The sequence below is a fragment of the Medicago sativa genome, chromosome 6, assembly GCF_051527215.1.
Source record: "Medicago sativa cultivar Bolivia chromosome 6, Bolivia_mono, whole genome shotgun sequence".
Taxonomy (NCBI): domain Eukaryota; kingdom Viridiplantae; phylum Streptophyta; class Magnoliopsida; order Fabales; family Fabaceae; genus Medicago; species Medicago sativa.
Genome location: NC_140754.1, coordinates 56,269,986 through 56,342,074, shown reverse-complemented (window position 1 = coordinate 56,342,074; position 72,089 = coordinate 56,269,986). Strand labels below are relative to the sequence as shown.

The 72,089-nt window shown below is 34.9% G+C and overlaps 2 protein-coding genes and 13 long non-coding RNA genes across 15 annotated transcripts; all 15 read right to left on the bottom strand.

Annotated features, from left to right (window-relative positions):
* Window positions 1-23,022: 23,022 nt before the first annotated feature.
* Window positions 23,023-24,266, bottom strand: LOC146915815 (uncharacterized). Its single transcript, XR_015013585.1, has 2 exons — window positions 23,889-24,266; window positions 23,023-23,205 (listed from the first exon to the last, which is right to left on the bottom strand). It is a non-coding gene; the product is annotated as an uncharacterized LOC146915815 (long non-coding RNA).
* A 6,079-nt stretch (window positions 24,267-30,345) lies between these two features.
* On the bottom strand, window positions 30,346-31,589 carry LOC146915814 (uncharacterized). The gene is made up of 2 exons (XR_015013584.1): window positions 31,212-31,589; window positions 30,346-30,528 (listed from the first exon to the last, which is right to left on the bottom strand). It is a non-coding gene; the product is annotated as an uncharacterized LOC146915814 (long non-coding RNA).
* A 778-nt stretch (window positions 31,590-32,367) lies between these two features.
* Window positions 32,368-33,595, bottom strand: LOC146915813 (uncharacterized). The gene is made up of 2 exons (XR_015013583.1): window positions 33,218-33,595; window positions 32,368-32,550 (listed from the first exon to the last, which is right to left on the bottom strand). It is a non-coding gene; the product is annotated as an uncharacterized LOC146915813 (long non-coding RNA).
* A 4,746-nt stretch (window positions 33,596-38,341) lies between these two features.
* LOC146915812 (uncharacterized) lies at window positions 38,342-39,585 on the bottom strand. Its single transcript, XR_015013581.1, has 2 exons — window positions 39,208-39,585; window positions 38,342-38,524 (listed from the first exon to the last, which is right to left on the bottom strand). It is a non-coding gene; the product is annotated as an uncharacterized LOC146915812 (long non-coding RNA).
* A 775-nt stretch (window positions 39,586-40,360) lies between these two features.
* Window positions 40,361-41,583, bottom strand: LOC146915811 (uncharacterized). Its single transcript, XR_015013580.1, has 2 exons — window positions 41,206-41,583; window positions 40,361-40,543 (listed from the first exon to the last, which is right to left on the bottom strand). It is a non-coding gene; the product is annotated as an uncharacterized LOC146915811 (long non-coding RNA).
* A 778-nt stretch (window positions 41,584-42,361) lies between these two features.
* LOC146915810 (uncharacterized) lies at window positions 42,362-43,585 on the bottom strand. The gene is made up of 2 exons (XR_015013579.1): window positions 43,213-43,585; window positions 42,362-42,529 (listed from the first exon to the last, which is right to left on the bottom strand). It is a non-coding gene; the product is annotated as an uncharacterized LOC146915810 (long non-coding RNA).
* A 907-nt stretch (window positions 43,586-44,492) lies between these two features.
* Window positions 44,493-47,010, bottom strand: LOC146915809 (uncharacterized). Its single transcript, XM_085721445.1, has one exon. It carries the CDS (start codon window positions 47,008-47,010, stop codon window positions 45,445-45,447), a length of 1,566 nt encoding a protein of 521 aa, XP_085577571.1. The 3' UTR covers window positions 44,493-45,444.
* Window positions 47,011-48,314: 1,304 nt separating this feature from the next.
* On the bottom strand, window positions 48,315-49,558 carry LOC146915808 (uncharacterized). The gene is made up of 2 exons (XR_015013578.1): window positions 49,181-49,558; window positions 48,315-48,497 (listed from the first exon to the last, which is right to left on the bottom strand). It is a non-coding gene; the product is annotated as an uncharacterized LOC146915808 (long non-coding RNA).
* A 762-nt stretch (window positions 49,559-50,320) lies between these two features.
* On the bottom strand, window positions 50,321-51,540 carry LOC146915807 (uncharacterized). The gene is made up of 2 exons (XR_015013571.1): window positions 51,163-51,540; window positions 50,321-50,503 (listed from the first exon to the last, which is right to left on the bottom strand). It is a non-coding gene; the product is annotated as an uncharacterized LOC146915807 (long non-coding RNA).
* A 762-nt stretch (window positions 51,541-52,302) lies between these two features.
* Window positions 52,303-53,546, bottom strand: LOC146915806 (uncharacterized). Its single transcript, XR_015013570.1, has 2 exons — window positions 53,169-53,546; window positions 52,303-52,485 (listed from the first exon to the last, which is right to left on the bottom strand). It is a non-coding gene; the product is annotated as an uncharacterized LOC146915806 (long non-coding RNA).
* A 2,805-nt stretch (window positions 53,547-56,351) lies between these two features.
* LOC146915805 (uncharacterized) lies at window positions 56,352-57,579 on the bottom strand. The gene is made up of 2 exons (XR_015013569.1): window positions 57,202-57,579; window positions 56,352-56,534 (listed from the first exon to the last, which is right to left on the bottom strand). It is a non-coding gene; the product is annotated as an uncharacterized LOC146915805 (long non-coding RNA).
* Window positions 57,580-58,372: 793 nt separating this feature from the next.
* On the bottom strand, window positions 58,373-59,595 carry LOC146915804 (uncharacterized). The gene is made up of 2 exons (XR_015013568.1): window positions 59,223-59,595; window positions 58,373-58,555 (listed from the first exon to the last, which is right to left on the bottom strand). It is a non-coding gene; the product is annotated as an uncharacterized LOC146915804 (long non-coding RNA).
* Window positions 59,596-60,378: 783 nt separating this feature from the next.
* Window positions 60,379-61,602, bottom strand: LOC146915803 (uncharacterized). The gene is made up of 2 exons (XR_015013567.1): window positions 61,230-61,602; window positions 60,379-60,546 (listed from the first exon to the last, which is right to left on the bottom strand). It is a non-coding gene; the product is annotated as an uncharacterized LOC146915803 (long non-coding RNA).
* Window positions 61,603-63,563: 1,961 nt separating this feature from the next.
* LOC146915802 (uncharacterized) lies at window positions 63,564-65,009 on the bottom strand. Its single transcript, XM_085721444.1, has one exon. It carries the CDS (start codon window positions 65,007-65,009, stop codon window positions 63,564-63,566), a length of 1,446 nt encoding a protein of 481 aa, XP_085577570.1.
* Window positions 65,010-66,314: 1,305 nt separating this feature from the next.
* Window positions 66,315-67,558, bottom strand: LOC146915801 (uncharacterized). Its single transcript, XR_015013566.1, has 2 exons — window positions 67,181-67,558; window positions 66,315-66,497 (listed from the first exon to the last, which is right to left on the bottom strand). It is a non-coding gene; the product is annotated as an uncharacterized LOC146915801 (long non-coding RNA).
* Window positions 67,559-72,089: the final 4,531 nt, after the last annotated feature.

Here is a 72,089-nt window from a genome sequence, read left to right as displayed (position 1 = left end):
ACTATGATCACCTTGCTTCTAAAACCGATGCATTAACGGAGAAATTTGAAAACTTCAATGTTAGTGCCATCAATTCTGCTTCTACTCCATCTTCTTATGAAATCTGTGGTATAACTGGTCATGTAGGTGTTGATTGCCAACTAGGTAGTGCTATTATTGGTGTTGAGCAAATGAATTATGCTCAATACAACCAAGGGATGAGACAAAATCAAAATTTTTATAAAAACCAAAATCCCTATGGACAAGTAGCACCACCCGGTTATGCAAACAACCAGAGATTCACTCAGAAATCTAATTTGGAAATTTTGTTGGAAAATTCTATTGCCAACCAAAACAAACAACTTCAAGAACTCAAAAACCAAACTGGATTTCTGAACGATTCTCTTTCCAAACTCAACACCAAGGTTGATTCTATCTCTACTCATTCTAAAATGCTTGAAACACAAATCTCCCAAATAGCCCAACAAGTGTCCACTCTTTCTCAAGCACCGGGATTCTTTCCTGGTCAAACCGAAGCCAACCCTAAAGCTCAAGTTAATGTCATATCCTTTGAGGGTAGTAAGTTAGGAGATACTATTGCTAAGGTTCAAAACATCGAGAAAGAAAACATCAAGCTTTTAGGTGAGAAAACTGTGATAGAGAGTGAGAAACCGCTTGATAAGACCCAAGCTCCCTCCCCGTTAAATATTTCTAAGCTTAAATTAGAGGGTCAATTCAATAAGTTTGTCGACGTTCTTAAAAGAATTTGCATTAAAATCCCCCTTGCGGAAGATTTGTCTAGGATGCCTCTATATGCCAAGTTTTTAAAGGAAATTTTTTCAAAGAAAAGGGCTATAGAGCATAGTGAGACAATAGCTTTGGCTAAGGACACTAGTGCAATCATCCAAAAACACCCCCTAAGCTTAGATATCCAGGTAGTTTTGCCATACCTTGTATGATTGAGAGTGAGACCGTTGACAATGCCTTGTGTGACTTAGGAGCTAGCGTTAGTTTGTTACCTTTGTCCCTCTTTAAACGGATGGGAATAGGAGAGTTGAAACCTACCGAGATAGAATTGAAGTTAGCTGATTGTTCTACCATGAAACCAATAGGATTTGTTCAGGATATACCAGTTAAGATAGAAGGGATATACATCCCGAATGATTTCATAGTCATTGACATTAAAGAGGACGAAGACGTCCCAATAATCCTAGGTAGACCTTTCTTAGCCACTGCGGGAGCTCTCATACATGTTAAACTTGGTAGGATTGTCTTCCAAGTGAGTGATACAATGGTAGGATTTGAGTTGGAAAACGTTATGAAAGGTCCCGCTCTTTACTCTTGTTGCATGCTTAAAGATCATGTTGTGAAAGAACGTTTTATAGCGTCATCTACACAATATGATATATTTGATCCATTCTAAGGACCCTTTCTAACCGTCAAGCTAGTGACACTAAAAGAGCGCTTTGTGGGAGGCAACCCACACATTTAATTGTTTTCGTTTTGTTTGTTTTCCGTTGTTTTAAGTGTTTTGTAGGTAATTGTCGGAGTGTGACTCAAGAAAAACTGAAAAATCTGAAGCCCCCAAGACCAGAAGGTTGGCACGGCCCGTGCTAAGGATGGCACGGCCGTGCCAGGTTTTTCAACCAAAATTAAGGCATGAAGTCAGAAGGTTGGCACGGCCCGTGCCAAGGTTGGCACGGCCGTGCCTGATCTCTATATGGGTATAACCTTCAAAATTTTCTATCTTCTTCCTCATTCTCAAACCACAACCTTTTTTCATCTTCTAACCCTCTCTCTAAACCTCCATAACCACCAACCTTCAAACCTTCATATCTTCATCAAATCTTCACCAAATCACTCCATTCTTTCACTCAAACAATTCTAAACTTCATTCCAAACACAAACCACCAATCTAAAACAACCTTCATCCACCAAAACCCCTAATTCACGAAAACCCTATTCATTCAAAACCTAACCCAAAAACCACAAATTCTTAACCAATCTCCACACCTAAACCTATAAACCTTAATTAAACACCAACCCCACCCCAAAACCAACCCTTTCCACTAAAACTCTTCCCAACCCTAACCTTCACCATAACCAAAGTCAACCTAAGGTCAATGGCTTCAAGGAGAAGTGGCAGGGAACCAGCAAGCTCTTTCGGTCCTCCCTCAAAGAAGCAAGCACAAGTCAATAATCATGGGATCCAGTTCAAGGACAACAAGCAAAGGGACAGGTACAAAATTCTTACTTCTAAAACATTACATCCCTCTAGATATCCTGATTCATATGATTTGAATGTGCCAGGGCTTAGAGATGATGCTTTTAGGTTAATAGGAAGGCTAGGTTGGACTGATATGCTAACACCTATGAGGGGTTATGAGAATTTCACTTATGAATTTTTAAGCTCAATTGTTTTTACCAAAGATAAGTTGAATTTTGATAACCCGAATCATAGAGTTGTTTTCCGGTTAATGAATATTGATTATAATATGTCTCTTCAACACTTTTGTGATGCCTTAGGTTTTGCTAATGAGGGATATATCCATGATCATTGGGATGATAGTTTAAAACCGGATAACTATGACCCAGCTGCCTTTTGGGAGCGTATCACCGGCCTTATATCTTTTGTCTCTAGGTCCAACAAAGCTAGCAACATTCACAACCCGGTCCTTAGGTACCTTCAACGGGTAATGGCTTGCACTATTTGGGGTCAAACCGAGCTAGGAAACACTAGAACCGATGAGTTGTTCATGTTATAGGCAATGCTCTACAACCACCTCGTCAACACTTGCTTCTATTTGATTGATTACCTAGACTTTGTAGGTACTAGACCAGCCGGTAAGGGCGACATAGTGGTGGGTGGCATCATTACAAACATAGCTAGGTGTTTTGGGGTGAGTGAGGATGAGGGGATCAAACCAATTGAGGGAAACAATAGGCTCAATAGGGAAACCCTCATTGCTATGAATTTCATTAAACGTCGTCCACCTCTCCATTACCAACTCAAGCTAAATGTGCCTATTATGTTTTTACTTCCTAACCCATCTCGGACTACCACCGAGGTGGAAGAGAATTGGTTGTATGTTGATGATGTACAGGTTCTTGGTGAGCAAGCTCATGATGCGGGAAAAGGTGCTACCTTGCACCAAGAGGAAGGAGAAGGTGCTAAATTGCACCATGAGAGAGAGTCCCATGAGCATGAAGCCGGTGAGCTCAATGAAGATCAAAGATGGGCATGGATTCACAAAGAAGTTGAAAGAGTGAGCACCGAGCAACAAAGGCAAGGTGTTGAAATCGCCGGACTAAGGAACGATGTTTAAAGGGGCAACCGCTTAACTCAAGAAAATAATGAGATGCTCCGCCGGATGATGCAACACCTACAACTCCAAGGTCCTCCTTATGGACCTCAATAAACTGTGAGCTTTCCTCTTCCTCTCTTCCCTTATCTCTTCTCTCTTTCTCATATCCTTTTTCTACTCCTTCTTCTTCTTCTTCTACTTTTTCTTCTTCTCTTTTAATTTCTTTTGCTTTTGAATCATTGAGGACAATGCTTCCCATAGGTGTGTGTGTGTGTGGGGGGGGGGGGGGGGGGCAATAAAGTGTCTAGAGTCATAGTGTTTCCAAACTCCCTTGAACTTTATTCTTTTGTTTTGTTTTTATAGTGAAAGGCATGACTAGTAGCTTGTTTTCAATGTAAAATATGGCATAAATTTTTTTTGTTTTGTCTCTTTTTTAAAGGTTGTTTCTTGTACATGAAAGTAGTTTCTTGTGTTTCTTTTGTTCTTGCTATACCCACATCTTGTTTTATTGTGAAAATTCTCCAATGAGAAAAGCACCCGGTTGCAATCTTTGAGCAAGTGTATGAATAGGTATTTTAAGGAGCACGTTCTATCTTTAGTGTTAACTTAGACCCTTTAAAGTCTTTAGAGTAAAAGTAGTATAAGTTTGTGTGGGAAATTAATTAATTGTGCTTTATTGTTTTATTCTTAAATTGTTAAAGTTAAATGGGGCGGGAGAATGGCACCAACATGTGGGGGAAAGGACAATCCCTAACTTCCTAATTGTGGTGGTGACTCCCTAATTGAACTTAAGTTCCAAATCCCTCAAATGAGGAAAATAAATTCATCAATGCTAGGGGGAAAGGACACCCTCTCCAAAAAGACTTCCTACACGGAGATGATAAAATTTTGCAGCACTACTTAGGGTGATTTTGAATCTAGGAGGAAAGGATAATTACATCCAAAAAGACTTCCTATGAGGATAGATAGCCCCTAAGCATCTGCAGCCCCTTTGTGCTTAATTGATAATTTAATCTAATTTTAACTTAAATTCCCATCACTCTTATATGAAATGAAGAAAGGACTTTTTTTCGGTTACTTTAGCATTAAGGATAGAACCTGTTCCTCATAATATCTGTCTTATACAGGAGCAAGAAAAAGGTTGGACTTGACACACACACTCACTTGAGACTTGATGTTGGGTTGAATAGGTTCATGCGGAATGTTTGAAATTGTAATTAGTGTACTTGAAACAAAACCTTTCTTTTGATACATGTCTTCTTAATAAGTATTGCCATGATTAATCTTTTGTTGCTGCTATGTCTTTTGCCTTTTGCTTGAGGACAAGCAAAGATTCAAGTGTGGGGGAGTTTGATGAGTCATTAATTAGTCTATTTTATAGCATTATTTAGTTTAGTTTTATTAAAGATTTGATTTTATTTTATTGCAATTTATTTCCTTTTTGAATATTTTACTTCAAATTGCTTTTTATTATATTTTAGGAACGAATATATGGTGGAAGGTGTCTTGGAGCAAAAGAAAGAGGACTGGAGCAAATACAGTGCGAAAATACAAAGATACGGAACAACAATATGTTCCCACCAAGTCAGAAGCTTGGCACGGCCAGTGCCAACATGTGGCACGACCGTGCCACCTCCAGAAGCCACTTTTGCTACTTTTTCATCAAGCCCAAGTTACCCTGTTGCAGCTTTACTGTTTTGACCTTTTAGTTGCTTTGTTTTTAAGTCGATTGTAAAGCTATAAATAGAGTAGCTCTCCGCCATAAACATTCACCTTTGCTTAGAATATTTTAGTTATTATTTCAACAAAGTCTTTTATTCCTTTACTTTCTCTTTCGCAATTTATTTTATCGTCTTCTCTCTTCTTCCCCCATGTCTACGATGAACATGAATGAGTAGACTTCTTTGTCTTGGGATTGTTGGGAAAGTCTAATAACATAATCCTAACGAACCAAGCTTTAACCCTAATTCCATGTAACCGTAATTTCTATTTAGATTCACCGTTTTAACATGAATTAACAATTATCAAACTGTAGAAGCGAAAGTGGAGGGTTTGATAATTGTTAATCCATCATCCCAAACATCAATTCATAAAACGAGAGCGGAGCTTTGATGTTGGAACAAGTGAATCTAGACAATAATTGCAAAGGCAGTGAAATAGTCTTTGCAATTATTGAGACACAAGTAGTTTCGATCCTTATAAGCATCTTCTAGTAATCCAGTCAGCGAAATAGGCTTGGTTACTAGAAGTAAACTCTCACCGAACTTTCATCGGAAAGGTGAGGGGCTAAAGGGAAACCGGTCTTAAGCAATTATGGTGTAAACCATAGAATTAGAAGTTAAGGTCTTGTCTAGTGAAAGATTTGTTATTATGACAAACCAATAATCCCAAGGCTCTTTATTATTACTGTTATTTACCTTCAGCAATCAAACCTCTTTTTATAAACTTTCTTCTCCTCTAATCATTCTTTTAAAGTTAATTGAATTGAACAACTCCCTAGTGGAACGATACTCTTCTACTACTATTACTTCGATAGACCGTGCACTTGCGGTTTGGCTCTATCAAATGTGTGGACATGTACTCTTACATGTAAGAGGAGGTGTACTCTTACATAGATGTGCGGTTGGCATCTAATGACTGTTGTTATGGTACATCATGCATATATATGTCGAGTTTAGGCGCACTGCATAAAGATATGAAGTCATGTTGTGAATGTGAATAATGTTTATTGATGATAAGTACATTGATGGTTGCTTGTTGTGATATTGGATTGGTTGTATGAATGTATATCTGGAGGTTAATTGTTTATGCAAACCATTTGAAGATTGAATTGTTTTTATTCATTTCAATTACTATTTATTGATTATGATTAATGTAAAGCTGACCTCCAGTGGTTTTTGCCGCCTACCTGTCTGTATGGATGGGTAGACGCCGTGCAGGATTAGTTGCTTTCGGTGAGTTGATGCTTGGATAACGGGGGTTGTCTCGTTGGCGGTTGTCGGACTTGTCCATTGTCGATAAGTTATGGTGAGTTTATGCAAACCATTTGTTTCTGTTGAATTCTGTTATGTTGATGAGATTTGTACATTGTCGGACTTGGAGGATTATTTTTGTATGTTGATGTAGTGTTGACCAAGACATGTTTTATTGGAGATATTTTATTTGTATCCGCTGTTACTGTTGAGATATTTTTATATATGCATGTTGAATTTGGATTTTGTTTAGACGTAGCGTCTATTTCTTGAATATTGCCATATTCGCGTGTTTTATCGCTTTAATAGAAATAGGGCGTTATAAGTTGGTATCAGAGTCGTGGTCAGTCTTGTTCGGACTAGTATCCGTTGAATTTTCCTGTTAGTATGCGAAGGGTAATGAGTTACCTTCGATACTTGTCTGGTTGTGCTTTTGTTCTTATATGTTGGTTGGTTTTGTGGAGAAGTGAGATGGCTGGTGGTAGAGATGATGCGGCTATTGCACAAGCTTTGGCTTCGATGGCCCAGGTGTTGGCTCAGGCTAACGAGCAGGCGGTAGTTGGTCATCGTGATCGTGGAGAAGATGAGAAGCGGAGGCTTGATCGTTTCTTGAGAAACAGTCCGCCGACGTTCAAGGGTAGGTATGACCCAGATGGAGCTCATACATGGGTGCAAGGCATGGAGAGGATCTTCCGTGCTATGTTGACTAGTGAGGATCAGAAGGTCAGATTGGCTACTCATATGCTTGTTGAGGAGGCTGAGTATTGGTGGACTAATGCTAAGGGGAGGCTTGAGGCCGGTGGTGAAGTTGTGACTTGGGCTAGGTTCAAGACTGAGTGTTTGAGGAAGTACTTTCCTGAGGATTTGAGGACCAAGAAAAAAGTGGAGTTCTTGAACTTGAAGCAAGAGAACCGTTCAGTGGGTGAGTATGCTGCAAAGTTTGAGGAGCTTTCGAGGTTTTGTCCGAACATCAATGTTGAGGATGCAATGGTTTCCAAGTGTGTGAAGTTTGAGAGCGGTTTGAGGCCCGATATCTATCAGTACATGTGTATTTAGGAGATTCAAGACTTTGACACTTTGGTGCATAAGGGTCGTATGTTTGATGATGTCGGGAGGGCTAAAGCTAATCATTACAAGGCTCAGCATGATAAGAAAGGGAAGAGTCATGGATTTGGGAAACCGTATAGCAAGGACAAAGGAAAGAAGAAAGAAGGTGGTCGAGGCTCTAAGCCGAATGTTGCTGAGGTTAGGTGCTTCAAGTGTAGCACATTGGGTCATTTTGGTAATGATTGCAGGAAGGGTGATAGTTGCTACAAGTGTGGAAAAGCAGGTCACAAGGCATTTGAGTGTACTTATGTTGAGAAAGAGATCACTTGCTACAATTTTGGTGAGAAGGGGCATATCAGTACTAAGTGTACCAAGCCGAAGAAGGCGGCAGGAAAGGTGTTTGCACTGAATGCGGAAGAGGTGGAGCATCCGGATAATCTCATCAGAGGTATGTGTTTTATCAATAGTACTAATATGATTGCAATTATTGATACTGGTGCTACTCATTCTTTTATCGCGGTTAGTTGTGTTGAACATTTGAGTTTGGTTGTGACTCCGTTGTCTCGAGGGATGGTCATTGACACCCCGGCTAGTGGTTCGGTGACTACTTCCTTAGTGTGTGCTAAGTGTCCTGTTAGTTTTGGTAACGTTGATTTTGAGTTGGATCTTGTGTGTCTTCCGTTGAAGCATATGGAAGTGATTTTTGGTATGGATTGGATGTTGAATTTTGGTGTTAACATTAATTGTTTGACCAAGAGTGTAACATTTTCTAAACCGGTACCTGAGTTGGGTGAGAAGTTCTTGACCGCGGAGCAAGTGAAGAAGTCTTTGGACGGTGAAGCTAGTGTGTTCATGATGTTTGCTTCCTTGAAGGAAAGTAGTGAGAAAGGAGTTGTTGATTTGCCAGTAGTGCTAGAGTTTCCAGAAGTTTTTCCAGACGACATTACCGAATTACGGCCGAAGAGGGAAGTGGAGTTTGCAGTTGATTTGGTACCGAGAATGAGTCCTATCTCGATTGCGCCGTATCGGATGTCTGCATCAGAGTTGGGTGAATTGAAGCAGCAGTTTGAAGAGTTTCTCGAGAAGCAGTTTATCAGGCCGAGTGTTTCTCCGTGGGGTGCTTCTGTGTTGTTGGTTAAGAAGAAGGATGGAAGCATGAGGTTGTGTGTGGATTATCGACAGTTGAACAAGGTGACAATCAAGAATCGGTATCTGCTTCCGATGATTGATGATTTGATGGATCAGTTGGTTGGTGCGGAAGTGTTCAACAAGATTGATTTGAGATCAGGATATCATCAGATTAGAGTAAAGGCGGAAGATATATCCAAAACTGCGTTCCGAACAAGGTATGGACACTATGAGTATTCTGTGATGCCATTTGGAGTATCTAATGCGCCAGGTGTCTTCATGGAATATATGAATAGGATATTTCATCCTTTTCTGGACCGTTTTATGGTGGTGTTTATAGATGATATTTTGGTGTATTCGAAGTGAGAAGAAGAGCATGCCGAGCATTTGAGGATTGTGTTGGGAGTTTTGAAGGAGAAGAATTTGTTTGCTAAGTTTTCGAAGTGTGAGTTTTTTTTGCGGGAAGTGAGTTTCCTTGGTCATGTAATTTCTAAAGGTGGAATTTCCGTGGATCCGTCGAAGGTTGATGCAGTGTTGCAGTGGGAATCACCTAAGTCTGTTTTTAAAGTTAGAAGCTTTCTTGGTTTGGCAGGTTATTATCGAAGGTTCATTGAGGGATTCTCTAAGTTGGCGTTGCCATTGACACAATTGACTCATAAAGGACAAGCTTATATTTGGGATGCTAAGTGTGAGCAGAGTTTCCAAGAATTGAAGAAGATGTTGACTTCAGCTCCAGTGTTGATTTTTCCGAATCCGAAGGAATCGTTTGTTGTGTATTGTGATGCTTTTAAGATGGGTCTTGGTGGTGTGCTTATGCAGAATCGTCAAGTTGTGGCTTATGCTTTGAGGCAGTTGAAAGTGCATGAGAAGAATTATCTGACTCACGATTTGGAATTAGCGGCCATTGTGTATGTGTTGAAAATTTAGAGGCATTATTTGTATGGTTCTAAGTTTGAAGTGTTCAGTGACCACAAGAGTTTGAAGTACTTGTTTGATCAGAAGGAGTTAAATATGAGGTAGCGAAGATGGTTCGAGTATCTTAAGGATTTCGATTTTAAGTTGAGTTATCATCCTGGAAAGGCGAATGTTGTTGCTGATGCTTTGAGTAGGAAGTCGTTGCATATGTTCGCTTTGATGGTTAAAGAGTTGGAATTGATTGAGCAGTTTCGAGATTTGAGTGGAGGGTGTGAGGTTAGGAATGTTGAAGCTGACAAGTAATATTTTGGAAGAGATTAAGAATGGTCAGAAGGAAGATTTGGAACTTGTGGATCGTGTGGTGTTGGTTAATCAAGGCAAGGGTGGAGACTTCAGATTGGATGAGAACGGTGTTTTGATGTTTCGTGATCGTGTTTGTGTACCAAATGTTCTTGAGCTTAAGAGAAGGATTTTGGAAGAAGGTCACAAAAGTAGTTTTAGTATTCATCCAGGAGCGACTAAGATGTATCAAGATTTGAAGAGGTTTTTTTGGTGGCCTGGAATGAAGAAGTCTAAGATTGAACATCAGAAACCGTCGGGTTTGACACAACCGTTGTTTGTGCCAGAGTGGAAGTGGGATAGTATCTCTATGGATTTTTTCAGAGCGTTGCCGAAGACCATGAAGGGTTTTGATTCGATTTGGTTGACTGTTGATCGGTTGATGAAGTCGGCACATTTTGTTCCTATCAAGAACGGTATGTCTGTGGCGAAGTTGGCTGAGATCTACATTGAGCAGATTGTTAGATTGCATGGTATTCCTTCTAGTATTGTGTCGGATCGGGATCCGATGTTTACTTCTAAGCTTTGGGAGAGTTTGCAAGCAGCTTTGGGAACTAAGTTGAGGTTGAGTTCTGCTTATCATCCCGAGACTGATGGTCAGACGGAGATGACTATTTAGAGTTTAGAAGATTTGTTGAGAGCTTGTGTGTTGGAGCAAGGTGTCAGTTGGGTCGAATGTCTACCGTTGATTGAATTTACTTACAACAACAGTTTTCATTCTAGTATCGGAATGACACTGTTTGAGGCTTTGTATGGTAGAAGGTGTAGAACTCCGTTGTGTTGGTATGAGTCAGGTGAAAGCAGTGCTTTGTTAGGATCGGATGTTGTGCGAGAGACTACAGAAAAGGTCAAGATGATCCAAGAGAAGATGAGAGCATCTCAGAGTAAGTAGAAGAGTTATCATGATAAGTGGAGGAAGCACATTGAGTTTCAGGTTGGTGATCATGTGTTTTTGAGGGTGAATCCTGTAACCGGTGTTGGTCGTGCTTTGAAGTGTCGGAAGTTGACTCCTCGTTTTGTTGGAACGTTTGAGATCATTGAGAAGGTTGGGGTTGTAGCATATCGGATTGCGTTACCGCCATCTTTGTCGAATCTTCATGATGTGTTTCATGTATCTCAGTTGCGGAAGTATGTGTATGATGCGTCTCATGTGATTCAAGTGGATGATTTGGAAGTAAGGGATAATTTGACCTTTGAGACTTGGCCAGTTAGGATTGAGGATCGGGAAGTGAAGCGTTGATGAGTCATAATTTAGTCTGTTTTAATGCATTATTTAGTACCGTTTTATTTAGATTTAGTTTTATTTTATTTTATTTTAGTTTTATTTCCTTTTTGAATATTTTACTTCAAATTGCATTTTATTTTATTTTAGGAACGAATATATGGTGGAAGGTGTCTTGGAGAAAAAGAAAGAGGACTGGAGCAAATACAGTGCAAAAATACGAAGATAAGGAGACAAAAATATATCTCCACAAAGTCAGAAGCTTGGCAAGGCCCGTGCCAACATGTGGCACGGCTGTGCCACCCTCCAGGAGCTCTTTTGCTGCTTTTCTTCAAGCCCAAGTTACTCTGTTGTAGTTTTACTAATTATCCCTTATAGTTGCTTAGATTTTAAGTCAATTGTAAAGCTATAAATAGAGGAGCACTCCATCATAAACATTCACCTTTCCTTAGAATATTTTAGTGAATTATTTCAATAAAGTTCTTTTGTTTCCTTTACTTTCTTTCTCGCAATTTATTTTATTGCTTTCTCTCTTCTTCCCCCTTGTCTTTAGAAATTAAGAATAATGTAGAATTATAAGTTTAAGGCTTGATTGTGAAGGATTCGTTGTTATGACGAACCAATGATCCCAATGCTCTTTTTTTTATTATTGTTATTTACCTTCAGCAACTAAACCTCCCTTTTTTATAACTTTTCTTCTCCTCTAATCATTCTTTTAAAGTTAGTTAAATTGAACGACTCCCTAGCGGAACAATACTCTTTTACTACTATTACTTCGATAGACCGTGCACTTGCGGTTTGGCCTATCATGTTTTTGGCGCCGTTGCCGGGGAGTTAACTAATTTAATTAACTTTTCTTTAGTGATTAGATTTTTCTCTTCTTATTTTTCTTTTCTTTTTATTTTTATTTTTAACTTTTTATTTTTCTTCACCATTAACTTCTTGGAAAGCACAAAAATAATACCGACATGGCTGAAAAATGTGCTCTTAAAGAATATGTGATTCTGTTTTATCTTGGTTTTCGGGTGTCAAACATTGATTACGTTTAAGCCTTTTTAACCGGTGATATCTTATTTTTTCTTGGGAAGGGAAAAAGTAAGCAAAACCCTTGAGAATCGAGGTCCGGGAGTTGTTTTCGCTACGGGAAGGTGTTAGGCACCCATAACGACTATAGTATCCTATAGGAACCGTCTTTACTTTCTACGCGCGCGCTTTATTTTTAAATGCTATTTAAAAGTGATATTTACACCTAAAAGTTTTCCAAGTGAAGAATTGGAGGGAGAAGAGTGTGTTTGAATTTTGTTTTATTTGAATTGAAGGAATTTTGTTCCTTGCCTACGTACCCGTTTAGGGGATCAAATCCACCGTAGTTCTCTTCCAAAAAATGTTTTTGTTTTTGTTGGTTGATTTTAAGTTTGAAAATTGGAATTTGAAGAATGGAGATTGAGAGGCCTCAAGGGCATAAGATTGGAAAAATGTGAGGTGGAATTAGTTATTTTGCAAAATGAAAGTCAAAGTATGATTAAAATTCATTAAGATTTTATTTAAGAAAATAAAAGGAGAATCAATGGGATTTTGATCCCAAGGTTTATTTAGAAGATGATTTGAGTGATATTGTTCATATTTATTTGGAAAATGATTTTTTTTCTAAGTGTAAACCCTAGGCATTCATCTAAACATACAATCCTAAACATACATCTAAACATGCATATCCTAGCCATACATCTAAAGTGAGGTGTGTGCATGTGTCGGTGCTTGTGTCGGTGTACATCATTAGAGTCCATTGTCCTTTACATCATTGGCCTAGATACATTCTATGGTCTTGCAAGAAATTTAAAACATAAGGAAAATATTACAAAATTCCTAAGTCTTTACACTCTAAACCTTGGTAAAAATTAATATGCAAGAAATTGAAGTGCAAGAAATAAGAGATGAAAATATGATGTGAGATGCTTATGAAACAATGAACAAAAGGTTAGTAATAATAGGCATTGAATGGTAGAAAAAAGTGGCAAGAAAATAAAGCCTATCAACATGGTAAAAAACAACAAAAAGTGGTAAAAATGCACTTAATAAACACCAAAATTCCTAAGCAAGCAAGAGATCCATAACCCTCACATTTTGGCATTTTTAAAGGGTCTTTAGGTTCAGCCCGAATGTGAAAGTCCCAAGAGAATTATAAGCCAAGGAATCATGGTATGAAATTAAGCCCATTTTTGCACTAATTACACATTAAACATAACAAGTAACTTGTTAACTAAGCAACCAATTATCACACATTCAAAACAGCACCAAACACTACATATTATGCAACAAACAATATTCCAAGATCATTCAACAAGCCCCATTTATCATACACCAAAGCAATAAAACCAAAACATGTGCGAATTCCATAAATTGGACAAACCAATACAAAAAATCAAACAAATCCATATGCATATTTACCCTAACAACTTTCAGCATGCAAAATTAACAAGAAACAAACCTAAATCACTCAACAAAGATGCAATGCAATCCATAAGATTTTTGCAAGCCTCTTTTATCAAGATTTTCAACAAAAATTAAAAGAGAGCAAGTAAGTAAGGCAAAATAATTTTCTAACATTTCTTCGATCAAAATTCACATGTAATATGCCAAGATTGATCAAAGAAATGCAAGAAAATTAATAGCAATTTTTTTAGAATTTTTGACAAAGTTTTGAAGCATGTAGAGGTGCAAAAAGTGGAAACAGTGTGTAAAATAGCAATAAAGCTGCAAGAAAAACGAAAAACAGTATCCAGAGGCCCAAACCCAGAGTCTGAGTTGGATCTGGACAATCCAACTGCTTTACAGCCGTTCGATTGATCCAGTTCCTCTCAAACCCTAGATCCAAGGGTGATTAGCCAAGCAGCGCATGATAAGCTCAATTAGGCACACAAGGAAATTGGATCAGGACCGTACACATGATCATGCAGCAAGATCAGCGGTCAGAAATGCAAGAGAAACAAACCAGAGGTGAACCAGCCAGGTTCACGTGAACCGGTCTGGTTCACCCCCCTATATAATCACAAAACCGGTTCAAAGCTTCATAACATCCTTCTCTTTCTCTTTCTAACATGCAGAGAAGAGAGAGAAGCTCTCATTTTCTCCGATGGAATCCAGTCTGGCGAGCTTAACAACTTCCATGGTTTTCAAATCTTTTACAGTTTTTTGAATCCTTTTTCGTGTTCTTTATAGATCCAGACATGATTTCGAAGGAAGAAGAAGGATATTGGTTATGGATCTTACGCGTTTATGCTTACGGCTTTTGAGAGAAAAAAACGAAAGGGAAGAAGATGAGTTACCTCTTCTTCGTTCAGTTTGGAGATGCTATGAACGATTGTTGTTGTTGTTCGTCCTTTCACCTTCGTTCTTTCTTCTACGTCTTCTTGATTCTCTAGAAATTGCTCAACCCTAACCGCTTCGATTTTTTGCAGATTCAAGGTTCTTTCCTTGTTAATCTTCGATTTGATGCTTGATTCGAAACCCTAGGGTTTCAAATTGGCTCGAATTGGAGTTTGATTCTGTTTCTTTGAATATTTTGTTTCGGCTTTGGATTTGATCTTTCTTTCCCTCTTCTCCTCAAATCCTTCGTGATCACGTTGGATTCATCGTCATTGATGATGATTCTGCGTTTGAATTGCGGAGGTGAAGCTCAATGATGATGATTCTTTGGAATCTCCGAGAGTTTCCCTTTTTTTTTATAAATTTCGAACTGGTTTTTGTGAAATTGAAAAGAATTTGGATGTTTTTGTGATGATTCTGATTCGGTGCTGCTTAATTTGGTGAGGATTGAAGGATTTTGTGATGATCTAATTCAGTTAGGGTTTGAAGGTGATGATGATCTTCATCGTTGTTCTTGAAGTTTTTTCTGGGTTTTTGTGATGTTTGATCCGTGAGAAATAGAGAGAGAAAGATGGAATCTGTTTGTGCAGTGTAGTTGTGATGTGGCACTGTGTGTATGGATCTCTGTGATGAGTTGGCTTTTTATAGGCTGACAAAACGGACTAAAACGAACCAATTACTGAAATGAGGTACTTTAAAGTAACCTCTCTCTGCCAAAATTTCGTGTGAAATGACCAAAATGCCCCTGGGGACTAAAACGACTCAAAATGACTCAGATGCAATTTTAAAACGGATTTTTAACAGGGAATTAAAGCAAGAGCTTTATACAAGCAAACTACAAGACTCAGAGACAATTTTTTAGAATTTTAACACATGAAAAGACTAAAATGCCCCTAAGGGCTAAACTGACCCAAAATTACTTCAAATGCAATTTTTGAAATGGATTTTGACATGGAATTGAAATAAAAACTTATTCAAACAATTGAAAAGACTCAAACAATTTTTCAAAGATTGAAAGAAATTTTAACATAGGAAAGGACTAAAATGCCCTTTTTTCATGAATTTTGCAAATAACATTGAAATAAGATGCAGAGAAAGATGCAATTGATCAAAGACATATCAAATTACTTAGAATGCAAGAAAGATGTTTTTGGATGACTTGAAATGCAAGAAAACATGGACAAATACACAGTTAAAAAGAATTGTAAAGCTAAATTGAGAGATAAAGCAGAGTAATATGTCAGTGTAAGCAATAACAAATTGGCAAATGTTCAAGAATAATAGACATATATCAAAGATGAAAGAGAATTTGAACAAGTATTTTTAGGTCCAAAATTAGGGTATAACAGCTGCCCCTATTTAAGTTTCTTTGTCCGGAGAGTCAAGAGACGAAGTCTTTGAGTTGACAGGACGAAGATACTTAAATATTAACATTTGCACTGTTTTTGGACATAAAAATACGCTCTCGGATTTTCAAAATTATGAATGTCATGCAATATTTTGGTTATGAATGCAAGACAAACAACTGGAGTCTATGGAGCATGTCATGTCACTGGGGATTCAAGTGGACATTGACAGGGTAGACAAACCAGGGGACAGAAAAATAGGGTACAAGCTGTTCTTTGGATCGAACTAGCCACCTGACCAAGGAATACAAAACAAGAGATAGGTACAAGCTGTTCTTGGGATCGAACTTGGCACTTGACCGGAAACACAGACATGTAGGCAGATACAAGCTGTTCTTTGGATCGAACTTGACACTTGATTGAAGATACAAACAGATAGACAGGTACAAACTGTTCTTTGGATCGAACTGGCTGTTTGGCTGGAGATATAGACAAAAGGGTAGATACAAACTGTTCTTTGGATCGAACTTGCCGTTGGATCATCACCACATCATGTGGGTAGGTGCAAACTGTTCTTTGGATCGAACTTGTCGTTTGACTGATAACAAAGCATAAGCTGGGTACAAACTGTTCTTTGGATCGAACTAGTCGTTTGTCCGGTGTTTAGGTATATAAGCAGGTACAAGCTGTTCTTTGGATCGAACTAGCCACTTGACCGATAACAAGATATGCATTGGAAGTTTGATTTGGAAAGATACAAATCGAGAGTAAGTTGATATTGACTTGAGTTGAAGGTAGACATGACCATTATTGTTGGCCCGAGAGCAAATTGAGAGTGGATTAACATTGACAGAGACATTGAATTGAAGGTTTGAGATTGAAAGAGACATTGAAAATTGAAATTGATCGGAGACATAGACATTGACATTGAATTGGAAAGTTGAAATTGAATTGAATTGGAGATTGAAATTGAGTTGAATTGGAGATTGAAATTGAATTGAGTTAAATTGGCATTGAAATTAGATTGAAGGTTGAAATTGAATTGAATTTGACAGTTGAAATTGAAATTGTGATTGGATTGAAAATTGGAGATTGAAATTGAGTTTGACAGTTGAAATTGGATTGAATTGAAATTGAGATTGGATTGAAATTTGGAAGTGAGTTGAATTTTGAAAGTGAAGATTGAGTTGAGTTGGAAATTGAATATTGAAAGTGGAGATTGAACTGAATTGAAAGTGGAAACTGAGTTGGACTGAAAGTCGAAATTGGAAATGCAATATGTATGTATGGTATAACAAGATTATTGAATGTATGAGCACATAAAATGCATGATTATTCATGTATGAATGCTTGAAATGCATGATTGGTTTGTAATTTGACAAGAAAGTTTCACAGAGATAGACAAAACATTGGAAGGTTGGGCACGTAGTGGCTCGTGCTGCAACATATTCACATAGAAATCCTCTTTGGAGAGGCCGTCGTTGAAAGACGTATAAAAACCATGACTGAGGGCAATATAAACTTGTAGAGGAGGGACCCTTGGAAGATTCTTGGATACAGGTCGCCGTTGTTAGGCGTGTCAGTGCTGGGTAAACATTGGATGTTCGCATCTGTGGTCAATGCTTTTAATATTTCATTTTTTCATTTTTCATTTTTCATTTTTCATTTTTCAATCCCATTTTTGCCTGAACCGCCCTTTCGGGTTTTCGATTCACCGGGGAATAAAATTCTCTTCATTGCCCCATTTTTGCCTGAATTGCCTTCATAGGTTGTCAATCAGCGGGGTGCTCATTTTTGCCTAAGCCGCCCTTTCGGGTTTTCAACTTAGCGAGCTTTTCATTTGTATTTCTTTCAAACTTTCACTTTCATTCTGTTTTTTCATTCTTGCCATTGACCACAGATCATCCTGGGGAGTAACTTGCTCGTAACATGTATTGAAATAGACATCGTCACTCATTTATTCATGCATGTTTCATTGAAATATACCCTATTGCTCAGGTTTGCTTTCGAAATAGACAGAAAAAGGTTTTTCAATTTTCAAAAATGTTTGTTTCATACAATGACATTATCAAATAGAAAGAAAGTGTTTTGTATATAGCATTGAAAGTAGAAAGAAAAATAGAGTTTCAAAAAATAGCACAGGCTCAAATTGATGTAGAAGAGTGAGGGTCAGCCAAAGGCATGACCTCTCGGATTTTCAAAGCTTGGAAAATGGTAATTTTATTGGTTGGTGATACATTGAACACGATGACCGCTACATTTCATAGAAATTTTGAATTCACAAGTACAGAAGCTTCTGATGAAGACGATCATTGACAGTTGCAGATGCTCCAAGGGGTGATGGTGATTTGCCAGATATAGTTACTTGTCTTTTATTATCAACCTCATTTTTGCATGAACCGCCCTTTCGGGTTTTCGGCTCATCGAGGCGCCCATTCTTGCCTGAGTTGCGTACAATCTCAGCGAGCTCTTTCATATTAATTTTTTTTGTCCCTAACTTTTGCCTGGATCGCCCTTTCGGGTTTTCGAACCACCGGGAAGCGCATTTTTGCCTAGGCCGCCCTTTCGGGTTTTCGACCTACCACGCTGTTCTTTTCTTTTTAGACAAAGTATTTCTTGACTATATCGGCATTAACAGGGTTTGGAAGTTCGACACCATCCATGTGTGTAAGGATTAAAGCACCACCAGAGAAAGCCTTCTTGACAACATAAGGACCTTCATAGTTAGGTGTGCACTTGCCCCTTAGGTCGGGTTGCTGACTTATTCTTCTTTTCAATACAAGTTCGCCTTCCTTGAATTCTCGGGGTCGGACTTTCTTGTCAAAAGCATTCTTCATTCGCACTTGATACAACTGTCCATGAGCCATAGCATCCATACGTTTTTCTTCAATCAGATTCAATTGATCGTACCGACTTTGACACCATTCAGCCTCAGTTAACTTTGCTTCCATGATCACTCGAAGAGATGGAATTTCCACTTCCAGAGGGAGAACTGCTTCCATACCATATACTAAGGAAAAAGGTGTTGCCTCGGTCGAACTGCGCACTGTAGTACGGTAACCATGCAAGGCAAAAGGTAGCATTTCATGCCAGTCTTTGTAAGTAGTGACCATCTTCTGAACAATCTTCTTGATGTTCTTGTTAGCGGCCTCAACTGCACCATTCACCTGAGGTCTATAAGGAGACGAGTTGTGATGTTCAATCTTGAATTCTTCACATAAAGCTTGCATCATGCTATTGTTCAGATTGAAACCATTGTCAGTGATGATTTTGTTGGGAACACCATATCGACAGATGATGTTATTCTTGATAAACTTGACAACCACTTGCTTGGTCACGTTTGTATAGGAAGTAGCTTCAACCCAATTGGTGAAATAGTCAATTGCCACCAGAATGAAACGATGTCCGTTGGAAGCCTTTGGTTCAATTCCTCCGATCATGTCAATGCCCCACATAGAGAAAGGCCATGGGGAAGAGATAACATTGAGGGCATGTGGAGGCACATGAATCTTGTCAGCATAAATTTGACACTTGTGGCATCTTTTGGCATGTTTGTGGCAATCACGCTCCATAGTTATCCAGTAATAGCCGGCTCTTAACAGTTTTCTTGACATGGTGTGACCCGAAGCATGGGTCCCAAAAGTACCGTCATGTACATCATGCATCAATTTCTCAGCTTCTTGTTTGTCAACGCATCTCAACAAGACCATGTCATAGTTCCTTTTGTATAGGATTTCTCCGTCCAGAAGGAATCTGCTAGCCCATCTTCTCAAGGTCTTTTTATCCCTGTTGGAAGCACCAGGTGGATATTCCTGATTCTGCAAGAACTGTTTAATATTATGATACCAAGGTTTTCCATTATTCGCATCTTTATCAGCTTGATCTGGCATATTTTCAATAGTAAACACATGAGCGGGTCTATCAAGACATTGTACTTTGATTACGGGCACATCATTCCAATGATTGACACGAAACATAGAGGACAAAGTAGCAAAAGCGTCAGCCATCTGATTTTCATCCCGAGGAATATGGTGCAGCTCAACCTTGGTAAAGTATGTCAACAGACGTCTTGCATAGTCACGGTAAGGGATCAGCTTCTCATGATGAGTCTCCCATTCACCCTTTATCTGATTAATAACAAGTGCAGAATCTCCATAGATGTCAAGGTGCTTAATTCTCAGATCAATGGCTTCTTCAATACCCAAGATGCATGCTTCATATTCAGCTATGTTGTTCGTGCATTCAAAAGTTATTCGAGCAGTGAAAGGAATGTGGTGCCCCTGCGGAGTTACAATGATGGCCCCAATTCCTTTACCATAAGCATTAACGGCACCATTAAACACTAATCCCCATTTTCTATTGGGATCTGGCCCTTCATTAATCAGTGGTTCTTCACGGTCTTTTGCTTTCAGATACATGATCTCTTCATCAGGGAAATCAAACTTAATCGGCTGGTAATCATCAAGAGGTTGACAAGCAAGATGCTCAGCAAGGACGCTTCCTTTGATTGCTTTCTGAGCTTTGTACACAATATCATATTCAGACAACAGCATTTGCCAACGTGCAATCTTTCCAGTGACAGCAGGCTTCTCAAAGATGTACTTGATTGGATCCATTCGGGATATCAACCAAGTTGTATGATTCACCATATAATGACGCAGGCGTTTGGCAGCCCAAACTAAAGCACAACAAGTCTTTTCAAGCATTGTATACCGAGTCTCACAGTCGGTGAACTTCTTGCTCAGATAGTAGATAGCATGCTCTTTCTTACCAGTCTCATCTTGTTGACCGAGAACACAACCCACTGAATCATCTAACACTGACAGATACATAATCAAAGGCCTTCCTTCCACTGGCGGGACAAGGATAGGTGGTTCCAACAGGTATTCTTTAATGCTATCAAAAGCTTCCTGACATTCATCATTCCATACAACAGGCTGATTCTTTCTGAGCAATTTGAAAATTGGTCCACAGGTAGTAGTCATGTGAGATATGAATCTTGAAATATAATTCAGACGTCCGAGGAAACCTCTGACTTGCTTTTCAGTTTGAGGGGCCGGCATCTCTCTGATGGCTCGGACTTTATCAGGATCGACTTCAATGCCTCTTTGACTGACAATGAAGCCTAGCAACTTTCCAGATCTTGCACCAAATGTGCACTTGTTAGGATTCAACCTCAGCTTGTACTTTCTCAATCTTTCAAACATCTTTTTCAAATACACAACATGCTGCTCTTCATCACTTGACTTCACAATCATATCATCAACATATACTTCAATCTCTTTGTGAATCATATCATGAAACAGAGTGGTCATACCCCTTTGATAGGTAGCACCAGCATTTATCAAGCCAAACGGCATCACTTTATAACAGAACGTTCCCCACAGAGTGATGAAGGACGTCTTTTCTCTATCTTCAGGTGACATCCGTATCTGGTTATAGCCAGAGAAACCATCCATGAAGGAGAACATTTTGGATTGAGCAGTACTGTCAACAAGCACATCAATATGAGGCAATGGGAAGTTGTCTTTTGGACTGGCTTTGTTCAGATCTCTGTAATCAACACACATTCGAACTTTCCCATCTTTCTTTGGTACTGGTACAATGTTGGCAATCCACTCAGGATATTCAGCTGTCATGAGGAAGCCCGCATCAATTTGCCTTTGCACCCCAGCCTTGATCTTAAGAGCCATGTCTGGACGAGACCTTCTCAATTTCTGTTTGACAGGAGGACATTCAGGCCTTGTCGGTATCCGATGTTCCACAATCTTGGGATCTAGACCCGGCATATCTTCATAGGACCATACAAAGACATCTGGATAATCATGGAGAAGTTGAGTGATCTTCTTTTTCACCTCTGGCTCAAGTGCAACACCAATCTTGATCTCTCGCTTGTTCTCTTCAGTACCCAGGTTGATGAGCTCAATCTCTTCCTGGTGAGGCTGAATGGCTTTTCTTTCTTGTTCAAGCAGTCGAGTGATCTCATACGGTATCTCTTCATCATCATCCTCATCTTCAGCATCATATACCGGGAATTCAAAATTTGGAGGAACTATAGGGTCACTGTGTTCAACGGGTTTATTATGGTTCAATCTGCATAATATGATTGGGATGATTTTAGAAAGAATGCTTTTCATGCAGATTTTTGAAATTAATAAGAAAATAACAAATGTTTTGGTTTTTTCTGGCATTACCATTATTTCCAAGAAAAAGGCACTAAAAAGTAAAAAACAAAGAGTCGCGAGAAAGACGACAACTTTTATTGATAACGGCAATGCCGAAACAAACATGCCCTTACAATGATATCACTTTCGCCTTGGGCAGAGCGAAAGGATTGTTATTTTGAAAACAACAAAATAAAACCTGAGCAACAAGACACATTACATGGAAGCATGCATGACTAAAGGAACATCAATGGCCTCCCAATTTCTCACAGTGCCTCCTGGTACAACAAATGTAGGCACGTAACTACTCTCAGCAGCATCTTCAGCAATAGCATTGATAAACCCAGCACTGTAGAAAATTCCTGTTGAAACGCCTGAGGTCGGGGAGAATCCAAGGCCCTCTTTGCGCTTGTTTCCCAAAATCTGGATCACTTTGCCCCAGCCGGCAGCCTGCCCTTCTTGAACAGCTTCTGGGCGTCTTTCAATGAGGCCATAGCAGTACCAGCTCTTCGAGGCTCCGCGCCTTCAACAGTCAATCCTTGAAATGACGTCCCTTCAGCGGACCCTGCTTCAACACAAGAGAAAGATGACACTTGGCTAACCAGATATGCTTCTTCACCATGCACAGTGACAAGCTTACCATTCCTCACAAACTTGAGTTTCTGATGCAAAGTAGAAGTTACTGCCCCAGCGTCGTGAATCCACGGTCTTCCGAGGAGACAACTGTAAGAAGCATTGATGTCCATGACCTGGAAAGTGATCTGGAATGTCTCAGGACCAATGGTAATTGGCAAGTCTACTTCCCCAAGAACATCTTTGCGAGATCCGTCGAAAGCTTTAACCAGATAACTGCTTCCCCTCAGAGAAATTCCATGATGACTCAACTGTCTTAGTGTAGATTCAGGCATTACATTCAAGGATGATCCAGTGTCCACAAGCACATTAGATATCATGTCAGACTTGCAGTGCACTGAGATATGCAGAGCCAAATTGTGGAATTTCCCTGCTTCGGGGAGCTCATCGTCACCAAACCCCAAGTTGTTGCAAGCAGTAATGTTACCCACTATTCCATCGAACTGATCCACAGAGACTTCATGATCAACATAGGCCTATTCCAGCACTTTTGTAACGCCCCGAATTTTTAATCCAAGTCATTACTAAAAATAATTTTATTCTTTAGTAAATATGAACATATTTGCTTTTTAAAAATAAATTAATAAAATATTGTCAATAAAAAAGATATCTAGAAGGTAACTATTAAAATAAAATATTAGAAATTATTCATTAAAATTGATTATTACAAGAAAACTAAAATGAACCTCAAAAACGTTTTAAATTACAATTTAAGAAAAACCCAACTTTATTTCCCCGCGCACGTACAAGCTAAACATCATTCCTGATTCAAATCTTCAAATTCATCAATACCTAAAATGTTGGTTGTAAGGGGTCAGTATTCCTAAACCACAAAAATACAATCATATAGACATAAAGGCACAAGATAAGAAGAACAATAAAACACTCACCACATAAAAGTCACAAGCTCAATATAAATAACAGAAATCAAAATAAAATAAATTTATGCAAATGATGCATGAGATGCAACTAGACCATGATCCGGATATCGCCCCAATTGGCATAATAATATAATTGCCCCATTTGGCACCTAAAGACAAATCGCCCCATTTGACAGAATAATAAATCGCCCCAATTGGCACACTGATAAATCGCCCCAATTGGCACAGTGATAATCGCCCCAATTGGCACAATGATAATCGCCCCATTTGGCACCTATGACACAACTATATGCCATGCTATGCATGATGTATAATCTTTTGTAATCATCATCACTTTCACAACTTCAATCAAAATTCAAACTTTCTTTCAAAGCTTCATCAAATCATCTTTTCTTTAACACAAATAACTCAAACACAATGCCATGCTATGCCACAAAAGATGATACTATTCCACCACACATGAAATGCAATAAAAACATATATTTCATTCTTTTATTTATATTCAAGTTTTCTCCTCTTATTAGGATAAGGGTTCTACGTTCAACTTAGCTTATGAGATTATGAATATATAATTGTACGGAATACCGCCCTTACCTTTGGGTGATTTTCCTTTGACAAACGACGTCCCTAAGGTTGATTCCAAATCAAACGCACGAGCAAGTTTGAGGTTCTTATGATATTGCACGAAGGTAAAACGGTTGCGGCAACATGGAGATGTTGGATGAAAATGGTTTAGGCGTGTAATGCTCTACAAGGGTTAGGTGTCTTCATGATTCCTTTCAGTTAGATGATGTTTTGGAATTGGGTGAATTAATTAGAACTTGTGGTATTCATGCTACGGTGGAGGCTGAATTTTGGAATAGCTAAGGTGGATCTAGAATTTGATGAGGATACAAAATAAATGAATAAACGGATGGCTAACTAAAGAGGGTTAAAAATGGAGTTAAGAGGATGTCAAGGGGTGATTATGTAGGACAACACTTCTGGTACAAAATGAATAGGCCAATCTCCTTTTTTAGTCAAACGAGTTTCTACTAAAAGAATGATGACATATGGGATTTTTACCGACAAGAAAATAAAGAAGAGTAATTAGAATTAGTTAATTCGGTCAAAATACTCATAAATTAGATTGAGCGAATTATAGGCAGGTAAGGAGACTTCTGAAATTAATTAATTGAGTGAATAATGGATATTCATGACCCTTTATTTTGCAGGGGAGGTAGACAAAGGAGATGGAATTATTGTACCCAAGCTGCACTCTTTGGCTAATCACGTAAAGGAGAGAAGAATTTGGACATAGGAATTATGTTAGTAACAATCCATAGGAAAATAAGGATGAAGTTTAATTGCTGGGATTTACCTAACTCTATACATATAGTAAAACTAAGAGATTAATTAGTGAACGCTTGCAAAAGTCATCATGACTAACCACGGTTCTACCAACCGAAATTCTATTAGTAAGATGAATAAATAATACTAGTTTATCCCTTCAAATTTAATTAAATAGACTATATTAAAATTACCTCGAGGGTTCCAAGTAAAAAGAATATATAAACTATATAATAATAATAATAATAATAATAATAATAATAATAATAATAATAATAATAATAATAATAATGATAATATTATAAAATATCGGGGTGTTACATTATTACCCCCTTAAAATAGTTTCGTCCTCGAAACTAGAGAAATAAAAGATTAGCGTCGAGTTCCCTCATTAAATAAATTCATTAGAGAGTAAGAATGGCAAAAATGACTTCATAAAAGAAGAAGTTGAAATATTCTAAGACATAAAAAAATATTTTGTCAAATTAAATAAAATCAAACCATCTACACATTAAAATAAAATTCAAGGGTCTTACAGTATACATACAAAACGGTTTATGGAAACTAGACAATCAGGAAAATATTAAGATAGGGTTTCCAAAAACATCTTGCGAAAAATCATTGAACATTTCTCTTTTAAATTCACTCTCAAAAAGCACTTTTAAATAATTTTGAAAAGAGAAAAAAAAAATTAATTAAGCTAATCCTCTCAATGGATAACAAAATCAGAATTTTAAATACTACAAAAATATCATAGGAAAATAAAACTCTACTTCTCCGCTGCGCACTCTGATAACAAATCAGTATGACAAACTTGAGTAGGTTTTTCGATCTATGAAAAATAGAAATAAGAAAAATAAAATATTTTAGGGTAACACCAACAATAAATAGTTCCTAAGAACGTAGGTTTTAGACAAAATACTAAGAAAATAATCGATAGAAACTTAAGAGAAATAACACCCTGGGCAGATAAGAAATTTTCCATTCCTTTAAAAAAAATTATAAATAAAAAAAATAAAAAGGTTATATCAAAATACTTCAAGAAGATGAGGTCAAAATATTTCAAAAGACTTTATATATAGAAACAGTCACAACATAGAATCGAGAAAATAGAAAATCATGGGAGGTCGGATTTTTAAAATTTCTTATTGAGGTAAATATTGCAATCAAAATCGGGTGGCTAACCTTTTGGATAAGATGTCCTATTAACTTTGCACGCTTCAACAATTAGCGAAACTTGTCCATCCCAACTACCATGATCTCGTCTGCCATTAGCAAGAGATTGAGGTGGCCAGTCCCTCAAGTTGCCAATAAAAAGACCTTAATCATAATAGCGGTATAGACAATCCTATCACAATTGTCATACCATATCCTATGTGCATTTAGTGTTCAATAAACTTCCTATTAATCATTAAAATGATTTCCTCACTCGTCGTGAAAAAAAAATGTGGTTTTTGAAGTCTAAGATCAATACTTTATGACTAGATCCTAAATCACACACTCAACAACTAAGGAAATCATTTAGACAAGATTCAAGAGGTGTTAGGACACACACAATCTATTTAGAAAGAATGATGAGTTATCTTAATTCCATATTTTAACCAAGTCAGAAAATGTTTCTATAGTCTATGCATAACTTTAGGGTTCCAAGCACTATCTTTTGAATTAGCATTATATCAAAATGAGATTAGATAATAAAGTCAATAGAAAAGGATCATCAACTACACAACAAGCATAATGCAGACATACAAGACATGCACTCACAACATTTTTCATATCCACCATTCTTTTACTACATTCATACCAAATCATAACTATAATTCTCCAATTTCATCTTATCCAATCTATAAGCAGAATTCATCTTAAACAAAATAAATCTTTTAATTATATTAACTTCTTAAAAGTTATTTCATCCACACTTTGCAAAAAAAATCAAATATAGAACCAATATATCAAGTAGAGAATATCAACTAAATAAATAAAACAGAAAAATAATATAGAAATAAATGGCACACTACTAAGGAGAAAACAACAACGTCAAACATTCTTATCAATAACATTTTTTTCTAACAAAATTAGAATTCAAAACCCACACAATTTTAATAAGGAAAATACATAAAAATTGTCTAACACCATATATCTTCATAATGTTTATTTAAATTCAAGATCATCAATCACAACTTTCACACATTCAGCAGAAATTCATTGCACACATATATACTACAATTCAACTTGCAAGGTCAAAATACCAATTAATGTAGTCAAAACATACTCTTTATAATAATAAAATCATTTCAGAAATTACTAGTACTCATCATGTCTCATGTATGATAAGAAGAAATCAACCAATAAAATAATTAAGTACAAGATTAACTAGTTTATGAAATTACCCAAAATTATTTAACTAATTAATTATCAAAGTACAACTTTTTTTTTAGCGTCAAAGTAATAAAATAAGTCAAACATATATAATCATCTCCAGATTTTTGTGATATTACTCACTTAGAATTTACCTTTTTTTTTTTTTTACTGATACAATTTATACTAACTTAATCTACGCATGATTGATTTATGAATCTGAAACATAAAAAACTTAAACTCTTGTTAATTTAATATTAACAAAACTTCCCTCTAAAAATGTTTTAATCTAACAATTAACACAACATAAAAAAAATAAAACTATATCACAAAAATATTCTGAAATCTAAGCACTTTAAAAAAAATATTATCTTCCAGCACTTTCAATGCTCTACAAAGTTTCATTTTCAAAATTGTTCACTCAATCCTGAATTCTTTCGTTTCCTCCATTAATTAATTCATAACCAAAGTTTTAAAGTAATAAGGAAAACGATTATCTTGATTAATTCTTAAATATTATTTCATTATTTGTCACATAAATTTCTATTATAATATTACTTTAAATTGGCCACATAATGATACAAGTCAACAGGAGAAAAACACACATCTATCTTAAAGAAAACGTAGAGCACTAATATAAGAAAAATAACAATATCAAAATCAATACAGACAACAAAAAACAAGCATTGATGTACAAGATATTTCACCTTACACAAGAATAATAAAGATACCATTGAATACATTCTAAAAACTAACTTATTTGACAGTAAAATTGACACAATTTTTTTTTCTTTTGAATTACTACATAAATATTCCCTAAGAATTTTAATTATTAGAAAATTCATCATAAAAATAATTTACTCCAAAAAGTTATAACACCAAAAATTACTCGACAAATATTTCACACAAGAAAATAGTTTCTAACCTATAATCATTAAAATTATTTCCTTAACTAAAGATTTTAAAAAGAAAAAAAAAATCATAGTTCTAAAAATTAAAAGTATTTCATTTGAGTTTCTTAACAACCACTTTAAAACAACAAGAAATCACCAAAATCATTTTACAATAAATATGTAAAGAATCATTCACCGATCACCATAATTAAAATAAAAATCAACCACAAAGAATCACACAAACACTATAAGAAAATAATCTACCAGAAAATCAAACAAACACAAATTAATCAAGACATGCGTCATGCAAGATCGTCCCACCCCAAAATATTTGTCCGAGGATTATTGCTCTCATACCATAATGTAACGCCCCGAATTTTTAATCCAAGTCATTACTAAAAATAATTTTATTCTTTAGTAAATATGAACATATTTGCTTTTTAAAAATAAATTAATAAAATATTGTCAATAAAAAAGATATCTAGAAGGTAACTATTAAAATAAAATATTAGAAATTATTCATTAAAATTGATTATTACAAGAAAACTAAAATGAACCTCAAAAACGTTTTAAATTACAATTTAAGAAAAACCCAACTTTATTTCCCCGCGCACGTACAAGCTAAACATCATTCCTGATTCAAATCTTCAAATTCATCAATACCTAAAATGTTGGTTGTAAGGGGTCAGTATTCCTAAACCACAAAAATACAATCATATAGACATAAAGGCACAAGATAAGAAGAACAATAAAACACTCACCACATAAAAGTCAAAAGCTCAATATAAATAACAGAAATCAAAATAAAATAAATTTATGCAAATGATGCATGAGATGCAACTAGACCATGATCCGGATATCGCCCCAATTGGCATAATAATATAATCGCCCCATTTGGCACCTAAAGACAAATCGCCCCATTTGACAGAATAATAAATCGCCCCAATTGGCACACTGATAAATCGCCCCAATTGACACAGTGATAATCGCCCCAATTGGCACAATGATAATCGCCCCATTTGGCACCTATGACACAACTATATGCCATGCTATGCATGATGTATAATCTTTTGTAATCATCATCACTTTCACAACTTCAATCAAAATTCAAACTTTCTTTCAAAGCTTCATCAAATCATCTTTTCTTTAACACAATGCCATGCTATGCCACAAAAGATGATACTATTCCACCACACATGAAATGCAATAAAAACATATATTTCATTCTTTTATTTATATTCAAGTTTTCTCCTCTTATTAGGATAAGGGTTCTACGTTCAACTTAGCTTATGAGATTATGAATATATAATTGTACGGAATACCGCCCTTACCTTTGGGTGATTTTCCTTTGACAAACGACGTCACTAAGGTTGATTCCAAATCAAACGCACAAGCAAGTTTGAGGTTCTTATGATATTGCACGAAGGTAAAACGGTTGCGGCAACATGGAGATGTTGGATGAAAATGGTTTAGGCGTGTAATGCTCTACAAGGGTTAGGTGTCTTCATGATTCCTTTCAGTTAGATGATGTTTTGGAATTGGGTGAATTAATTAGAACTTGTGGTATTCATGCTACGGTGGAGGCTGAATTTTGGAATAGCTAAGGTGGATCTAGAATTTGATGAGGATACAAAATAAATGAATAAACGGATGGCTAACTAAAGAGGGTTAAAAATGGAGTTAAGAGGATGTCAAGGGGTGATTATGTAGGACAACACTTCTGGTACAAAATGAATAGGCCAATCTCCTTTTTTGGTCAAACGAGTTTCTACTAAAAGAATGATGACATATGGGATTTTTACCGACAAGAAAATAAAGAAGAGTAATTAGAATTAGTTAATTCGGTCAAAATACTCATAAATTAGATTGAGCGAATTATAGGCAGGTAAGGAGACTTCTGAAATTAATTAATTGAGTGAATAATGGATATTCATGACCCTTTATTTTGCAGGGGAGGTAGACAAAGGAGATGGAATTATTGTACCCAAGCTGCACTCTTTGGCTAATCACGTAAAGGAGAGAAGAATTTGGACATAGGAATTATGTTAGTAACAATCCATAGGAAAATAAGGATGAAGTTTAATTGCTGGGATTTACCTAACTCTATACATATAGTAAAACTAAGAGATTAATTAGTGAACGCTTGCAAAAGTCATCATGACTAACCACGGTTCTACCAACCGAAATTCTATTAGTAAGATGAATAAATAATACTAGTTTATCCCTTCAAATTTAATTAAATAGACTATATTAAAATTACCTCGAGGGTTCCAAGTAAAAAGAATATATAAACTATATATAATAATAATAATAATAATAATAATAATAATGATAACATTATAAAATATCGGAATGTAACGCCCCGAATTTTTAATCCAAGTCATTACTAAAAATAATTTTATTCTTTAGTAAATATGAACATATTTGCTTTTTAAAAATAAATTAATAAAATATTGTCAATAAAAAAGATATCTAGAAGGTAACTATTAAAATAAAATATTAGAAATTATTCATTAAAATTGATTATTACAAGAAAACTAAAATGAACCTCAAAAACGTTTTAAATTACAATTTAAGAAAAACCCAACTTTATTTCCCCGCGCACGTACAAGCTAAACATCATTCCTGATTCAAATCTTCAAATTCATCAATACCTAAAATGTTGGTTGTAAGGGGTCAGTATTCCTAAACCACAAAAATACAATCATATAGACATAAAGGCACAAGATAAGAAGAACAATAAAACACTCACCACATAAAAGTCACAAGCTCAATATAAATAACAGAAATCAAAATAAAATAAATTTATGCAAATGATGCATGAGATGCAACTAGACCATGATCCGGATATCGCCCCAATTGGCATAATAATATAATCGCCCCATTTGGCACCTAAAGACAAATCGCCCCATTTGACAGAATAATAAATCGCCCCAATTGGCACACTGATAAATCGCCCCAATTGGCACAGTGATAATCGCCCCAATTGGCACAATGATAATCGCCCCATTTGGCACCTATGACACAACTATATGCCATGCTATGCATGATGTATAATCTTTTGTAATCATCATCACTTTCACAACTTCAATCAAAATTCAAACTTTCTTTCAAAGCTTCATCAAATCATCTTTTCTTTAACACAAATAACTCAAACACAATGCCATGCTATGCCACAAAAGATGATACTATTCCACCACACATGAAATGCAATAAAAACATATATTTCATTCTTTTATTTATATTCAAGTTTTCTCCTCTTATTAGGATAAGGGTTCTACGTTCAACTTAGCTTATGAGATTATGAATATATAATTGTACGGAATACCGCCCTTACCTTTGGGTGATTTTCCTTTGACAAACGACGTCCCTAAGGTTGATTCCAAATCAAACGCACGAGCAAGTTTGAGGTTCTTATGATATTGCACGAAGGTAAAACGGTTGCGGCAACATGGAGATGTTGGATGAAAATGGTTTAGGCGTGTAATGCTCTACAAGGGTTAGGTGTCTTCATGATTCCTTTCAGTTAGATGATGTTTTGGAATTGGGTGAATTAATTAGAACTTGTGGTATTCATGCTACGGTGGAGGCTGAATTTTGGAATAGCTAAGGTGGATCTAGAATTTGATGAGGATACAAAATAAATGAATAAACGGATGGCTAACTAAAGAGGGTTAAAAATGGAGTTAAGAGGATGTCAAGGGGTGATTATGTAGGACAACACTTCTGGTACAAAATGAATAGGCCAATCTCCTTTTTTGGTCAAACGAGTTTCTACTAAAAGAATGATGACATATGGGATTTTTACCAACAAGAAAATAAAGAAGAGTAATTAGAATTAGTTAATTCGGTCAAAATACTCATAAATTAGATTGAGCGAATTATAGGCAGGTAAGGAGACTTCTGAAATTAATTAATTGAGTGAATAATGGATATTCATGACCCTTTATATTGCAGGGGAGGTAGACAAAGGAGATGGAATTATTGTACCCAAGCTGCACTCTTTGGCTAATCACGTAAAGGAGAGAAGAATTTGGACATAGGAATTATGTTAGTAACAATCCATAGGAAAATAAGGATGAAGTTTAATTGCTGGGATTTACCTAACTCTATACATATAGTAAAACTAAGAGATTAATTAGTGAACGCTTGCAAAAGTCATCATGACTAACCACGGTTCTACCAACCGAAATTCTATTAGTAAGATGAATAAATAATACTAGTTTATCCCTTCAAATTTAATTAAATAGACTATATTAAAATTACCTCGAGGGTTCCAAGTAAAAAGAATATATAAACTATATAATAATAATAATAATAATAATAATAATAATAATAATAATAATAATAATGATAATATTATAAAATATCGGAATGTAACGCCCCGAATTTTTAATCCAAGTCATTACTAAAAATAATTTTATTCTTTAGTAAATATGAACATATTTGCTTTTTAAAAATAAATTAATAAAATATTGTCAATAAAAAAGATATCTAGAAGGTAACTATTAAAATAAAATATTAGAAATTATTCATTAAAATTGATTATTACAAGAAAACTAAAATGAACCTCAAAAACGTTTTAAATTACAATTTAAGAAAAACCCAACTTTATTTCCCCGCGCACGTACAAGCTAAACATCATTCCTGATTCAAATCTTCAAATTCATCAATACCTAAAATGTTGGTTGTAAGGGGTCAGTATTCCTAAACCACAAAAATACAATCATATAGACATAAAGACAATAAAACACTCACCACATAAAAGTCAAAAGCTCAATATAAATAACAGAAATCAAAATAAAATAAATTTATGCAAATGATGCATGAGATGCAACTAGACCATGATCCGGATATCGCCCCAATTGGCATAATAATATAATCGCCCCATTTGGCACCTAAAGACAAATCGCCCCATTTGACAGAATAATAAATCGCCCCAATTGGCACACTGATAAATCGCCCCAATTGGCACAGTGATAATCGCCCCAATTGGCACAATGATAATCGCCCCATTTGGCACCTATGACACAACTATATGCCATGCTATGCATGATGTATAATCTTTTGTAATCATCATCACTTTCACAACTTCAATCAAAATTCAAACTTTCTTTCAAAGCTTCATCAAATCATCTTTTCTTTAACACAAATAACTCAAACACAATGCCATGCTATGCCACAAAAGATGATACTATTCCACCACACATGAAATGCAATAAAAACATATATTTCATTCTTTTATTTATATTCAAGTTTTCTCCTCTTATTAGGATAAGGGTTCTACGTTCAACTTAGCTTATGAGATTATGAATATATAATTGTACGGAATACTGCCCTTACCTTTGGGTGATTTTCCTTTGACAAACGACGTCCCTAAGGTTGATTCCAAATCAAACGCACGAGCAAGTTTGAGGTTCTTATGATATTGCACGAAGGTAAAACGGTTGCGGCAACATGGAGATGTTGGATGAAAATGGTTTAGGCGTGTAATGCTCTACAAGGGTTAGGTGTCTTCATGATTCCTTTCAGTTAGATGATGTTTTGGAATTGGGTGAATTAATTAGAACTTGTGGTATTCATGCTACGGTGGAGGCTGAATTTTGGAATAGCTAAGGTGGATCTAGAATTTGATGAGGATACAAAATAAATGAATAAACGGATGGCTAACTAAAGAGGGTTAAAAATGGAGTTAAGAGGATGTCAAGGGGTGATTATGTAGGACAACACTTCTGGTACAAAATGAATAGGCCAATCTCCTTTTTTGGTCAAACGAGTTTCTACTAAAAGAATGATGACATATGGGATTTTTACCGACAAGAAAATAAAGAAGAGTAATTAGAATTAGTTAATTCGGTCAAAATACTCATAAATTAGATTGAGCGAATTATAGGCAGGTAAGGAGACTTCTGAAATTAATTAATTGAGTGAATAATGGATATTCATGACCCTTTATTTTGCAGGGGAGGTAGACAAAGGAGATGGAATTATTGTACCCAAGCTGCACTCTTTGGCTAATCACGTAAAGGAGAGAAGAATTTGGACATAGGAATTATGTTAGTAACAATCCATAGGAAAATAAGGATGAAGTTTAATTGCTGGGATTTACCTAACTCTATACATATAGTAAAACTAAGAGATTAATTAGTGAACGCTTGCAAAAGTCATCATGACTAACCACGGTTCTACCAACCGAAATTCTATTAGTAAGATGAATAAATAATACTAGTTTATCCCTTCAAATTTAATTAAATAGACTATATTAAAATTACCTCGAGGGTTCCAAGTAAAAAGAATATATAAACTATATAATAATAATAATAGTAATAATAATAATAATAATGATAATATTATAAAATATCGGAATGTAACGCCCCGAATTTTTAATCCAAGTCATTACTAAAAATAATTTTATTCTTTAGTAAATATGAACATATTTGCTTTTTAAAAATAAATTAATAAAATATTGTCAATAAAAAAGATATCTAGAAGGTAACTATTAAAATAAAATATTAGAAATTATTCATTAAAATTGATTATTACAAGAAAACTAAAATGAACCTCAAAAACGTTTTAAATTACAATTTAAGAAAAACCCAACTTTATTTCCCCGCGCACGTACAAGCTAAACATCATTCCTGATTCAAATCTTCAAATTCATCAATACCTAAAATGTTGGTTGTAAGGGGTCAGTATTCCTAAACCACAAAAATACAATCATATAGACATAAAGGCACAAGATAAGAAGAACAATAAAACACTCACCACATAAAAGTCAAAAGCTCAATATAAATAACAGAAATCAAAATAAAATAAATTTATGCAAATGATGCATGAGATGCAACTAGACCATGATCCGGATATCGCCCCAATTGGCATAATAATATAATCGCCCCATTTGGCACCTAAAGACAAATCGCCCCATTTGACAGAATAATAAATCGCCCCAATTGGCACACTGATAAATCGCCCCAATTGACACAGTGATAATCGCCCCAATTGGCACAATGATAATCGCCCCATTTGGCACCTATGACACAACTATATGCCATGCTATGCATGATGTATAATCTTTTGTAATCATCATCACTTTCACAACTTCAATCAAAATTCAAACTTTCTTTCAAAGCTTCATCAAATCATCTTTTCTTTAACACAATGCCATGCTATGCCACAAAAGATGATACTATTCCACCACACATGAAATGCAATAAAAACATATATTTCATTCTTTTATTTATATTCAAGTTTTCTCCTCTTATTAGGATAAGGGTTCTACGTTCAACTTAGCTTATGAGATTATGAATATATAATTGTACGGAATACCGCCCTTACCTTTGGGTGATTTTCCTTTGACAAACGACGTCACTAAGGTTGATTCCAAATCAAACGCACAAGCAAGTTTGAGGTTCTTATGATATTGCACGAAGGTAAAACGGTTGCGGCAACATGGAGATGTTGGATGAAAATGGTTTAGGCGTGTAATGCTCTACAAGGGTTAGGTGTCTTCATGATTCCTTTCAGTTAGATGATGTTTTGGAATTGGGTGAATTAATTAGAACTTGTGGTATTCATGCTACGGTGGAGGCTGAATTTTGGAATAGCTAAGGTGGATCTAGAATTTGATGAGGATACAAAATAAATGAATAAACGGATGGCTAACTAAAGAGGGTTAAAAATGGAGTTAAGAGGATGTCAAGGGGTGATTATGTAGGACAACACTTCTGGTACAAAATGAATAGGCCAATCTCCTTTTTTGGTCAAACGAGTTTCTACTAAAAGAATGATGACATATGGGATTTTTACCGACAAGAAAATAAAGAAGAGTAATTAGAATTAGTTAATTCGGTCAAAATACTCATAAATTAGATTGAGCGAATTATAGGCAGGTAAGGAGACTTCTGAAATTAATTAATTGAGTGAATAATGGATATTCATGACCCTTTATTTTGCAGGGGAGGTAGACAAAGGAGATGGAATTATTGTACCCAAGCTGCACTCTTTGGCTAATCACGTAAAGGAGAGAAGAATTTGGACATAGGAATTATGTTAGTAACAATCCATAGGAAAATAAGGATGAAGTTTAATTGCTGGGATTTACCTAACTCTATACATATAGTAAAACTAAGAGATTAATTAGTGAACGCTTGCAAAAGTCATCATGACTAACCACGGTTCTACCAACCGAAATTCTATTAGTAAGATGAATAAATAATACTAGTTTATCCCTTCAAATTTAATTAAATAGACTATATTAAAATTACCTCGAGGGTTCCAAGTAAAAAGAATATATAAACTATATAATAATAATAATAGTAATAATAATAATAATAATGATAATATTATAAAATATCGGAATGTAACGCCCCGAATTTTTAATCCAAGTCATTACTAAAAATAATTTTATTCTTTAGTAAATATGAACATATTTGCTTTTTAAAAATAAATTAATAAAATATTGTCAATAAAAAAGATATCTAGAAGGTAACTATTAAAATAAAATATTAGAAATTATTCATTAAAATTGATTATTACAAGAAAACTAAAATGAACCTCAAAAACGTTTTAAATTACAATTTAAGAAAAACCCAACTTTATTTCCCCGCGCACGTACAAGCTAAACATCATTCCTGATTCAAATCTTCAAATTCATCAATACCTAAAATGTTGGTTGTAAGGGGTCAGTATTCCTAAACCACAAAAATACAATCATATAGACATAAAGGCACAAGATAAGAAGAACAATAAAACACTCACCACATAAAAGTCAAAAGCTCAATATAAATAACAGAAATCAAAATAAAATAAATTTATGCAAATGATGCATGAGATGCAACTAGACCATGATCCGGATATCGCCCCAATTGGCATAATAATATAATCGCCCCATTTGGCACCTAAAGACAAATCGCCCCATTTGACAGAATAATAAATCGCCCCAATTGGCACACTGATAAATCGCCCCAATTGACACAGTGATAATCGCCCCAATTGGCACAATGATAATCGCCCCATTTGGCACCTATGACACAACTATATGCCATGCTATGCATGATGTATAATCTTTTGTAATCATCATCACTTTCACAACTTCAATCAAAATTCAAACTTTCTTTCAAAGCTTCATCAAATCATCTTTTCTTTAACACAATGCCATGCTATGCCACAAAAGATGATACTATTCCACCACACATGAAATGCAATAAAAACATATATTTCATTCTTTTATTTATATTCAAGTTTTCTCCTCTTATTAGGATAAGGGTTCTACGTTCAACTTAGCTTATGAGATTATGAATATATAATTGTACGGAATACCGCCCTTACCTTTGGGTGATTTTCCTTTGACAAACGACGTCACTAAGGTTGATTCCAAATCAAACGCACAAGCAAGTTTGAGGTTCTTATGATATTGCACGAAGGTAAAACGGTTGCGGCAACATGGAGATGTTGGATGAAAATGGTTTAGGCGTGTAATGCTCTACAAGGGTTAGGTGTCTTCATGATTCCTTTCAGTTAGATGATGTTTTGGAATTGGGTGAATTAATTAGAACTTGTGGTATTCATGCTACGGTGGAGGCTGAATTTTGGAATAGCTAAGGTGGATCTAGAATTTGATGAGGATACAAAATAAATGAATAAACGGATGGCTAACTAAAGAGGGTTAAAAATGGAGTTAAGAGGATGTCAAGGGGTGATTATGTAGGACAACACTTCTGGTACAAAATGAATAGGCCAATCTCCTTTTTTGGTCAAACGAGTTTCTACTAAAAGAATGATGACATATGGGATTTTTACCGACAAGAAAATAAAGAAGAGTAATTAGAATTAGTTAATTCGGTCAAAATACTCATAAATTAGATTGAGCGAATTATAGGCAGGTAAGGAGACTTCTGAAATTAATTAATTGAGTGAATAATGGATATTCATGACCCTTTATTTTGCAGGGGAGGTAGACAAAGGAGATGGAATTATTGTACCCAAGCTGCACTCTTTGGCTAATCACGTAAAGGAGAGAAGAATTTGGACATAGGAATTATGTTAGTAACAATCCATAGGAAAATAAGGATGAAGTTTAATTGCTGGGATTTACCTAACTCTATACATATAGTAAAACTAAGAGATTAATTAGTGAACGCTTGCAAAAGTCATCATGACTAACCACGGTTCTACCAACCGAAATTCTATTAGTAAGATGAATAAATAATACTAGTTTATCCCTTCAAATTTAATTAAATAGACTATATTAAAATTACCTCGAGGGTTCCAAGTAAAAAGAATATATAAACTATATATAATAATAATAATAATAATAATAATAATAATGATAACATTATAAAATATCGGAATGTAACGCCCCGAATTTTTAATCCAAGTCATTACTAAAAATAATTTTATTCTTTAGTAAATATGAACATATTTGCTTTTTAAAAATAAATTAATAAAATATTGTCAATAAAAAAGATATCTAGAAGGTAACTATTAAAATAAAATATTAGAAATTATTCATTAAAATTGATTATTACAAGAAAACTAAAATGAACCTCAAAAACGTTTTAAATTACAATTTAAGAAAAACCCAACTTTATTTCCCCGCGCACGTACAAGCTAAACATCATTCCTGATTCAAATCTTCAAATTCATCAATACCTAAAATGTTGGTTGTAAGGGGTCAGTATTCCTAAACCACAAAAATACAATCATATAGACATAAAGGCACAAGATAAGAAGAACAATAAAACACTCACCACATAAAAGTCACAAGCTCAATATAAATAACAGAAATCAAAATAAAATAAATTTATGCAAATGATGCATGAGATGCAACTAGACCATGATCCGGATATCGCCCCAATTGGCATAATAATATAATCGCCCCATTTGGCACCTAAAGACAAATCGCCCCATTTGACAGAATAATAAATCGCCCCAATTGGCACACTGATAAATCGCCCCAATTGGCACAGTGATAATCGCCCCAATTGGCACAATGATAATCGCCCCATTTGGCACCTATGACACAACTATATGCCATGCTATGCATGATGTATAATCTTTTGTAATCATCATCACTTTCACAACTTCAATCAAAATTCAAACTTTCTTTCAAAGCTTCATCAAATCATCTTTTCTTTAACACAAATAACTCAAACACAATGCCATGCTATGCCACAAAAGATGATACTATTCCACCACACATGAAATGCAATAAAAACATATATTTCATTCTTTTATTTATATTCAAGTTTTCTCCTCTTATTAGGATAAGGGTTCTACGTTCAACTTAGCTTATGAGATTATGAATATATAATTGTACGGAATACCGCCCTTACCTTTGGGTGATTTTCCTTTGACAAACGACGTCCCTAAGGTTGATTCCAAATCAAACGCACGAGCAAGTTTGAGGTTCTTATGATATTGCACGAAGGTAAAACGGTTGCGGCAACATGGAGATGTTGGATGAAAATGGTTTAGGCGTGTAATGCTCTACAAGGGTTAGGTGTCTTCATGATTCCTTTCAGTTAGATGATGTTTTGGAATTGGGTGAATTAATTAGAACTTGTGGTATTCATGCTACGGTGGAGGCTGAATTTTGGAATAGCTAAGGTGGATCTAGAATTTGATGAGGATACAAAATAAATGAATAAACGGATGGCTAACTAAAGAGGGTTAAAAATGGAGTTAAGAGGATGTCAAGGGGTGATTATGTAGGACAACACTTCTGGTACAAAATGAATAGGCCAATCTCCTTTTTTGGTCAAACGAGTTTCTACTAAAAGAATGATGACATATGGGATTTTTACCAACAAGAAAATAAAGAAGAGTAATTAGAATTAGTTAATTCGGTCAAAATACTCATAAATTAGATTGAGCGAATTATAGGCAGGTAAGGAGACTTCTGAAATTAATTAATTGAGTGAATAATGGATATTCATGACCCTTTATTTTGCAGGGGAGGTAGACAAAGGAGATGGAATTATTGTACCCAAGCTGCACTCTTTGGCTAATCACGTAAAGGAGAGAAGAATTTGGACATAGGAATTATGTTAGTAACAATCCATAGGAAAATAAGGATGAAGTTTAATTGCTGGGATTTACCTAACTCTATACATATAGTAAAACTAAGAGATTAATTAGTGAACGCTTGCAAAAGTCATCATGACTAACCACGGTTCTACCAACCGAAATTCTATTAGTAAGATGAATAAATAATACTAGTTTATCCCTTCAAATTTAATTAAATAGACTATATTAAAATTACCTCGAGGGTTCCAAGTAAAAAGAATATATAAACTATATAATAATAATAATAATAATAATAATAATAATAATAATAATAATAATGATAATATTATAAAATATCGGAATGTAACGCCCCGAATTTTTAATCCAAGTCATTACTAAAAATAATTTTATTCTTTAGTAAATATGAACATATTTGCTTTTTAAAAATAAATTAATAAAATATTGTCAATAAAAAAGATATCTAGAAGGTAACTATTAAAATAAAATATTAGAAATTATTCATTAAAATTGATTATTACAAGAAAACTAAAATGAACCTCAAAAACGTTTTAAATTACAATTTAAGAAAAACCCAACTTTATTTCCCCGCGCACGTACAAGCTAAACATCATTCCTGATTCAAATCTTCAAATTCATCAATACCTAAAATGTTGGTTGTAAGGGGTCAGTATTCCTAAACCACAAAAATACAATCATATAGACATAAAGACAATAAAACACTCACCACATAAAAGTCAAAAGCTCAATATAAATAACAGAAATCAAAATAAAATAAATTTATGCAAATGATGCATGAGATGCAACTAGACCATGATCCGGATATCGCCCCAATTGGCATAATAATATAATCGCCCCATTTGGCACCTAAAGACAAATCGCCCCATTTGACAGAATAATAAATCGCCCCAATTGGCACACTGATAAATCGCCCCAATTGGCACAGTGATAATCGCCCCAATTGGCACAATGATAATCGCCCCATTTGGCACCTATGACACAACTATATGCCATGCTATGCATGATGTATAATCTTTTGTAATCATCATCACTTTCACAACTTCAATCAAAATTCAAACTTTCTTTCAAAGCTTCATCAAATCATCTTTTCTTTAACACAAATAACTCAAATGCCATGCTATGCCACAAAAGATGATACTATTCCACCACACATGAAATGCAATAAAAACATATATTTCATTCTTTTATTTATATTCAAGTTTTCTCCTCTTATTAGGATAAGGGTTCTACGTTCAACTTAGCTTATGAGATTATGAATATATAATTGTACGGAATACTGCCCTTACCTTTGGGTGATTTTCCTTTGACAAACGACGTCCCTAAGGTTGATTCCAAATCAAACGCACGAGCAAGTTTGAGGTTCTTATGATATTGCACGAAGGTAAAACGGTTGCGGCAACATGGAGATGTTGGATGAAAATGGTTTAGGCGTGTAATGCTCTACAAGGGTTAGGTGTCTTCATGATTCCTTTCAGTTAGATGATGTTTTGGAATTGGGTGAATTAATTAGAACTTGTGGTATTCATGCTACGGTGGAGGCTGAATTTTGGAATAGCTAAGGTGGATCTAGAATTTGATGAGGATACAAAATAAATGAATAAACGGATGGCTAACTAAAGAGGGTTAAAAATGGAGTTAAGAGGATGTCAAGGGGTGATTATGTAGGACAACACTTCTGGTACAAAATGAATAGGCCAATCTCCTTTTTTGGTCAAACGAGTTTCTACTAAAAGAATGATGACATATGGGATTTTTACCGACAAGAAAATAAAGAAGAGTAATTAGAATTAGTTAATTCGGTCAAAATACTCATAAATTAGATTGAGCGAATTATAGGCAGGTAAGGAGACTTCTGAAATTAATTAATTGAGTGAATAATGGATATTCATGACCCTTTATTTTGCAGGGGAGGTAGACAAAGGAGATGGAATTATTGTACCCAAGCTGCACTCTTTGGCTAATCACGTAAAGGAGAGAAGAATTTGGACATAGGAATTATGTTAGTAACAATCCATAGGAAAATAAGGATGAAGTTTAATTGCTGGGATTTACCTAACTCTATACATATAGTAAAACTAAGAGATTAATTAGTGAACGCTTGCAAAAGTCATCATGACTAACCACGGTTCTACCAACCGAAATTCTATTAGTAAGATGAATAAATAATACTAGTTTATCCCTTCAAATTTAATTAAATAGACTATATTAAAATTACCTCGAGGGTTCCAAGTAAAAAGAATATATAAACTATATAATAATAATAATAGTAATAATAATAATAATAATGATAATATTATAAAATATCGGAATGTAACGCCCCGAATTTTTAATCCAAGTCATTACTAAAAATAATTTTATTCTTTAGTAAATATGAACATATTTGCTTTTTAAAAATAAATTAATAAAATATTGTCAATAAAAAAGATATCTAGAAGGTAACTATTAAAATAAAATATTAGAAATTATTCATTAAAATTGATTATTACAAGAAAACTAAAATGAACCTCAAAAACGTTTTAAATTACAATTTAAGAAAAACCCAACTTTATTTCCCCGCGCACGTACAAGCTAAACATCATTCCTGATTCAAATCTTCAAATTCATCAATACCTAAAATGTTGGTTGTAAGTGGTCAGTATTCCTAAACCACAAAAATACAATCATATAGACATAAAGGCACAAGATAAGAAGAACAATAAAACACTCACCACATAAAAGTCAAAAGCTCAATATAAATAACAGAAATCAAAATAAAATAAATTTATGCAAATGATGCATGAGATGCAACTAGACCATGATCCGGATATCGCCCCAATTGGCATAATAATATAATCGCCCCATTTGGCACCTAAAGACAAATCGCCCCATTTGACAGAATAATAAATCGCCCCAATTGGCACACTGATAAATCGCCCCAATTGGCACAGTGATAATCGCCCCAATTGGCACAATGATAATCGCCCCATTTGGCACCTATGACACAACTATATGCCATGCTATGCATGATGTATAATCTTTTGTAATCATCATCACTTTCACAACTTCAATCAAAATTCAAACTTTCTTTCAAAGCTTCATAAAATCATCTTTTCTTTAACACAAATAACTCAAACACAATGCCATGCTATGCCACAAAAGATGATACTATTCCACCACACATGAAATGCAATAAAAACATATATTTCATTCTTTTATTTATATTCAAGTTTTCTCCTCTTGTTAGGATAAAGGTTCTACGTTCAACTTAGCTTATGAGATTATGAATATATAATTGTACGGAATACCGCCCTTACCTTTGGGTGATTTTCCTTTGACAAACGACGTCCCTAAGGTTGATTCCAAATCAAACGCACGAGCAAGTTTGAGGTTCTTATGATATTGCACGAAGGTAAAACGGTTGCGGCAACATGGAGATGTTGGATGAAAATGGTTTAGGCGTGTAATGCTCTACAAGGGTTAGGTGTCTTCATGATTCCTTTCAGTTAGATGATGTTTTGGAATTGGGTGAATTAATTAGAACTTGTGGTATTCATGCTACGGTGGAGGCTGAATTTTGGAATAGCTAAGGTGGATCTAGAATTTGATGAGGATACAAAATAAATGAATAAACGGATGGCTAACTAAAGAGGGTTACAAATGGAGTTAAGAGGATGTCAAGGGGTGATTATGTAGGACAACACTTCTGGTACAAAATGAATAGGCCAATCTCCTTTTTTGGTCAAACGTGTTTCTACTAAAAGAATGATGACATATGGGATTTTTACCGACAAGAAAATAAAGAAGAGTAATTAGAATTAGTTAATTCGGTCAAAATACTCATAAATTAGATTGAGGGAATTATAGGCAGGTAAGGAGACTTCTGAAATTAATTAATTGAGTGAATAATGGATATTCATGACCCTTTATTTTGCAGGGGAGGTAGACAAAGGAGATGGAATTATTGTACCCAAGCTGCACTCTTTGGCTAATCACGTAAAGGAGAGAAGAATTTGGACATGGGAATTATGTTAGTAACAATCCATAGGAAAATAAGGATGAAGTTTAATTGCTGGGATTTACCTAACTCTATACATATAGTAAAACTAAGAGATTAATTAGTGAACGCTTGCAAAAGTCATCATGACTAACCACGGTTCTACCAACCGAAATTCTATTAGTAAGATGAATAAATAATACTAGTTTATCCCTTCAAATTTAATTAAATAGACTATAATAAAATTACCTCGAGGGTTCCAAGTAAAAAGAATATATAAACTATATAATAATAATAATAATAATAATAATAATAATAATAATAATAATAATAATAATAATAATAATAATAATAATAATAATGATAATATTATAAAATATCGGGGCTTTACATTATTACCCCCTTAAAATAGTTTCGTCCTCGAAACTAGAGAATTTTTTTTTTTTTTTTTGCTAAGCAAGGAGTAAGGACCGACATCGGGCGGAAACACCGACATCCCAACTAGGTTGGCATCCCGGGAAACCTCCATCCTATGCCGCCAAACTCTAAAATTTTATTAAAAAAAAGTAAAAATATATACAAGAAGAGGGGGGACTAGGCCAAAATCCTCAGAAGAAAAACAAACAGAAAATTGCTAAAAAAAAAAAAACTACCACAGACTAAAAAAATCTGCAATTAGGCAAACCAACGCTATCTCGAAAGAAATCTATATGCAACTCTGTCGGAAGCATTTCAAACCAAACTGAACCCTGAACATCAAGACTCTCTATCATTTATACAATATTTTGACACCCCAATACTTTCCCAATACCACTAGGGAACATGTTCAAAATAAACCATCGGCTCCGGAATTAGAAATGGCTTATGAGACATAAATCATTTTTTTATAGCAATCCTAAATAGAGCAGTACCAAAATCAGCTATAATTGGCTCCATATTGTCATCAATAAGAATATTTTTTGGAGCTATGTTAAACCTGACAATCCACGTTAAGGGTGATTCATGTAAAATATCATGAAGGCTTCTTTCCATGAATTCATACAAGACTAAACCATGGTCCTCTCCAATCCAGTAGTATATGTAGTTGATTATGTTTCGATGCATTCCCAATACTGCAATCTCTTTGCACATCATAAGTAGTAGCTTCTGCCTGTTCCTTGTGAAATTAAAGTTCCTCATAGCAAAAACCTGTTGACTAAGTAAAACTTTGTACACAATACCAATAACATACTGATCACTAAGGTTCTCTGTAGCCTGCAACACAGCATGCAACTTCAAAGATTTGGTAACAGAGATTCTCATACAAAGATTAAAGTTCCTCATACCAATAACTTTGTACACAACGCCCAAAGATTTGGTAACAAAGATTCTCGATCATTAACACAGAATTTCACCACACCAATACTATGCCAATACCAAGTCGGAATGTAGGAAACATCAATCATTGGCTCCGCAATAAACAAAAGTAAAGGCTTATGCGTTAAAAATAAATTCCTTAGAGTAATACGGGTATCAACATTACCAATACCGCGTAAATTCCAGAAGAATATATTCATTGAGAAGGAGGAGAGGACTGCCCCGTGGAGCGGGTTTTGTAAGGCGCCTTACCATCGAACTTATGTTTCTTTAACATTTGCTGCTGTTTTTTAGATAGCACCGGAACAAAAGGAGTCTCTGCTGCACGCCTATCATACTCCTTAATTTTCTGCCATAGATCAAGGTCATGTTGGATACGAGCATTTGAATGTGTCATTCCCTCCTCTCGGACAATTACCGGCATGTTTCCACCCTCCATATCCGCATCAAATACATCAGCAATTTGTTCAGGTGGAGCGACCTCCCTGTCCGTAGTATCAACAACATCAGTGGCAGCATGAGTGTCTAGAGAGCCTGTCTCTACAGCATTGCCCATCTGCTCCTCCTCTACCTCAACATGCAGCAAAGAGGAATCTGCAGCAACCGGAGATTGCGTAACATCACCAACCTGGGCAGGGTTCCTTTGAGGAAATATCACCGGCTCTTGTGATTCTACTGTCACCAATGTCAAAATAGGCTCCACTGAAGGTAGTCTCTGTGGCATCTCAACTGTCACCTTTTGCGCAGCCTGTTCAGGTAAAGAATGAGTCACCAACTGTTGCACTGGAGGGGCTTCAAAGGCTTTGGAAGAACCAGTGCCCGAGGGATTGTCCTTCAATGGTATCCAGGCATTTGTTTTCGTCGGAACTTGCTCTTTCCCTTTGCGAACAATAACTCTCTCCTTGTCATTATTGCTAGAATCATCCTTCCTAGGATGCAACCAACGACACTTAGATACATCATGACCAATGCTTGAACAATGTTTGCAAAAATCAGGCAGCCCCTCATACTCTATAGCCAATGGAAACGCAAAGCCTTCACGTTCCACCATAATTTCATAAAACAAATCCTTCGAGAGATCTAGGTCAACAAGAATGCGGGCATAATGGCCATATAGTCTGTTACGCGTCACATTGTCAATGAGTAACGGAGTACCAACCGCCCCGGCGATCTCATACAAAGTCCTCTCCATCCAATACTCTTGCGGTAATTCCCATAGGCGTACCCAAACCTGAGTGTGAGTTTGGCGGTGCGTATGCATGTTAAAGTCTTTTTTCCAATCAAATAAGCGTAGAAGTCCTGGCTTTAAACTCACCGTGCCTGCTGCCCATACAGTTTTCATGTCATCGTGTGAATTAAAGAAAAACTCATAAAAGCCACGACCAAGAGATGTTAGATGCCATGGTCCTTTAACTTTCCACACTTTCTGTAATCTGCCAGCTAGATCCTTAGAGGAGAGAGGCTTATCTCCTTTATTGAACACTAACCTACCTCTGAGGTTTGTTTTGCAAAAATCCAGTCCGCGGGCATAGACATCATCAGTAATTTTAACGGAGAGCATATCACCACGAATTGAGGGAACCGGAAGAGGGTCCGAGAGAGCGGATTTACCCTGAAGGGCCTGAGCAAAAGAGGGTTTTGGTGCAGCTACAACTTGCGGAGCAGTAGGAGGGGCAGTGCGCGTCACAGGTGGAGGCACAGGAATAGCAGGAATCCCCAGCTTGATGGGCGACGATGCCAGCTCCGCCTGCCAATCAAACATGGCTGGAGCAGGAGAACCACACCGGAGCTCCTAGAGAAATAAAAGATTAGCGTCGAGTTCCCTCATTAAATAAATTCATTAGAGAGTAAGAATGGCAAAAATGACTTCATAAAAGAAGAAGTTGAAATATTCTAAGACATAAAAAAATATTTTGTCAAATTAAATAAAATCAAACCATCTACACATTAAAATAAAATTCAAGGGTCTTACAGTATACATACAAAACGGTTTATGGAAACTAGACAATCAGGAAAATATTAAGATAGGGTTTCCAAAAACATCTTGCGAAAAATCATTGAACATTTCTCTTTTAAATTCACTCTCAAAAAGCACTTTTAAATAATTTTGAAAAGAGAAAAAAAAAATTAATTAAGCTAATCCTCTCAATGGATAACAAAATCAGAATTTTAAATACTACAAAAATATCATAGGAAAATAAAACTCTACTTCTCCGCTGCGCACTCTGATAACAAATCAGTATGACAAACTTGAGTAGGTTTTTCGATCTATGAAAAATAGAAATAAGAAAAATAAAATATTTTAGGGTAACACCAACAATAAATAGTTCCTAAGAACGTAGGTTTTAGACAAAATACTAAGAAAATAATCGATAGAAACTTAACAGAAATAACACCCTGGGCAGATAAGAAATTTTCCATTCCTTTAAAAAAAATTATAAATAAAAAAAAATAAAAAGGTTATATCAAAATACTTCAAGAAGATGAGGTCAAAATATTTCGAAAGACTTTATATATAGAAACAGTCACAACATAGAATCGAGAAAATAGAAAATCAAGGGAGGTCGGATTTTTAAAATTTCTTATTGAGGTAAATATTGCAATCAAAATCGGGTGGCTAACCTTTTGGATAAGATGTCCTATTAACTTTGCACGCTTCAACAATTAGCGAAACTTGTCCATCCCAACTACCATGATCTCGTCTGCCATTAGCAAGAGATTGAGGTGGCCAGTCCCTCAAGTTGCCAATAAAAAGACCTTAATCATAATAGCGGTATAGACAATCCTATCACAATTGTCATACCATATCCTATGTGCATTTAGTGTTCAATAAACTTCCTATTAATCATTAAAATTATTTCCTCACTCGTCGTGAATTTATATTACAAGAAAACTAAAATTATTTATCCAAGTCATTATTTTTAGTAATGACTTGAATATTTTCATAATGTAACGCCCCGAATTTTTAATCCAAGTCATTACTAAAAATAATTTTATTCTTTAGTAAATATGAACATATTTGCTTTTTAAAAATAAATTAATAAAATATTGTCAATAAAAAAGATATCTAGAAGGTAACTATTAAAATAAAATATTAGAAATTATTCATTAAAATTGATTATTACAAGAAAACTAAAATGAACCTCAAAAACGTTTTAAATTACAATTTAAGAAAAACCCAACTTTATTTCCCCGCGCACGTACAAGCTAAACATCATTCCTGATTCAAATCTTCAAATTCATCAATACCTAAAATGTTGGTTGTAAGGGGTCAGTATTCCTAAACCACAAAAATACAATCATATACACATAAAGGTACAAGATAAGAAGAACAATAAAACACTCACCACATAAAAGTCAAAAGCTCAATATAAATAACAGAAATCAAAATAAAATAAATTTATGCAAATGATGCATGAGATGCAACTAGACCATGATCCGGATATCGCCCCAATTGGCATAATAATATAATCGCCCCATTTGGCACCTAAAGACAAATCGCCCCATTTGACAGAATAATAAATCGCCCCAATTGGCACACTGATAAATCGCCCCAATTGGCACAGTGATAATCGCCCCAATTGGCACAATGATAATCGCCCCATTCGGCACCTATGACACAACTATATGCCATGCTATGCATGATGTATAATCTTTTGTAATCATCATCACTTTCACAACTTCAATCAAAATTCAAACTTTCTTTCAAAGCTTCATCAAATCATCTTTTCTTTAACACAAATAACTCAAACACAATGCCATGCTATGCCACAAAAGATGATACTATTCCACCACACATGAAATGCAATAAAAACATATATTTCATTCTTTTATTTATATTCAAGTTTTCTCCTCTTATTAGGATAAGGGTTCTACGTTCAACTTAGCTTATGAGATTATGAATATATAATTGTACGGAATACCGCCCTTACCTTTGGGTGATTTTCCTTTGACAAACGACGTCCCTAAGGTTGATTCCAAATCAAACGCACGAGCAAGTTTGAGGTTCTTATGATATTGCACGAAGGTAAAACGGTTGCGGCAACATGGAGATGTTGGATGAAAATGGTTTAGGCGTGTAATGCTCTACAAGGGTTAGGTGTCTTCATGATTCCTTTCAGTTAGATGATGTTTTGGAATTGGGTGAATTAATTAGAACTTGTGGTATTCATGCTACGGTGGAGGCTGAATTTTGGAATAGCTAAGGTGGATCTAGAATTTGATGAGGATACAAAATAAATGAATAAACGGATGGCTAACTAAAGAGGGTTAAAAATGGAGTTAAGAGGATGTCAAGGGGTGATTATGTAGGACAACACTTCTGGTACAAAATGAATAGGCCAATCTCCTTTTTTGGTCAAACGAGTTTCTACTAAAAGAATGATGACATATGGGATTTTTACCGACAAGAAAATAAAGAAGAGTAATTAGAATTAGTTAATTCGGTCAAAATACTCATAAATTAGATTGAGCGAATTATAGGCAGGTAAGGAGACTTCTGAAATTAATTAATTGAGTGAATAATGGATATTCATGACCCTTTATTATGCAGGGGAGGTACACAAAGGAGATGGAATTATTGTACCCAAGCTGCACTCTTTGGCTAATCACGTAAAGGAGAGAAGAATTTGGACATAGGAATTATGTTAGTAACAATCCATAGGAAAATAAGGATGAAGTTTAATTGCTGGGATTTACCTAACTCTATACATATAGTAAAACTAAGAGATTAATTAGTGAACGCTTGCAAAAGTCATCATGACTAACCACGGTTCTACCAACCGAAATTCTATTAGTAAGATGAATAAATAATACTAGTTTATCCCTTCAAATTTAATTAAATAGACTATATTAAAATTACCTCGAGGGTTCCAAGTAAAAAGAATATATAAACTATATATAATAATAATAATAATAATAATAATAATAATGATAACATTATAAAATATCGGAATGTAACGCCCCGAATTTTTAATCCAAGTCATTACTAAAAATAATTTTATTCTTTAGTAAATATGAACATATTTGCTTTTTAAAAATAAATTAATAAAATATTGTCAATAAAAAAGATATCTAGAAGGTAACTATTAAAATAAAATATTAGAAATTATTCATTAAAATTGATTATTACAAGAAAACTAAAATGAACCTCAAAAACGTTTTAAATTACAATTTAAGAAAAACCCAACTTTATTTCCCCGCGCACGTACAAGCTAAACATCATTCCTGATTCAAATCTTCAAATTCATCAATACCTAAAATGTTGGTTGTAAGGGGTCAGTATTCCTAAACCACAAAAATACAATCATATACACATAAAGGCACAAGATAAGAAGAACAATAAAACACTCACCACATAAAAGTCAAAAGCTCAATATAAATAACAGAAATCAAAATAAAATAAATTTATGCAAATGATGCATGAGATGCAACTAGACCATGATCCGGATATCGCCCCAATTGGCATAATAATATAATCGCCCCATTTGGCACCTAAAGACAAATCGCCCCATTTGACAGAATAATAAATCGCCCCAATTGGCACACTGATAAATCGCCCCAATTGGCACAATGATAATCGCCCCATTCGGCACCTATGACACAACTATATGCCATGCTATGCATGATGTATAATCTTTTGTAATCATCATCACTTTCACAACTTCAATCAAAATTCAAACTTTCTTTCAAAGCTTCATCAAATCATCTTTTCTTTAACACAAATAACTCAAACACAATGCCATGCTATGCCACAAAAGATGATACTATTCCACCACACATGAAATGCAATAAAAACATATATTTCATTCTTTTATTTATATTCAAGTTTTCTCCTCTTATTAGGATAAGGGTTCTACGTTCAACTTAGCTTATGAGATTATGAATATATAATTGTACGGAATACCGCCCTTACCTTTGGGTGATTTTCCTTTGACAAACGACGTCCCTAAGGTTGATTCCAAATCAAACGCACGAGCAAGTTTGAGGTTCTTATGATATTGCACGAAGGTAAAACGGTTGCGGCAACATGGAGATGTTGGATGAAAATGGTTTAGGCGTGTAATGCTCTACAAGGGTTAGGTGTCTTCATGATTCCTTTCAGTTAGATGATGTTTTGGAATTGGGTGAATTAATTAGAACTTGTGGTATTCATGCTACGGTGGAGGCTGAATTTTGGAATAGCTAAGGTGGATCTAGAATTTGATGAGGATACAAAATAAATGAATAAACGGATGGCTAACTAAAGAGGGTTAAAAATGGAGTTAAGAGGATGTCAAGGGGTGATTATGTAGGACAACACTTCTGGTACAAAATGAATAGGCCAATCTCCTTTTTTGGTCAAACGAGTTTCTACTAAAAGAATGATGACATATGGGATTTTTACCGACAAGAAAATAAAGAAGAGTAATTAGAATTAGTTAATTCGGTCAAAATACTCATAAATTAGATTGAGCGAATTATAGGCAGGTAAGGAGACTTCTGAAATTAATTAATTGAGTGAATAATGGATATTCATGACCCTTTATTTTGCAGGGGAGGTACACAAAGGAGATGGAATTATTGTACCCAAGCTGCACTCTTTGGCTAATCACGTAAAGGAGAGAAGAATTTGGACATAGGAATTATGTTAGTAACAATCCATAGGAAAATAAGGATGAAGTTTAATTGTTGGGATTTACCTAACTCTATACATATAGTAAAACTAAGAGATTAATTAGTGAACGCTTGCAAAAGTCATCATGACTAACCACGGTTCTACCAACCGAAATTCTATTAGTAAGATGAATAAATAATACTAGTTTATCCCTTCAAATTTAATTAAATAGACTATATTAAAATTACCTCGAGGGTTCCAAGTAAAAAGAATATATAAACTATATATAATAATAATAATAATAATAATAATAATAATGATAACATTATAAAATATCGGAATGTAACGCCCCGAATTTTTAATCCAAGTCATTACTAAAAATAATTTTATTCTTTAGTAAATATGAACATATTTGCTTTTTAAAAATAAATTAATAAAATATTGTCAATAAAAAAGATATCTAGAAGGTAACTATTAAAATAAAATATTAGAAATTATTCATTAAAATTGATTATTACAAGAAAACTAAAATGAACCTCAAAAACGTTTTAAATTACAATTTAAGAAAAACCCAACTTTATTTCCCCGCGCACGTACAAGCTAAACATCATTCCTGATTCAAATCTTCAAATTCATCAATACCTAAAATGTTGGTTGTAAGGGGTCAGTATTCCTAAACCACAAAAATACAATCATATACACATAAAGGCACAAGATAAGAAGAACAATAAAACACTCACCACATAAAAGTCAAAAGCTCAATATAAATAACAGAAATCAAAATAAAATAAATTTATGCAAATGATGCATGAGATGCAACTAGACCATGATCCGGATATCGCCCCAATTGGCATAATAATATAATCGCCCCATTTGGCACCTAAAGACAAATCGCCCCATTTGACAGAATAATAAATCGCCCCAATTGGCACACTGATAAATCGCCCCAATTGGCACAGTGATAATCGCCCCAATTGGCACAATGATAATCGCCCCATTCGGCACCTATGACACAACTATATGCCATGCTATGCATGATGTATAATCTTTTGTAATCATCATCACTTTCACAACTTCAATCAAAATTCAAACTTTCTTTCAAAGCTTCATCAAATCATCTTTTCTTTAACACAAATAACTCAAACACAATGCCATGCTATGCCACAAAAGATGATACTATTCCACCACACATGAAATGCAATAAAAACATATATTTCATTCTTTTATTTATATTCAAGTTTTCTCCTCTTATTAGGATAAGGGTTCTACGTTCAACTTAGCTTATGAGATTATGAATATATAATTGTACGGAATACCGCCCTTACCTTTGGGTGATTTTCCTTTGACAAACGACGTCCCTAAGGTTGATTCCAAATCAAACGCACGAGCAAGTTTGAGGTTCTTATGATATTGCACGAAGGTAAAACGGTTGCGGCAACATGGAGATGTTGGATGAAAATGGTTTAGGCGTGTAATGCTCTACAAGGGTTAGGTGTCTTCATGATTCCTTTCAGTTAGATGATGTTTTGGAATTGGGTGAATTAATTAGAACTTGTGGTATTCATGCTACGGTGGAGGCTGAATTTTGGAATAGCTAAGGTGGATCTAGAATTTGATGAGGATACAAAATAAATGAATAAACGGATGGCTAACTAAAGAGGGTTAAAAATGGAGTTAAGAGGATGTCAAGGGGTGATTATGTAGGACAACACTTCTGGTACAAAATGAATAGGCCAATCTCCTTTTTTGGTCAAACGAGTTTCTACTAAAAGAATGATGACATATGGGATTTTTACCGACAAGAAAATAAAGAAGAGTAATTAGAATTAGTTAATTCGGTCAAAATACTCATAAATTAGATTGAGCGAATTATAGGCAGGTAAGGAGACTTCTGAAATTAATTAATTGAGTGAATAATGGATATTCATGACCCTTTATTTTGCAGGGGAGGTACACAAAGGAGATGGAATTATTGTACCCAAGCTGCACTCTTTGGCTAATCACGTAAAGGAGAGAAGAATTTGGACATAGGAATTATGTTAGTAACAATCCATAGGAAAATAAGGATGAAGTTTAATTGCTGGGATTTACCTAACTCTATACATATAGTAAAACTAAGAGATTAATTAGTGAACGCTTGCAAAAGTCATCATGACTAACCACGGTTCTACCAACCGAAATTCTATTAGTAAGATGAATAAATAATACTAGTTTATCCCTTCAAATTTAATTAAATAGACTATATTAAAATTACCTCGAGGGTTCCAAGTAAAAAGAATATATAAACTATATATAATAATAATAATAATAATAATAATAATAATAATAATAATAATAATAATAATAATGATAACATTATAAAATATCGGAATGTAACGCCCCGAATTTTTAATCCAAGTCATTACTAAAAATAATTTTATTCTTTAGTAAATATGAACATATTTGCTTTTTAAAAATAAATTAATAAAATATTGTCAATAAAAAAGATATCTAGAAGGTAACTATTAAAATAAAATATTAGAAATTATTCATTAAAATTGATTATTACAAGAAAACTAAAATGAACCTCAAAAACGTTTTAAATTACAATTTAAGAAAAACCCAACTTTATTTCCCCGCGCACGTACAAGCTAAACATCATTCCTGATTCAAATCTTCAAATTCATCAATACCTAAAATGTTGGTTGTAAGGGGTCAGTATTCCTAAACCACAAAAATACAATCATATAGACATAAAGGCACAAGATAAGAAGAACAATAAAACACTCACCACATAAAAGTCAAAAGCTCAATATAAATAACAGAAATCAAAATAAAATAAATTTATGCAAATGATGCATGAGATGCAACTAGACCATGATCCGGATATCGCCCCAATTGGCATAATAATATAATCGCCCCATTTGGCACCTAAAGACAAATCGCCCCATTTGACAGAATAATAAATCGCCCCAATTGGCACACTGATAAATCGCCCCAATTGGCACAGTGATAATCGCCCCATTTGGCACCTATGACACAACTATATGCCATGCTATGCATGATGTATAATCTTTTGTAATCATCATCACTTTCACAACTTCAATCAAAATTCAAACTTTCTTTCAAAGCTTCATCAAATCATCTTTTCTTTAACACAAATAACTCAAACACAATGCCATGCTATGCCACAAAAGATGATACTATTCCACCACACATGAAATGCAATAAAAACATATATTTCATTCTTTTATTTATATTCAAGTTTTCTCCTCTTATTAGGATAAGGGTTCTACGTTCAACTTAGCTTATGAGATTATGAATATATAATTGTACGGAATACTGCCCTTACCTTTGGGTGATTTTCCTTTGACTAACGACGTCCCTAAGGTTGATTCCAAATCAAACGCACGAGCAAGTTTGAGGTTCTTATGATATTGCACGAAGGTTAAACGGTTGCGGCAACATGGAGATGTTGGATGAAAATGGTTTAGGCGTGTAATGCTCTACAAGGGTTAGGTGTCTTCATGATTCCTTTCAGTTAGATGATGTTTTGGAATTGGGTGAATTAATTAGAACTTGTGGTATTCATGCTACGGTGGAGGCTGAATTTTGGAATAGCTAAGGTGGATCTAGAATTTGATGAGGATACAAAATAAATGAATAAACGGATGGCTAACTAAAGAGGGTTAAAAATGGAGTTAAGAGGATGTCAAGGGGTGATTATGTAGGACAACACTTCTGGTACAAAATGAATAGGCCAATCTCCTTTTTTGGTCAAACGAGTTTCTACTAAAAGAATGATGACATATGGGATTTTTACCGACAAGAAAATAAAGAAGAGTAATTAGAATTAGTTAATTCGGTCAAAATACTCATAAATTAGATTGAGCGAATTATAGGCAGGTAAGGAGACTTCTGAAATTAATTAATTGAGTGAATAATGGATATTCATGACCCTTTATTTTGCAGGGGAGGTAGACAAAGGAGATGGAATTATTGTACCCAAGCTGCACTCTTTGGCTAATCACGTAAAGGAGAGAAGAATTTGGACATAGGAATTATGTTAGTAACAATCCATAGGAAAATAAGGATGAAGTTTAATTGCTGGGATTTACCTAACTCTATACATATAGTAAAACTAAGAGATTAATTAGTGAACGCTTGCAAAAGTCATCATGACTAACCACGGTTCTACCAACCGAAATTCTATTAGTAAGATGAATAAATAATACTAGTTTATCCCTTCAAATTTAATTAAATAGACTATATTAAAATTACCTCGAGGGTTCCAAGTAAAAAGAATATATAAACTATATAATAATAATAATAATAATAATAATAATAATAATAATAATAATAATAATAATAATAATAATAATAATAATGATAATATTATAAAATATCGGAATGTAACGCCCCGAATTTTTAATCCAAGTCATTACTAAAAATAATTTTATTCTTTAGTAAATATGAACATATTTGCTTTTTAAAAATAAATTAATAAAATATTGTCAATAAAAAAGATATCTAGAAGGTAACTATTAAAATAAAATATTAGAAATTATTCATTAAAATTGATTATTACAAGAAAACTAAAATGAACCTCAAAAACGTTTTAAATTACAATTTAAGAAAAACCCAACTTTATTTCCCCGCGCACGTACAAGCTAAACATCATTCCTGATTCAAATCTTCAAATTCATCAATACCTAAAATGTTGGTTGTAAGGGGTCAGTATTCCTAAACCACAAAAATACAATCATATAGACATAAAGACAATAAAACACTCACCACATAAAAGTCAAAAGCTCAATATAAATAACAGAAATCAAAATAAAATAAATTTATGCAAATGATGCATGAGATGCAACTAGACCATGATCCGGATATCGCCCCAATTGGCATAATAATATAATCGCCCCATTTGGCACCTAAAGACAAATCGCCCCATTTGACAGAATAATAAATCGCCCCAATTGGCACACTGATAAATCGCCCCAATTGGCACAGTGATAATCGCCCCAATTGGCACAATGATAATCGCCCCATTTGGCACCTATGACACAACTATATGCCATGCTATGCATGATGTATAATCTTTTGTAATCATCATCACTTTCACAACTTCAATCAAAATTCAAACTTTCTTTCAAAGCTTCATCAAATCATCTTTTCTTTAACACAAATAACTCAAACACAATGCCATGCTATGCCACAAAAGATGATACTATTCCACCACACATGAAATGCAATAAAAACATATATTTCATTCTTTTATTTATATTCAAGTTTTCTCCTCTTATTAGGATAAGGGTTCTACGTTCAACTTAGCTTATGAGATTATGAATATATAATTGTACGGAATACTGCCCTTACCTTTGGGTGATTTTCCTTTGACAAACGACGTCCCTAAGGTTGATTCCAAATCAAACGCACGAGCAAGTTTGAGGTTCTTATGATATTGCACGAAGGTTAAACGGTTGCGGCAACATGGAGATGTTGGATGAAAATGGTTTAGGCGTGTAATGCTCTACAAGGGTTAGGTGTCTTCATGATTCCTTTCAGTTAGATGATGTTTTGGAATTGGGTGAATTAATTAGAACTTGTGGTATTCATGCTACGGTGGAGGCTGAATTTTGGAATAGCTAAGGTGGATCTAGAATTTGATGAGGATACAAAATAAATGAATAAACGGATGGCTAACTAAAGAGGGTTAAAAATGGAGTTAAGAGGATGTCAAGGGGTGATTATGTAGGACAACACTTCTGGTACAAAATGAATAGGCCAATCTCCTTTTTTGGTCAAACGAGTTTCTACTAAAAGAATGATGACATATGGGATTTTTACCGACAAGAAAATAAAGAAGAGTAATTAGAATTAGTTAATTCGGTCAAAATACTCATAAATTAGATTGAGCGAATTATAGGCAGGTAAGGAGACTTCTGAAATTAATTAATTGAGTGAATAATGGATATTCATGACCCTTTATTTTGCAGGGGAGGTAGACAAAGGAGATGGAATTATTGTACCCAAGCTGCACTCTTTGGCTAATCACGTAAAGGAGAGAAGAATTTGGACATAGGAATTATGTTAGTAACAATCCATAGGAAAATAAGGATGAAGTTTAATTGCTGGGATTTACCTAACTCTATACATATAGTAAAACTAAGAGATTAATTAGTGAACGCTTGCAAAAGTCATCATGACTAACCACGGTTCTACCAACCGAAATTCTATTAGTAAGATGAATAAATAATACTAGTTTATCCCTTCAAATTTAATTAAATAGACTATATTAAAATTACCTCGAGGGTTCCAAGTAAAAAGAATATATAAACTATATAATAATAATAATAATAATAATAATAATAATAATAATAATAATAATAATAATAATAATAATAATGATAATATTATAAAATATCGGAATGTAACGCCCCGAATTTTTAATCCAAGTCATTACTAAAAATAATTTTATTCTTTAGTAAATATGAACATATTTGCTTTTTAAAAATAAATTAATAAAATATTGTCAATAAAAAAGATATCTAGAAGGTAACTATTAAAATAAAATATTAGAAATTATTCATTAAAATTGATTATTACAAGAAAACTAAAATGAACCTCAAAAACGTTTTAAATTACAATTTAAGAAAAACCCAACTTTATTTCCCCGCGCACGTACAAGCTAAACATCATTCCTGATTCAAATCTTCAAATTCATCAATACCTAAAATGTTGGTTGTAAGGGGTCAGTATTCCTAAACCACAAAAATACAATCATATAGACATAAAGACAATAAAACACTCACCACATAAAAGTCAAAAGCTCAATATAAATAACAGAAATCAAAATAAAATAAATTTATGCAAATGATGCATGAGATGCAACTAGACCATGATCCGGATATCGCCCCAATTGGCATAATAATATAATCGCCCCATTTGGCACCTAAAGACAAATCGCCCCATTTGACAGAATAATAAATCGCCCCAATTGGCACACTGATAAATCGCCCCAATTGGCACAGTGATAATCGCCCCAATTGGCACAATGATAATCGCCCCATTTGGCACCTATGACACAACTATATGCCATGCTATGCATGATGTATAATCTTTTGTAATCATCATCACTTTCACAACTTCAATCAAAATTCAAACTTTCTTTCAAAGCTTCATCAAATCATCTTTTCTTTAACACAAATAACTCAAACACAATGCCATGCTATGCCACAAAAGATGATACTATTCCACCACACATGAAATGCAATAAAAACATATATTTCATTCTTTTATTTATATTCAAGTTTTCTCCTCTTATTAGGATAAGGGTTCTACGTTCAACTTAGCTTATGAGATTATGAATATATAATTGTACGGAATACTGCCCTTACCTTTGGGTGATTTTCCTTTGACAAACGACGTCCCTAAGGTTGATTCCAAATCAAACGCACGAGCAAGTTTGAGGTTCTTATGATATTGCACGAAGGTTAAACGGTTGCGGCAACATGGAGATGTTGGATGAAAATGGTTTAGGCGTGTAATGCTCTACAAGGGTTAGGTGTCTTCATGATTCCTTTCAGTTAGATGATGTTTTGGAATTGGGTGAATTAATTAGAACTTGTGGTATTCATGCTACGGTGGAGGCTGAATTTTGGAATAGCTAAGGTGGATCTAGAATTTGATGAGGATACAAAATAAATGAATAAACGGATGGCTAACTAAAGAGGGTTAAAAATGGAGTTAAGAGGATGTCAAGGGGTGATTATGTAGGACAACACTTCTGGTACAAAATGAATAGGCCAATCTCCTTTTTTGGTCAAACGAGTTTCTACTAAAAGAATGATGACATATGGGATTTTTACCGACAAGAAAATAAAGAAGAGTAATTAGAATTAGTTAATTCGGTCAAAATACTCATAAATTAGATTGAGCGAATTATAGGCAGGTAAGGAGACTTCTGAAATTAATTAATTGAGTGAATAATGGATATTCATGACCCTTTATTTTGCAGGGGAGGTAGACAAAGGAGATGGAATTATTGTACCCAAGCTGCACTCTTTGGCTAATCACGTAAAGGAGAGAAGAATTTGGACATAGGAATTATGTTAGTAACAATCCATAGGAAAATAAGGATGAAGTTTAATTGCTGGGATTTACCTAACTCTATACATATAGTAAAACTAAGAGATTAATTAGTGAACGCTTGCAAAAGTCATCATGACTAACCACGGTTCTACCAACCGAAATTCTATTAGTAAGATGAATAAATAATACTAGTTTATCCCTTCAAATTTAATTAAATAGACTATATTAAAACTACCTCGAGGGTTCCAAGTAAAAAGAATATATAAACTATATAATAATAATAATAATAATAATAATAATAATAATGATAATATTATAAAATATCGGAATGTAACGCCCCGAATTTTTAATCCAAGTCATTACTAAAAATAATTTTATTCTTTAGTAAATATGAACATATTTGCTTTTTAAAAATAAATTAATAAAATATTGTCAATAAAAAAGATATCTAGAAGGTAACTATTAAAATAAAATATTAGAAATTATTCATTAAAATTGATTATTACAAGAAAACTAAAATGAACCTCAAAAACGTTTTAAATTACAATTTAAGAAAAACCCAACTTTATTTCCCCGCGCACGTACAAGCTAAACATCATTCCTGATTCAAATCTTCAAATTCATCAATACCTAAAATGTTGGTTGTAAGTGGTCAGTATTCCTAAACCACAAAAATACAATCATATAGACATAAAGGAACAAGATAAGAAGAACAATAAAACACTCACCACATAAAAGTCAAAAGCTCAATATAAATAACAGAAATCAAAATAAAATAAATTTATGCAAATGATGCATGAGATGCAACTAGACCATGATCCGGATATCGCCCCAATTGGCATAATAATATAATCGCCCCATTTGGCACCTAAAGACAAATCGCCCCATTTGACAGAATAATAAATCGCCCCAATTGGCACAATGATAAATCGCCCCAATTGGCACAGTGATAATCGCCCCAATTGGCACAATGATAATCGCCCCATTTGGCACCTATGACACAACTATATGCCATGCTATGCATGATGTATAATCTTTTGTAATCATCATCACTTTCACAACTTCAATCAAAATTCAAACTTTCTTTCAAAGCTTCATAAAATCATCTTTTCTTTAACACAAATAACTCAAACACAATGCCATGCTATGCCACAAAAGATGATACTATTCCACCACACATGAAATGCAATAAAAACATATATTTCATTCTTTTATTTATATTCAAGTTTTCTCCTCTTGTTAGGATAAAGGTTCTACGTTCAACTTAGCTTATGAGATTATGAATATATAATTGTACGGAATACCGCCCTTACCTTTGGGTGATTTTCCTTTGACAAACGACGTCCCTAAGGTTGATTCCAAATCAAACGCACGAGCAAGTTTGAGGTTCTTATGATATTGCACGAAGGTAAAACGGTTGCGGCAACATGGAGATGTTGGATGAAAATGGTTTAGGCGTGTAATGCTCTACAAGGGTTAGGTGTCTTCATGATTCCTTTCAGTTAGATGATGTTTTGGAATTGGGTGAATTAATTAGAACTTGTGGTATTCATGCTACGGTGGAGGCTGAATTTTGGAATAGCTAAGGTGGATCTAGAATTTGATGAGGATACAAAATAAATGAATAAACGGATGGCTAACTAAAGAGGGTTACAAATGGAGTTAAGAGGATGTCAAGGGGTGATTATGTAGGACAACACTTCTGGTACAAAATGAATAGGCCAATCTCCTTTTTTGGTCAAACGTGTTTCTACTAAAAGAATGATGACATATGGGATTTTTACCGACAAGAAAATAAAGAAGAGTAATTAGAATTAGTTAATTCGGTCAAAATACTCATAAATTAGATTGAGGGAATTATAGGCAGGTAAGGAGACTTCTGAAATTAATTAATTGAGTGAATAATGGATATTCATGACCCTTTATTTTGCAGGGGAGGTAGACAAAGGAGATGGAATTATTGTACCCAAGCTGCACTCTTTGGCTAATCACGTAAAGGAGAGAAGAATTTGGACATGGGAATTATGTTAGTAACAATCCATAGGAAAATAAGGATGAAGTTTAATTGCTGGGATTTACCTAACTCTATACATATAGTAAAACTAAGAGATTAATTAGTGAACGCTTGCAAAAGTCATCATGACTAACCACGGTTCTACCAACCGAAATTCTATTAGTAAGATGAATAAATAATACTAGTTTATCCCTTCAAATTTAATTAAATAGACTATATTAAAATTACCTCGAGGGTTCCAAGTAAAAAGAATATATAAACTATATAATAATAATAATAATAATAATAATAATAATAATAATAATAATAATAATAATAATAATGATAATATTATAAAATATCGGGGCTTTACATTATTACCCCCTTAAAATAGTTTCGTCCTCGAAACTAGAGAAATTTTTTTTTTTTTTTTTGCTAAGCAAGGAGTAAGGACCGACATCGGGCGGAAACACCGACATCCCAACTAGGTTGGCATCCCGGGAAACCTCCGTCCTATGCCGCCAAACTCTAAAATTTTATTAAAAAAAAGGAAAAATATATACAAGAAGAGGGGGGACTAGGCCAAAATCCTCAGAAGAAAAACAAACAGAAAATTGCTAAAAAAAAAAAACTACCACAGACTAAAAAAATCTGCAATTAGGCAAACCAACGCTATCTCGAAAGAAATCTATATGCAACTCTGTCGGAAGCATTTCAAACCAAACTGAACCCTGAACATCAAGACTCTCTATCATTTATACAATATTTTGACACCCCAATACTTTCCCAATACCACTAGGGAACATGTTCAAAATAAACCATCGGCTCCGGAATTAGAAATGGCTTATGAGACATAAATCATTTTTTTATAGCAATCCTAAATAGAGCAGTACCAAAATCAGCTATAATTGGCTCCATATTGTCATCAATAAGAATATTTTTTGGAGCTATGTTAAACCTGACAATCCACGTTAAGGGTGATTCATGTAAAATATCATGAAGGCTTCTTTCCATGAATTCATACAAGACTAAACCATGGTCCTCTCCAATCCAGTAGTATATGTAGTTGATTATGTTTCGATGCATTCCCAATACTGCAATCTCTTTGCACATCATAAGTAGTAGCTTCTGCCTGTTCCTTGTGAAATTAAAGTTCCTCATAGCAAAAACCTGTTGACTAAGTAAAACTTTGTACACAATACCAATAACATACTGATCACTAAGGTTCTCTGTAGCCTGCAACACAGCATGCAACTTCAAAGATTTGGTAACAGAGATTCTCATACAAAGATTAAAGTTCCTCATACCAATAACTTTGTACACAACGCCCAAAGATTTGGTAACAAAGATTCTCGATCATTAACACAGAATTTCACCACACCAATACTATGCCAATACCAAGTCGGAATGTAGGAAACATCAATCATTGGCTCCGCAATAAACAAAAGTAAAGGCTTATGCGTTAAAAATAAATTCCTTAGAGTAATACGGGTATCAACATTACCAATACCGCGTAAATTCCAGAAGAATATATTCATTGAGAAGGAGGAGAGGACTGCCCCGTGGAGCGGGTTTTGTAAGGCGCCTTACCATCGAACTTATGTTTCTTTAACATTTGCTGCTGTTTTTTAGATAGCACCGGAACAAAAGGAGTCTATGCTGCACGCCTATCATACTCCTTAATTTTCTGCCATAGATCAAGGTCATGTTGGATACGAGCATTTGAATGTGTCATTCCCTCCTCTCGGACAATTACCGGCATGTTTCCACCCTCCATATCCGCATCAAATACATCAGCAATTTGTTCAGGTGGAGCGACCTCCCTGTCCGTAGTATCAACAACATCAGTGGCAGCATGAGTGTCTAGAGAGCCTGTCTCTACAGCATTGCCCATCTGCTCCTCCTCTACCTCAACATGCAGCAAAGAGGAATCTGCAGCAACCGGAGATTGCGTAACATCACCAACCTGGGCAGGGTTCCTTTGAGGAAATATCACCGGCTCTTGTGATTCTACTGTCACCAATGTCAAAATAGGCTCCACTGAAGGTAGTCTCTGTGGCACCTCAACTGTCACCTTTTGCGCAGCCTGTTTAGGTAAAGAATGAGTCACCAACTGTTGCACTGGAGGGGCTTCAAAGGCTTTGGAAGAACCAGTGCCCGAGGGATTGTCCTTCAATGGTATCCAGGCATTTGTTTTCGTCGGAACTTGCTCTTTCCCTTTGCGAACAATAACTCTCTCCTTGTCATTATTGCTAGAATCATCCTTCCTAGGATGCAACCAACGACACTTAGATACATCATGACCAATGCTTGAACAATGTTTGCAAAAATCAGGCAGCCCCTCATACTCTATAGCCAATGGAAACGCAAAGCCTTCACGTTCCACCATAATTTCATAAAACAAATCCTTCGAGAGATCTAGGTCAACAAGAATGCGGGCATAATGGCCATATAGTCTGTTACGCGTCACATTGTCAATGAGTAACGGAGTACCAACCGCCCCGGCGATCTCATACAAAGTCCTCTCCATCCAATACTCTTGCGGTAATTCCCATAGGCGTACCCAAACCTGAGTGTGAGTTTGGCGGTGCGTATGCATGTTAAAGTCTTTTTTCCAATCAAATAAGCGTAGAAGTCCTGGCTTTAAACTCACCGTGCCTGCTGCCCATACAGTTTTCATGTCATCGTGTGAATTAAAGAAAAACTCATAAAAGCCACGACCAAGAGATGTTAGATGCCATGGTCCTTTAACTTTCCACACTTTCTGTAATCTGCCAGCTAGATCCTTAGAGGAGAGAGGCTTATCTCCTTTATTGAACACTAACCTACCTCTGAGGTTTGTTTTGCAAAAATCCAGTCCGCGGGCATAGACATCATCAGTAATTTTAACGGAGAGCATATCACCACGAATTGAGGGAACCGGAAGAGGGTCCGAGAGAGCGGATTTACCCTGAAGGGCCTGAGCAAAAGAGGGTTTTGGTGCAGCTACAACTTGCAGAGCAGTAGGAGGGGCAGTGCGCGTCACAGGTGGAGGCACAGGAATAGCAGGAATCCCCAGCTTGATGGGCGACGATGCCAGCTCCGCCTGCCAATCAAACATGGCTGGAGCAGGAGAACCACACCGGAGCTCCTAGAGAAATAAAAGATTAGCGTCGAGTTCCCTCATTAAATAAATTCATTAGAGAGTAAGAATGGCAAAAATGACTTCATAAAAGAAGAAGTTGAAATATTCTAAGACATAAAAAAATATTTTGTCAAATTAAATAAAATCAAACCATCTACACATTAAAATAAAATTCAAGGGTCTTACAGTATACATACAAAACGGTTTATGGAAACTAGACAATCAGGAAAATATTAAGATAGGGTTTCCAAAAACATCTTGCGAAAAATCATTGAACATTTCTCTTTTAAATTCACTCTCAAAAAGCACTTTTAAATAATTTTGAAAAGAGAAAAAAAAAAATTAATTAAGCTAATCCTCTCAATGGATAACAAAATCAGAATTTTAAATACTACAAAAATATCATAGGAAAATAAAACTCTACTTCTCCGCTGCGCACTCTGATAACAAATCAGTATGACAAACTTGAGTAGGTTTTTCGATCTATGAAAAATAGAAATAAGAAAAATAAAATATTTTAGGGTAACACCAACAATAAATAGTTCCTAAGAACGTAGGTTTTAGACAAAATACTAAGAAAATAATCGATAGAAACTTAACAGAAATAACACCCTGGGCAGATAAGAAATTTTCCATTCCTTTAAAAAAAATTATAAATAAAAAAAAATAAAAAGGTTATATCAAAATACTTCAAGAAGATGAGGTCAAAATATTTCGAAAGACTTTATATATAGAAACAGTCACAACATAGAATCGAGAAAATAGAAAATCAAGGGAGGTCGGATTTTTAAAATTTCTTATTGAGGTAAATATTGCAATCAAAATCGGGTGGCTAACCTTTTGGATAAGATGTCCTATTAACTTTGCACGCTTCAACAATTAGCGAAACTTGTCCATCCCAACTACCATGATCTCGTCTGCCATTAGCAAGAGATTGAGGTGGCCAGTCCCTCAAGTTGCCAATAAAAAGACCTTAATCATAATAGCGGTATAGACAATCCTATCACAATTGTCATACCATATCCTATGTGCATTTAGTGTTCAATAAACTTCCTATTAATAATTAAAATTATTTCCTCACTCGTCGTGAATTTATATTACAAGAAAACTAAAATTATTTATCCAAGTCATTATTTTTAGTAATGACTTGAATATTTTCATAATGTAACGCCCCGAATTTTTAATCCAAGTCATTACTAAAAATAATTTTATTCTTTAGTAAATATGAACATATTTGCTTTTTAAAAATAAATTAATAAAATATTGTCAATAAAAAAGATATCTAGAAGGTAACTATTAAAATAAAATATTAGAAATTATTCATTAAAATTGATTATTACAAGAAAACTAAAATGAACCTCAAAAACGTTTTAAATTACAATTTAAGAAAAACCCAACTTTATTTCCCCGCGCACGTACAAGCTAAACATCATTCCTGATTCAAATCTTCAAATTCATCAATACCTAAAATGTTGGTTGTAAGGGGTCAGTATTCCTAAACCACAAAAATACAATCATATACACATAAAGGCACAAGATAAGAAGAACAATAAAACACTCACCACATAAAAGTCAAAAGCTCAATATAAATAACAGAAATCAAAATAAAATAAATTTATGCAAATGATGCATGAGATGCAACTAGACCATGATCCGGATATCGCCCCAATTGGCATAATAATATAATCGCCCCATTTGGCACCTAAAGACAAATCGCCCCATTTGACAGAATAATAAATCGCCCCAATTGGCACACTGATAAATCGCCCCAATTGGCACAGTGATAATCGCCCCAATTGGCACAATGATAATCGCCCCATTCGGCACCTATGACACAACTATATGCCATGCTATGCATGATGTATAATCTTTTGTAATCATCATCACTTTCACAACTTCAATCAAAATTCAAACTTTCTTTCAAAGCTTCATCAAATCATCTTTTCTTTAACACAAATAACTCAAACACAATGCCATGCTATGCCACAAAAGATGATACTATTCCACCACACATGAAATGCAATAAAAACATATATTTCATTCTTTTATTTATATTCAAGTTTTCTCCTCTTATTAGGATAAGGGTTCTACGTTCAACTTAGCTTATGAGATTATGAATATATAATTGTACGGAATACCGCCCATACCTTTGGGTGATTTTCCTTTGACAAACGACGTCCCTAAGGTTGATTCCAAATCAAACGCACGAGCAAGTTTGAGGTTCTTATGATATTGCACGAAGGTAAAACGGTTGCGGCAACATGGAGATGTTGGATGAAAATGGTTTAGGCGTGTAATGCTCTACAAGGGTTAGGTGTCTTCATGATTCCTTTCAGTTAGATGATGTTTTGGAATTGGGTGAATTAATTAGAACTTGTGGTATTCATGCTACGGTGGAGGCTGAATTTTGGAATAGCTAAGGTGGATCTAGAATTTGATGAGGATACAAAATAAATGAATAAACGGATGGCTAACTAAAGAGGGTTAAAAATGGAGTTAAGAGGATGTCAAGGGGTGATTATGTAGGACAACACTTCTGGTACAAAATGAATAGGCCAATCTCCTTTTTTGGTCAAACGAGTTTCTACTAAAAGAATGATGACATATGGGATTTTTACCGACAAGAAAATAAAGAAGAGTAATTAGAATTAGTTAATTCGGTCAAAATACTCATAAATTAGATTGAGCGAATTATAGGCAGGTAAGGAGACTTCTGAAATTAATTAATTGAGTGAATAATGGATATTCATGACCCTTTATTTTGCAGGGGAGGTACACAAAGGAGATGGAATTATTGTACCCAAGCTGCACTCTTTGGCTAATCACGTAAAGGAGAGAAGAATTTGGACATAGGAATTATGTTAGTAACAATCCATAGGAAAATAAGGATGAAGTTTAATTGCTGGGATTTACCTAACTCTATACATATAGTAAAACTAAGAGATTAATTAGTGAACGCTTGCAAAAGTCATCATGACTAACCACGGTTCTACCAACCGAAATTCTATTAGTAAGATGAATAAATAATACTAGTTTATCCCTTCAAATTTAATTAAATAGACTATATTAAAATTACCTCGAGGGTTCCAAGTAAAAAGAATATATAAACTATATAATAATAATAATAATAATAGTAATAATAATAATAATAATAATAATAATAATAATAATAATAATAATAATAATAATAATAATAATAATAATAATAATAATAATAATAATGATAATATTATAAAATACCGGGGTGTTACAACTTTCATCAACACTTTCCTGTGAGCTTCTGAGCTCAAGAGCAGAGACAAGATGGGCATTTTTGACGGAGTTTGCAGCAGCTGGTCAACAATTTTATAATCGCTCTTCTTGATGAGCCTCAAAATCTCGTCCAGATTAGACTCTTCAATGGGCTGGCCCGAGGGGCTGGCATTCTCTTCCTCAAGGTTAGCCATGTTTCTTCTCTTGTACAATCTTGTCTGATAAACTCTATCGGGTTGGTGAATCTTGCGAGCACGAGCCACCTTTCAGACTGCGGCAGAAAAACCAGGAGACAATGAGCACGGGAAGCCATTTGTGACCGATGAATGATGCATATGATGCATGATATGCAAATGCGAAAAGACTCTTTTTTGTCAGAGGACTTTGTCAAAGTGGTTGTGAACATCACGGAGGAATACGGTTTTATTTGAAAATCTTGAGCAAAACTAAAAGTTTAGTTGAGATGGTATCACTTGGTGTTCACATCCGTGATGTTCAAAAGATGACTTGTCTAAGTCCTCCGATAAATGCATGGGAAAAAGTTTATGCATGTATGCATGTATGCATGAATGCATGGTTATGTTCAAGTTCGGAGAAAACATGGTGGGTTGAAGTTCAAAGTCGAGGAATCATGGGTGGACACGGTGTCCGGTGAAACTAGGGCTTTAGGATAATAGTAACCGGGTTCTAAAAAAAGGTTCCCAAGTTGCAACCTCTCCGACGTATATCACGGTGTCACGAGACAACACTCGCTCCATGATTATGCGTAAGAAGGTCTAACTTGAGTGTAGTATCGCGTGACGACTAAAACTCGAGACAACACTCGGTTTAGCCTCCGCACTACATCCTAGAAAATGGCCATGGATGGGTTCGGTTATCTACGGTTCATAGAGTCATAGAACAATTAGAAGTAAAGTGCCTAAACGCAACAACACGCGCCGACAACATCACCCCTAAAATGCCTCAGCTATGTGGGATTGATCGCATAATCCAAAACACGAGGCAACCCCCGGAATGAATTGTCGATTATATCCCTCCTAAATCCTAAGTTCACTCAGCCCGGGTGCAGGACTTTTGATATTCTCACCCCACACGTTTGCAAGAAATTAAACATTTATTCATATAGGAAAGCAAGTAAAAGAAACAAGTAAAAAGAGCGCAAGCGTGAAAATAATGACTAGGCGTAACTCTCGAATCTCCCCAGTGAAGTCGCCAGCTGTTTTATCTTGGTTTTCGGGTGTCAAACATTGATTACGTTTGAGCCTTTTTAACCGGTGATATCTTATTTTTTCTTGGGAAGGGAAAAAGTAAGCAAAACCCTTGAGAATCGAGGTCCGGGAGTTGTTTTCGCTACGGGAAGGTGTTAGGCACCCATAACGACTATAGTATCCTATAGGAACCGTCTTTACTTTCTACGCGCGCTTTATTTTTAAATGCTATTTTGAAAGTGATATTTACACCTAAAAGTTTTCTAAGTGAAGAATTGGAGGGAGAAGAGTGTGTTTGAATTTTGTTTTATTTGAATTGAAGGAATTTTGTTCCTTGCCTACGTACCCGTTTAAGGGATCAAATCCACCGTAGTTCTCTTCCAAACAATGTTTTTGTTTTTGTTGGTTGATTTTAAGTTTGAAAATTGGAATTTGAAGAATGGAGATTGAGAGGCCTCAAGGGCATAAGATTGGAAAAATGTGAGGTGGAATTAGTTATTTTGCAAAATGAAAGTCAAAGTATGATTAAAATTCATTAAGATTTTATTTAAGAAAATAAAAGGAGAATCAATGGGATTTTGATCCCAAAAGGTTTATTTAGAAGATGATTTGAGTGATATTGTTCATATTTATTTGGAAAATGATTTTTTTTTCTAAGTGTAAACCCTAGGCATTCATCTAAACATACAATCCTAAACATACATCTAAACATGCATATCCTAGCCATACATCTAAAGTGAGGTGTGTGCATGTGTCAGTGCTTGTGTCGGTGTACATCATTAGAGTCCATTGTCCTTTACATCTTTGGCGTAGATACATTCTATGGTCTTGCAAGAAATTTAAAACATAAGGAAAATATTACAAAATTCCTAAGTCTTTACACTCTAAACCTTGGTAAAAATTAATATGCAAGAAATTGAAGTGCAAGAAATAAGAGATGAAAATATGATGTGAGATGCTTATGAAACAATGAACAAAAGGTTAGTAATAATAGGCATTGAATGGTAGAAAAAAGTGGCAAGAAAATAAAGCCTATCAACATGGTAAAAAACAACAAAAAGTGGTAAAAATGCACTTAATAAAACACCAAAATTCCTAAGCAAGCAAGAGATCCATAACCCTCACATTTTGGCATTTTTAAAGGGTCTTTAGGTTCAGCCCGAATGTGAAAGTCCCAAGAGAATTATAAGCCAAGGAATCATGGTATGAAATTAAGCCCATTTTTGCACTAATTACACATTAAACATAACAAGTAACTTGCTAACTAAGCAACCAATTATCACACATTCAAAACAGCACCAAACACTACATATTATGCAACAAACAATATTCCAAGATCATTCAACAAGCCCCATTTATCATACACCAAAGCAATAAAACCAAAACATGTGCGAATTCCATAAATTGGACAAACCAATACAAAAAATCAAACAAATCCATATGCATATTCCCCCTAACAACTTTCAGCATGCAAAATTAACAAGAAACAAACCTAAATCACTCAACAAAGATGCAATGCAATCCATAAGATTTTTGCAAGCCTCTTTTATCAAGATTTTCAACAAAAATTAAAAGAGAGCAAGTAAGTAAGGCAAAATAATTTTCTAACATTTCTTCGATCAAAATTCACATGCAATATGCCAAGATTGATCAAAAAAATGCAAGAAAATTAATAGCAATTTTTTTAGAATTTTTGACAAAGTTTTGAAGCATGTAGAGGTGCAAAAAGTGGAAACAGTGTGTAAAATAGCAATAAAGCTGCAAGAAAAACGAAAAACAGTATCCAGAGGCCCAAACCCAGAGTCTGAGTTGGATCTGGACAATCCAACTGCTTTACAGCCGTCAGATTGATCCAGTTCCTCTCAAACCCTAGATCCAAGGGTGATTAGCCAAGCAGCGCATGATAAGCTCAATTAGGCACACAAGGAAATTGGATCAGGACCGTACACATGATCATGCAGCAAGATCAACGGTGAGAAATGGAAGAGAAACAAACCAGAGGTGAACCAGACTGGTTCACGTGAACCGGTCCGGTTCACCCCCCTATATAATCACAAAACCGGTTCAAAGCTTCATAACATCCTTCTCTTTCTCTTTCTAACATGCAGAGAAGAGAGAGAAGCTCTCATCTTCTCCGATGGAATCCAGTCTGGCGAGCTTAACAACTTCCATGGTTTTCAAATCTTTTACAGTTTTTTGAATCCTTTTTCGTGTTCTTTATAGATCCAGACTTGATTTCGAAGGAAGAAGAAGGATTGGTTATGGATCTTACGCGTTTATGCTTACGGATTTTGAGAGAAAAAACGAAAGGGAAGAAGATGAGTTACCTCTTCTTCGTTCAGTTTGGAGATGCTATGAACGATTGTTGTTGTTGTTCGTCCTTTCACCTTCGTTCTTTCTTCTACGTCTTCTTGATTCTCTGGAAATTGCTCAACCCTAACCGCTTCGATTTTTTGCAGATTCAAGGTTCTTTCCTTGTTAATCTTCGATTTGATGCTTGATTCGAAACCCTTGGGTTTCAAATTGGCTCGAATTGGAGTTTGATTCTGTTTCTTTGAATATTTTGTTTCGGCTTTGGATTTGATCTTTCTTTCCC

Excerpts from the sequence above, each read along its gene's own strand:
- LOC146915802 (XM_085721444.1), bottom strand. The coding sequence starts at position 65,009 with ATGTTTGATTGGCAGGCGGAGCTGGCATCGTCGCCCATCAAGCTGGGG.
- LOC146915809 (XM_085721445.1), bottom strand. The coding sequence starts at position 47,010 with ATGTTTGATTGGCAGGCGGAGCTGGCATCGTCGCCCATCAAGCTGGGG.